This window comes from Zalophus californianus, chromosome 10 (assembly GCF_009762305.2).
Source record: "Zalophus californianus isolate mZalCal1 chromosome 10, mZalCal1.pri.v2, whole genome shotgun sequence".
Taxonomy (NCBI): Eukaryota; Metazoa; Chordata; class Mammalia; order Carnivora; family Otariidae; genus Zalophus; species Zalophus californianus.
This window is the reverse complement of record NC_045604.1, coordinates 63,695,385-63,756,332: the sequence shown is the minus strand read 5'-3', so window position 1 is coordinate 63,756,332 and position 60,948 is coordinate 63,695,385. Positions and strand designations below refer to the sequence as shown.

The 60,948-nt window shown below is 42.9% G+C and overlaps 1 protein-coding gene across 2 annotated transcripts; it reads right to left on the bottom strand.

Annotated features, from left to right (window-relative positions):
• Positions 1–352: 352 nt before the first annotated feature.
• On the bottom strand, positions 353–36,648 carry C10H1orf100 (chromosome 10 C1orf100 homolog). Of its 2 annotated transcripts, XM_027613028.1 has the most exons (6): positions 36,544–36,648; positions 27,851–27,919; positions 21,791–21,886; positions 8,665–8,837; positions 1,092–1,244; positions 353–989 (listed from the first exon to the last, which is right to left on the bottom strand). In XM_027613028.1, the coding sequence occupies exons 2-5, from the start codon at positions 27,904–27,906 to the stop codon at positions 1,138–1,140; spliced, it is 432 nt and encodes a 143-aa protein (XP_027468829.1). In that variant the 5' UTR covers positions 27,907–27,919; positions 36,544–36,648; the 3' UTR covers positions 353–989; positions 1,092–1,137. The 2 variants fall into 2 exon arrangements, with proteins under 2 accessions (XP_027468829.1, XP_027468828.1); XM_027613027.1 differs by having other exon boundaries at positions 353–1,244.
• Between the last annotated feature and the right edge of the window lie 24,300 nt (positions 36,649–60,948).

Genomic DNA, 60,948 nt, shown 5'->3' with positions numbered 1-60,948 from the left:
ATTTTTATTTTCTGTGTTTTCATGTGTGAGGCCACAGCATAGACCCTTGCATTTGAGAGGTTTCTGGTCCTTTGATGATTTCCTCTGTTCTGCCTCTAGAATGCTTATTAGTCAGATGATGGGCCCCCTGATTTATTATTCTGTGTCTCTTATTTTTTTTATTTTTAAAAAGATTTATTTATTTAAGAGAGAGAATGAGAGAGAGAGAGCACTTGAGCAGGGGGAGTAGCAGAGGGGGAGCAGGGAGGAAGGGAAAAGAAAGGGGAAAGAATCTCAAGCAGATTTTGCTCTGGGTGTGGAGCCTGATGCGGGGCTTGATCTCATGACCTGAGCAGAAACCAAGAGTCAGACACTTAACCGAATGAGCCACCCAGGTGCCCCTCTGTGTCTCTTTTAAAGCAATAATCTTCTTTGCCTTTCTATCCATATAAAGTTTTCCATATAAAGTTTTTCAACTGGTAGGCTTCACTTTGGGGTGTTGAGTAGGGAACCAACTTGTATGTTGGAGGGCTACTAGGGGTCAGAATGTAGGAATCTTTTCTTTGGGATCATTCATTTCTTTAGAAAAGACCCTCTAGCTTTTTGCCTGGGGAATTGATGCCCAGTTGTTCGGATAGGGGTATTAACTCTCTGTGTACAGACTTTCAATTAATCCTTTTTGTTTTTTACCAGTCTCATAGCTCACTACAGCCCTAAGCCATATCTGGTTTTCCACATCCAGAGCCTCTGTAGGGTCTGTGGTGCTGGCAGTCTTCCTTCTTGGCTACATCCCCAGGTTCTTCTTTTTCTTTTTCTTTTTTCCAACAGTGAGTGATGCAGTTATTGAGCAGATTATATTCTTACTTGTCCCCCGTACAACAATTGGATTAAATGTAAGATGGTTTGTCAGCACCAGCCATGAGCCTGGTGTTGGGGCCGATGTGAGAACAGATGACAAGTTCTCTTAAACTTGACTCTTGATTCCCTGCCCTAGGCTGATCATCCTCATTCTGAAAAGAATTTGTAACATGAAATTTTTCAGGATTATAGCCATCTGGATACCCACTTAAATCAGAAGTAGTTCTGTTATTATTTTAATCTAAAGCAGTCACCTAAGAACTCCAAATGTTTTGTTCAAATGCCATCGTTATTTTAAATTTAAAAGGTTTTCTTCCAAAGCTGCCTCTCTTCACAACAGTAGAACTCTGGCAGTGAATTTAGTGGTCTAGGATTTGATGAAACTGTGGCTAATTTCTGGTCCCAATCTGGAATTTAAAACAAATTAATGATTTATTTTAAGACCATTTACTCCTAAATTTTAACATACTGTCAACAATAATTGTGTGCAATAACAAAACAATTTGGCAGATTTAAGACAAAAGAATATATGTAAAAGATGTGGGAGTAAAGGACTTGTCAAAAGGTGATTTCTGTGTTTCAATCTCTGATCAAGAGGCCTATTGCTCTATTATGCCCAAAAGTAAATGAAATTAAATCAATCATATAAATTTGCATTTTGCATCCTAATTTTAGACCCCCAGACCATTTAAACCCTACATTATTTACAGGCCACTTTGTATGATGTTTGTGTCAAACATCAGTTGTTACCATCCCTAAAATTCATACCCACTGGAGTTCCCTTGTATTTTATAACCTCTTATCTACAATAACGGATAGTTCTGCTTGTCCAAAGGTGAGCTTTCGAGGAGAGCTGGGGGTTAAATACATCAATCGTCTTGGTGAACCAAAGAGCAGCATTTTGGTGATAGCATCGTAACACAATTATCTTATGTGTAGCGTTGTGCACTGTGTTCGGTGTTTTACTCACATTAATATCCACAGTAATCCTCACAGGCTCACTCACTGATGGTGTCACCATCTCAGGGAGATTAATGAACTAGCCCAAGTTCATAGGATTATGAGGGGACCTGACCCAGGAGTATCTGGCCCCAAAGTCCCTGATCTTTTCCCTGCTCTCCTCCACCTGCCACAGCACTTCAATAGCATTGAAAGATACAAACATTTCTTGATATTAAGAATGGATAACATTTCATCAAACCCAGGAGTAGGACCAGAAATGCCATCCCTGGAAGGATTTTTTAAATCTAATTTAGTAAAGTGTGTACCTGTCTGTAGCAAGCAACAATTTGACTTTCCAAGGCTTATGGTGGGGTTCAAATAGCAACTTGGACCTTCTGGAGGGTTACATTGTGTTCCAGGGAGATATAGCTAAGTAGTTTAGGAGTGTGAGGAATCCCACTCACCAGCCTTAGTGATCCTTGTTGTCAGAGTTACCGTGGAGTGGAATGACCCACTCAGTTAATGAGGTAAATTCAACAAACTTTTGGGGGATTCCTTCTGCGTCTCCCTGCCCACAGACAGTGGATGCTATCAAGCCTGAAATATGCTATGCATATTTGGGGGTGGGGAATACTATTGAAAGGACATGTGAAATGATTTTTGGGATTTCCTTACCATTTGCTAAAGTGAAATTATTGTTCATGTGGAATTGTGGGGGTGACTTCTTTGAAAGTCATCATTTAGTAAAAATGAAATGAATAATTAATTGAGAACTACAGACAAAATGTCTGCTGAATCCCATTTAGTCCAGCTACTTTAATAATTTAATATCATTTAATATTATCACTTTGAACAATTTAAGAGATTTGCAAGGACAACTTTGATTATATGTCATTACTACCTTATGCACTGATTTTAGAGCTTAATCCCTGTATAAGATACAATTCCATTGCGTTAGGTTTTTTGTTTGTTCTGTTTGTTTGTTTTTTACAAGTATTTATTATGGCACATGCTGATTCTTTGATCAGTTATAATAGCTATTATAGCTTTGAAGGCTTATAAATTTTACCTACAAGCAGAATGCTAAAGTCTTTATATGGATGTCTCAGTTTTGTTAGGTAGATACTATTTTTAGTCCTTTATGCAGATGAGAGAACTGAAGGTCAGAGAGTCTAAGGGTCACACTGCTATTGAGAGCATATGTTTTATTTTTGAAGAATGAGTTCTTTTAAGTATTTGGCTCCGGGGTGAGTAATACAAGGGCAACTTTTGTCTGAGGGGCCATCCTATCCTCCTAAGCTGTAAGTTCTCTGAGGATGGAGTCTTCATATCTTACACTGTGTCTTGCACATAGTCTGTGCTTAATAAATGTTTCCTAAATAAATGAATGAACCCCTATGTGCTGAGAAGGAATTTTTCCTGAAGAAGAATTTCTTGAGTGATAACTGTGATCTATCATGATCTATATTTAATCTGTTTCTCACCAATTCCTAAAAAGAAATAAGAACTGAACATGAAATGCAAATCAGTGCTAATTGAGACATAAGCCCTGCCCTTAAAATCTGATCACAAATGCTGGTCAAATGGTCAAGAGAAAAAACCCCACACCTTGATACACAACTTACTATCCATCTTATTTTGTGAGAAGCCCTTCCCCCAAAGACTCCTTCAAGGAGTCAGTTTCTTGATTCAAACAAATGCTTGAGTCAGCCCCTGCTGTGTTCTCTCTCAGTGCTCAGATTTATGACCTCTCTCTGTTGGGTCTCTTGCAGACCAGCCTTTGCCTGCCAGATTGTTGTTTACAAAATGATCGCCAACCAAGTATTTCGCAGATCCATCCCATTCTCTACTGCTACCAGTGATCATCACTTGCCAAAACCACTGCTTCCTAAACCTGGCTGCATGGTGGAATAACCTGGGGAGTTTTTTAAGTTACTGATGCCTGGGACCACCCCCTCCCACCGGGAGATCCTGGTTTGATTGGTCTGGGTCTGTCCTGGGCATCTGGATTGCTAAAAGTGATGTCACCGAGGTTAAGAACATTTAGCCTAACCACTGCCATGGCTCCTGACTCACCATATTTAATCTCGGCCCCACCCGACTCCCCACCCTGCCTCCTTTTCCTTCTCCACAGTTAGAGCAATCTTTCCAAAATGCACTTTTTAATCATGGCACATCCACCGTCCTTCAAACTTTTCAATGGTTTCCCATTAATCTCAGGCTAGAGGTGCCAGAGCTGAAAATGACCTGTAAACCCTCCCCTTGTTACATCTCTCGAGCCACATCCTGCTCCACCCTTCCTGATTTCTGTGCTTTAGCACATTCTTACTTTTTTTTTTAGTTCCTCAAACATGTCGTGACCCTACCACAGGGCTTTTGCACATGCTGTACTCTCTGCGAAGCTCTTCCCCACTCCTTGCCTAGTGAACATCTAGCTCATTTCCTCAGAGACTTGTTGTCCCTTTCTGACTTGTTAAGTGCTCCTATAGCATCACATAAACTCTGCTTCATAGCATTTATGGCAGGTGAAATTTTATGCTTATTTCTGTCTTGGTTCCCCACTGAAGCTTCTTGAATGTAGAAATGTGTCTATTTTGCTTGATGTGGTATTGCCAAAACCATGCACAATGCCCGGCATACAAGTAGGCTCTCAAATTATTTACTGAGAGAATACAGATGAATGAATGAAAATGCTCTTGACAGCAGATCTATCACCAAGCCCAGTTGATGTCACCTCCAAAATATCTCTGGAATCCATTCATTCTTTTTCATCTTCCCTGCTGCTCCAAACCACCATCATCTCTGTTCTAAACTAGTAAACAGTTTCCTCACTGGCCTGCGTGCCCTACCTCCTGTTCACCTCCAAACAGGGTCTCAGCCAGAGTGATCTTTTAAAAACTACAAATGAGAGCTTTCTCCTCTCTTCGGAACCCTTCCAGATCTTCCTTTGTGCTTGGACTGGAATCTAGGCATCTTACCACGTGTACCCTCGCTGACTACACACCAGCTATGCTGCCCCCTTTCTGTTCCTCAAACGTGTTGAGGCCTTTTCCACTTTCAAGCTTTTTGCTCTTACTGCTCCTTTAAATGCTCTTTATGTGACTCATTACTATTTTCCAGGGCTCAGCTAAAATTGTATAGAGGTTTTCCTTGACTGCACTATTAGAAGTAATCTCCCTTCGCTACACTTAGCACCCTGCTTATTTCCCTTACAGCACTACTACAGCCTATAATTTTTAAAAAATGTACTTGGTTATGCTCTGTACCTCACCCCCTCCCCAAAGCATGTCAACCCTGTGAGAGCAGGTGTCTTGTCTACCCCCACCAGACAGCACAGTGGCTAGTTCACAATGGTGTCAATGAGCAAATCGTCGTATGGTTGCCAGCTTCCAAGATGGACCCCAGTCATTCTCACCCCCTGGTATCCATGCCTTAGGTAATCCCCTTGCACACTGCCTCAGGGCTGGCTATGTGTGACCAGTAGGACACCTTAGAAGTGACAGTGTGTGACTTCTGTGCCTAGGTCATAAAAGGCATTGGAATTTCCCCCCTTCACCTCAGATTGCCCATTCTAGGGAGGCTAACTGCCACGCCTGCAGGACACTTGACACCCCTGTGGGGAGACCACTTGGAGAGGCATGGGGGCCCCTGTCGCCAGCCAGCATGTGAGTGACACCCATGTGAATGAGCCACCTTGGAGGTGGGTCTTCCAGCCTCAGTCAAGCCTTCAGATGATGCAGCACTCGCTGACATCTGGCTGATACCTTGAGCGAGAAGTGCCCAGCTAAAAGATAAAAATCATCATCATTTATCTTGTAAGTCACTAGGTTTTGGAATGATACATTACTCCACAAGAGATAACTAATACACACTCAATCAGTGGTTCAATGAATGGAGCAGTGAATATTTCAACATAAATTACCTCTTGAATTGGTCAGGCTTCAAATCTCACCGAGGAAGGGACTGTCTGACCCTGTTCCTGTCTTAGGTTTCCTGCCTGCACTTTCCAGCACCTTATTCTCAGTCATCTACCGATGCCAACTGGACACCTCTTCTGCTGAAAACCATTATCTCTATCACAGGCATCAAAAATCCTGCCGTAGAAGTGGAAGGCTGAGCTTTAATTTCACTCTCATGAATTCTCCTTTAATACTGTCCTTTCTCACTCCAAATGCTACACCACATGAGTTTTCTTCCCACTTCCCATGAATTCTTCTCAGTTCAAGAGCAAGGGTTGGGAACGTGACAAATCTGGATGACCTGGATTGACGACTTACCAGCTTGAGGAAGTTTCCTAAAGTCCCTAAGGCTCAGTTTTCTCTTCTGTTACATGCAGTAAATAATAATACCTCCTTCACGGGGGCTGTTAAGACTCATTGCAACCACGAGTGTGTACACACTTGTGCATACCACTTAGCACAGTTCTGGGCACAGGACAGCTATTTTAAATCCTAACAGCTATCCTAAAATATAGACTTTGAATCTCCACTTTGCTGAGGCACAGACAAGTTCAGAGGAGCTGAGTGTCTTGCCCGACACTGCAGAGCTAGAATGTGCAAGCCTGCAGCCCCCCAAGGCCTGAGTCCTGCCCACCTTTCCACAGCTCCATGCTGCCTGACTGCCAATGTAGTCTAGTCGTGTCTTCTCGAACCTGTCCTGAGCAGGCCGACTGACTGACAGTCTCTGAAACTGCCTGGGTTCTCCCTTGACTGGGTCCTAAGATGGCTCTGATTGTCCAAATCCAACTTTCTAGACTCCCTCCTTGAATGCCTCTTCAGTTCCAGCCATTCTGTTCTACTCTGCCAACCACATGTGACCCCCACTTTCTCCTCCTCCTGCTCGGCCCAGGCAGGCCAGCGTCCTCATGTCTGGAGTGCTCCCTGCTCCCCCCACACTCCACAAGGCTCAACCCCATCCCCTGCCACCATGCTCCTGGCTGCAGTGTCCCTGTCTGCTATGTGCACCACTTCTCTGCATCGGACCTCATCCAGCGGGGCCCAGCTTGTGTCCCATGTCTGCATGTTCTCGACCCCATCTTCCTGCTCTGCTAGTTGCTTCTTAATCATTCACTGATAAGCTGATGGTTGCTTCGTCTTCCCGATCAGACTGGGAACACCCCGTGGCTGAGGTCAGAGCCCCGACTTGCGTTCACCTCCTCCCATGCTACCCAGCACAGTGCTAGGGACACAGAAGATGATAAATATCAATACTTTGCTAAACACTCACCTGGTTCTCTTGGTTTGGAAAGACTTAGGAACTGTTGTCTAAAACAAGCCAGGGAGAAAACCTTTTGTGTCTAACTGGATTCCTTCATAGCAGAGGAATTGTAAAGAAGGTCCTGTTTACTATCACTTTGGTAACTCAAGGCCCATGCAGATTCCCACATGGGAGGGAAACCGACTTCATACTTGGTCAGTCTTGAAAAGGCAAGCTGCTTAGCCGGTTCTGTGGGGACAGGAGCCCCGCTGACACCTCCTGACCGCCTCTTCTTTTCAGCTGCTCAGCCCCTGATGGCTTCTGTTTCCCCCAGGCCTCATCCTTCAGCCCCTAACCTGCACTCCCACCCACCCCAGCTCCTTTTAATACAGCCCTTCCAGGGCCCCCTGGGGGACCCCAACCTCCACCATGCCTCACTCCCTCCTGGCACCTCCTTCCCTAAATGAGCTCGTCTTAGCTACCAGCTCCTTTCCCCTCCGCTGCCTTCTCAGCTCCAACCTTCTCTCCCCTCCCAGACCCCAGCTTTGCACTGCTGGTAGGTAACCTCTTATGCCAGATGCCTCCCCCCCATATCCGGCCCATCTGGCTTCATCTCCTGCCCCCTCTCCGTGGCTCCACTATCTGGAGATTGCCCGGTTCCATCTGCTTCTCATCTTCCTTGCTGTTGTTCCCGGTTCCCTTGGGACCTGGCCTAGCACTCCATCTGGGCTTCTGCCCTTTTCAGGGGAGAACAGAAGGAAGGGCCGATCCTTCTCACCCCCAGCCACTCCCCCCACCATCCTTCTACTCATTTTCTTATTCTTATTCAAGCAAAAAGAAAGAAAAATATTAAATAAATAGTAATGCAAGTGAGTCAGCTGTGACAAAGGCAGTAAGGCTTAAGGGTCAAGCACAGAACCCTATGTCTCAAATAGCTTTGGTCTGAATTCTGCTTCTCCTACCTACTGCACTGTGATCTGGGGCTGCTTAATTAATTGTCTCTGCAACTTGATCTTCTTTATTGTAAAATGGGAAAGTAATATACTTACCTAAGAGCTCTTAGGAGGAAAAAATATGTATCTGCCACAGTGTAAGAGCCCCAGAAATAGTGGGGTTTACTCATTTAGAAAGTCTGTCAATGCAGCAACTCCTCCCACTTGCTGAAATTCAAAGCATCAATGACAACAGGAATACAAGTAATGTCTACATCAGGGTCCATGTGTGTACCCCCAAGGTCACATGGCGGGGGCTTGGCCCTTCATACTCACACATGTTGCAATGTAGAGGGAAATTAGAATTTTTGAAACATGCCTCCAAATGTCAAATAATTGTCATAAAGCTATTTAGAATGGGAGAATAAGAAAGAAAAAAAGTTCCCTTAACAATACGTTTAGGCACAATAAGGAATCTGTTGAGTAACAAGGGGCTTAATGAGAAGTAGTCACACTTGAGCCGGCTTCCTACCAAGGACATTTGTGCATTTTTTATCCTTGAATTCTATAGGGAGCTAGAAAAAAGAGGAGAGGAGGAAGCAGCCCTTGGGCCAGCCTCTAAATTCTTCTTCCTGCGCTAGACACACAAGAACACCCTCCCCCAACTTGACTGGTCCCTGATGGCAGCGAGCCCACGAGAGAGGCTCATCTGAAGCAAGGTTGATCTCAGAGAGTAAGAGCGGTTGACCTGACTTACCAATCTTGTAAAATGGCAGAGAATAGTCTCTTTGGTAGGTGGTTTCTTTATACCATGGTTCAGTGGGCTTTGAATGTCTTCGGAAACAAATATATCGAATGAGAGTTTCTTGGTCTAGTTGAGGCTGATACTGACTTTTTCTCTTGGGTGGGATTGTCAAGTCTATGAGAGGTCTAAATGAAAATAGAAAGAGCTTGCTGAACACCCAGTAGAAGAAAAGCATTTCATGTTCTCATCAGCTGAGATCTATTCTCTGGAAGTGACCAGGAGGCAACCGAGATACTATTGGCAAGACTCCATAGCTCCAGGGTCAGCCCAGCAGTTTTCAGTAGGTGGCTCAGGGATTCCAGTCCCCTGCTCCCCCCGCTTTAGCATCCCTCCTCCTCCCCAATCACAGGTTACAGAAGGTGACCTGCATCAAAACTTCTGCTGGGTCTGCTCATGCATGGCTACTTCCTGTACTCCAGATCTCCCAATGCCCTTTCTCATTGTAATTTTTCTATGGACATTTGGTTCCCTCGAGGAATCGATGCTTTCTTTTGACCAGACGCACCCCTTTGGTGTGAACTGGTGTTGGATGAACCTCAAATCAGTTATAATTTTCCTGTACCTCCACTGAGATAACTACCCTCTGAAGGTAAAAATAAAGAAGAATCAAAATGTAATGGGGGAATATCTTAATGCACTTGTGGGAGTACACATTCACTGGGCAACTTGTTGGAGAGTACTTTGGTGATGAGGATTGCTATCTTTAAAAAATGCATATACCTTGTTGCAGCAACTCCAGAAAGTAGGGATATCAACAAAGACTTAGTTCCTAGAATGCTCACCAAAATATTTAAAGATAATAAAAGAGTGGATACAATCTTCATGTTAAAAAAAGGGGGATTATTTAGAAAATGATATGGTCATATACAAGAGTGCCCCCCCACCACTAAAAGTGATGCTGTAGAATTATGAATTTTGAGATGGGAAAAAGTCTGCAATACAGAATTAGGTTTAAATAAAGGTTTGAGTTGGGAGCAAGATGGTGGAGGAGTAGGAGACCTGGATTTCGTCTGGTCTCAGGAATTCAGCTGAATAGGGATCAAACCATTCTGAACACCTACGAAGTCAACAGGAGACCAAAGAAGAGAGTAGCAACAACTCTCTGAACAGAGAAGCGACCACTTACTGGAAGGTAGGACGTGCGGAGAAGTGAATCCGAGGTGATATTCGGGAGGATAGACGGCGGGGGAGGGGGCATCCGCCGGGACGCTTCTGACAAGTGATAGAGCCGCGGAGCACAAAGTCGGACATTTTAGAAGTCAGCTCCGCTGAGGGACTTCGCTCCAGTGGCTAAGCGGGGGGTGGAATCCTCCCGGGACAGTGTGGTCTCAGGACCCTTGGGGACACAGAAAGACCAGGGGTGCCTGAATGCAGCAGAGCTCCCAGGTATCAGAGTGGGGAAGCCAGCCACAGAGACTGAGCCGAGGCACGGGCTCTCAGCTCGGGGTTGCCATAAACTGTGATCTGCAGCCCACTTGGACCACTGCTCCTCCAGCAGGGACCCAACAAGCGGCAGAGCTGGGGAGACTCCCCTCCCTCCCCCGGGAGGAGCGGCGCGGGAGTGCACCGCAGGGATCTGCTGGGTTTGGAGACTCCACACGGGGTCGGGGGCCAGAGATAGAAATGCTCGGTCACAGGCCGGGTGAGCACGGAACGCGGCCGGAGACCGGGGAGACAGGAGTGACTGCTTTTCTCTGGAGGCTCACTGAGGAGCGGGGCCCCGAGTTCTTAGCTCCTCTGGGTGGAGATTGGGAGGCCACCATTTTCACCCTGGTCCTCCAAAGCTGTACCGAGAGCTTGCAGGGAACAAAAGCTCCTGAGAGCAAACCCGAGCAGCTTGCTTAGCCCGGACCCAGAAGGGCGGGGCAATTCAGCCTCCGGCAAAGACACTTGGAAACCATGGCAACAGGTCCCTCCCCCAGAAGATCAGCACGAACAGCCAGCAAGCCAAGACCAAGTTTACCGATCAAGGAGAACGGGAGAACTCCAGCGCTAGGGGAATACTGCACATAGAATTCATGGCTTTTTTTTTTTACCATGATTCATTTGTTCATCAAAGTTAATTTTTTTAACTTTTTTTAAATTTTTCCCTTTTTCAACCAACATCTTATCAATCCCTTTTTTAAAAAAAAACATTTTTTATTTTTCATTTTTAGAGTCATATTTTATCCCTTCATAGTAGTTACCCTTATTTTTGGCATATATATATATAAGTTGTTCTCTCTTTAAAATTTTGAGATACAGTTTCTTCTAACAGATCAAAATATACCCTAAATCACTAGTGTATGGCTTTGTTCTAGTCTCCTGCCTGATCACATTCTCTCCTTTTCTTTTTTTTTTTTTTAAATCTTCTTTCTTTTTTCAAACAACTTATCAATTCCTTTTATAAAATCTTTTATAATTTTCATCTTTACAGTCATCTTCCATCCCTTCATTGTATCAACCCTTATTTTGTACATATATGTCTTTCTTCCTTTAAAATTTTAGGAGGCACTTTTTTCTAACAGACCAAAATACGCCCCAAATCTAGTGTGTGGCACTGATCTATGCACTAGCCTGATCATATTTGATCATATTCTGCTTTTTTGTATTGTTCTGTTTTTGTTTTTATCTTTTTTTTTCTCTTTCTTTTTTCTTTCTTTCCCTTTCTTTTCCCCTGGTTTCAGGTCTTTTCTGATTTGTATACAGTATATTTGCTGGGGACGTTGTTAACCTGTTAGCATTTTGTTCTCTCATTCATCTATTCTCTTCTGGACAAAATGACAAGATGAAAAAAATCACCTCAGCAAAAAGAACAAGGTGTAGTACCGTCAGCCAGGGACCTACTCAATACAGACATTAGTACGATGTCGGACCTAGAGTTCAGAATCATGACTTTAAAGATACTAGCTGGGCTTGAAAAAAGCGTGGAAGTTATTAGAGAAACGCTTTCTGGAGAAATAAAAGAACTAAAATCTAACCAAGTCGAAATCAAAAAAGCTATTGATGAGGTGCAATCAAAAATGGGGGCACTAACTGCTAGGATAAACGAGGCAGAAGAGAGAATCAGCGATATAGAAGACCAAATGATGGAAAATAAAGAGGCTGAGAAAAAGAGAGATAAGCAACTACACGATCACGAGGGCAGAATTCGAGAGATAAGTGATACGATAAGACGAAACAACATTAGAATAATTGGGATCCCAGAAGACGAAGAAAGAGAGAGAGGGGCAGAAGGTATATTGGAGCAAATAATAGCAGAGAATTTCCCTAATGTGAGGAAGGAAACAGGCATCAAAATCCAGGAGGCACAGAGAACCCCTCTCAAAATCAATAAAAATAGGTCAACACCCCGACATCTAATAGTAAAACTTACGAGTCTCAGAGACAAAGAGAAAATCCTGAAAGCAGCCCGGGAGAAGAGATATGTAACCTACAATGGTAGAAATATTAGATTGGCAACAGACCTATCCACAGAGACCTGGCAGGCCAGAAAGGACTGGCGAGATATCTTCAGAGCACTAAACGAAAAAAATATGCAGCCAAGAATACTATATCCAGCTAGGCTGTCATTGAAAATAGAAGGAGAGATAAAAACCTTCCAGAACAAACAAAAACTAAAGGAATTTGCAAACACGAAACCAGCCCTCCAAGAAATATTGAAAGGGGTCCTCTAAGGAAAGAGAGAGCCTAAAAGCAGCATAGATCAGAAAGGAACACAGACAATATACAGTAACAGTCACCTTACAGGCAATACAATGGCACTAAATTCATACCTTTCAATAGTTACCCTGAATGTAAATGGGCTCAATGCCCCAATCAAAAGACCCAGGCTATCAGATTGGATAAAAACCAAGACCCATTGATATGCTGTCTGCAAGAGACTCATTTTAGACCCAAGGACACCCCCACATTGAAAGTGAGGGGGTGGAAAACCATTTACCATGCTAATGGGCACCAAAAGAAAGCTGGGGTGGCAATCCTTATATCAGACAAATTAGATTTTAAAACAAAGACTGTAATAAGAGATGAAGAAGGACACTATATCCTACTTAAAGGGTCTATCCAACAAGAAGATCTAACAATTGTAAATATCTATGCCCCTAACATGGGAGCAGCCAATTATATAAGGCAATTAATAACAAAAGCGAAGAAACACATTGACAACAATACAATAATAGTGGGGGGCTTTAACACCCCCCTGACTGAAATGGACAGATCATCTAAGCAAAAGATCAACAAGGAAATAAAGACTTTAAAGGACACACTGGACCAAATGGACTTCACAGACATATTCAGAACATTCCATCCCAAAGCAACGGAATACACATTCTTCTCTAGTGCCCATGGAACATTCTCCAGAATTGATCACATCCTAGGTCACAAATCAGGTCTCAACCGGTACCAAAAGATTGGGATTATTCCCTGCATATTTTCAGACCACAATGCTTTGAACCTAGAACTCAATCACAAGAGGAAAGTCGGAAAGAACTCAAATACATGGAGGCTAAAGAGCATCCTACTAAAGAATGAATGGGTCAACCAGGAAATTAAAGAAGAATTAAAAAAATTCATGGAAACCAATGAAAATGTAAACACAACTGTTCAAAATCTTTGGGATACATCAAAGGCAGTCCTGAGAGGAAAGTATATAGCAATACAAGCCTTTCTCAAGAAACAAGAAAGGTCTCAAATACACAACCTAACCCTACACCTAAAGGAGCTGGAGAAAGAACAGCAAATAAAGCCTAAACCCAGCAGGAGAAGAGAAATAATAAAGATCAGAGCAGAAATCAATGAAATAGAAACCAAAAGAACAGTAGAACAGATCAACGAAACTAGGAGCTGGTTCTTTGAAAGAATTAACAAGATTGATAAACCCCTGGCCAGACTTATCAAAAAGAAAAGAGAAATGACCCAAATCAACAAAATCATGAATGAAAGAGGAGAGATCACAACCAACACCAAAGAAATACAAACAATTATAAGAACATATTATGAGCAACTCTATGCCAGCAAATTAGATAACCTGGAAGAAATGGGTGCATTCCTAGAGCTGTATCAACTACCAAAATTGAACCAGGAAGAAATAGAAAACCTGAACAGACCTATAGCCACTAAGGAAATTGAAGCAGTCATCAAAAATCTCCCAACAAACAAAAGCCCAGGGCCAGATGGCTTCCCAGGGGAATTCTACCAGACATTTAAAGAAGAATTAATACCTATTCTCCTGAAACTGTTCCAAAAAATAGAAATGGAAGGAAAACTTCCAAACTCATTTTATGTGGCCAGCATTACCTTGATCCCCAAACCAGACAAAGACCCCATCAAAAAGGAGAACTACAGACCAATATCCTTGATGAACATGGATGCAAAAATTCTCACCAAAATACTAGCCATTAGGATCCAACAGTACATTAAAAGGATTATTCACCACGACCAAGTGGGATTTATCCCTGGGCTGCAAGGATGGTTCAACATCCGCAAATCAATCAACGTGATACAATACATTAACAAAAGAAAGAACAAGAATCATATGATCCTCTCAATAGATGCAGAAAAAGCATTTGACAAAGTACAGCATCCTTTCTTGATCAAAACTCTTCAGAGTATAGGGATAGAGGGTACATACCTCAATATCATAAAAGCGATCTATGAAAAACCTACAGCGAATATCATTCTCAATGGGGAAAAGCTGAGAGCTTTTCCCCTAAGGTCAGGAACGCGGCAGGGATGTCCACTCTCACCACTGCTATTCAACATAGTATTAGAAGTCCTAGCCACAGCAATCAGACAACAAAAAGAAATCAAAGGCATCCTGATTGGCAAAGAGGAAGTAAACTCTCACTCTTTGCCGATGATATGATACTGTATTTGGAAAACCCAAAAGACTTCACCCCAAAACTGCTAGAACTCATACAGGAATTCAGTAAAGTAGCAGGATATAAAATCAATGCACAGAAATCAGTGGCATTCCTATACACCAACAACAAGACAGAAGAGAGACAAATCAAGGAGTTGATCCCATTTACAATTGCACCCAAAACCATAAGATACCTAGGAATAAATTTAACCAAAGAGGCAAAGGATCTGTACTCAGAAAAGTATAAAATACTCATGAAAGAAATTGAAGAAGACACAAAGAAATGGAAAAACGTTCCATACTCATGGATTGGGAGAACCAACATTGTGAAGATGTCAATGCTACCTAGAGCAATCTACACATTCAATGCAATCCCCATCAAAATACCATCCACTTTTTTCGAAGAAATGGAACAAATAATCCTAAAATTTGTATGGAACCAGAAGAGACCCCGAATAGCCAGAGGAATATTGAAAAAGAAAAGCAAAGCTGTCGGCATCACAATTCCGGACTTCAAGCTCTATTACAAAGCTGTCATCATCAAGACAGTATGGTACTGGCACAAAAACAGACACATAGATCAATGGAACAGAATAGAGAGCCCAGAAATGGACTCTCAACTCTATGGTCAACTCATCTTTGACAAAGCAGGAAAGAATGTCCAATGGCAAAAAGACAATCTCTTCAACAAATGGTGTTGGGAAAATTGGACAGCCACATGCAGAAGAATGAAACTGGGCCATTTCCTTACACCACACACAAAAATAGACTCCAAATGGTTGAAAGACCTAAACGTGAGACAGGAGTCCATCAAAATCCTAAAGGAGAACACAGGCAGCAACCTCTTCGACCTCAGCCGCAGCAACTTCTTCCTAGAAACATCGCCAAAGGCAAGGGAAGCAAGGGCAAAAATGAACTATTGGGATTTCATCAAGATAAAAATCTTTTGCACAGCAAAAGAAACAGTCCACAAAACCAAAAGACAACCGACAGAATGGGAGAAGAGATTTGCAAATGACATATCAGATAAAGGGCTAGTATCCAAAATCTATAAAGAACTTATCAAACTCAACACCCAAAGAACAAATAATCCAATCAAGAAATGGGCAGAAGACATGAACAGACATTTTTCAAAGAAGACATCCAAATGGCCAACAGACACATGAAAAAGTGTTCAACATCGCTTGGCATCAGGGAAATCCAAATCAAAACCTCAGTGAGATACCACCTCACACCAGTCCGAAGGCTAAAATTAACAAGTCAGGAAACGACAGATGTTGGTGGGGATGTGGAGAAAGGGGAACCCTCCTACACTGTTGGTGGGAATGCAAGCTGGTGCAGCCACTCTGGAAAACAGTATGGAGGTTCCTCAAACAGTTGAAAATAGAGCTACCATATGACCCAGCAATTGCACTACTGGGTATTTACCCCAAAGATAAATATGTAGGGATCCGAAGGGGTACGTGCACCCCGATGTTTATAGCAGCAATGTCCACAATAGCCAAACTGTGGAAAGAGCCAAGATGTCCATTGACAGATGAATGGATAAAGAAGAAGTGGTCTATATACACAATGGAATATTATGCAGCCATCAAAAGGAATGAGATGTTGCCATTTGCAACGACGTCAATGGAACTGGAGGGTGTTATGCTGAGTGAAATAAGTCAATCAGTGAAAGACATGTATCATATGACCTCACTGATATGAGAAATTCTTAATCTCAGGAAACAAACTGAGTGTTGCTGGAGTGGTGGGGGGTGGGAGGGATGGGGTGGCTGGGTGATAGACATTGGGGAGGGTGTGTGCTATGGTGAGCGCTGTGAATTGTGCAAGACTGTTGAATCACAGATCTGTACTTCTGAAACAAATAATGCAACATATGTTAAGAAAAAAGAAAAAGAAGAAGATAGCAGGAGGGGAAAAATGAAGGGGAGTAAGTCGGACGGGGGAGACGAACCATGAGAGACGATGGACTCTGAAAAACAAACTAAGGGTTCTAGAGGGGAGGAAGGTAGGGGCATGGTTTAGCCTGGTGATGGGTATTAAAGAGGGCGCATTCTGTGTGGAGCACTGGGTGTTATGCACAAACAATGAATCATGGAACACTACATCAAAAACTAATTATGTAATATACGGTGATTAACATAACAATAAAAAAATTTAAAAAAAAGTTTTGAGTTTAATTGAACACTTTAAACGGATGAGTTGTATGGGATGTGAATTATCTCCAGAAAAGTGTTATACAAAGCAAGGTTTCAATCAACAAAATATTATCAAACTGAATTCAACAATATATTAAAAGGGTCATACACCATGATCAAGTGGAATTTATTCCAGGGCTACAAGGAAGGTTCAACATCAGCAAATCAACAAAATACGTCACATTAACAAATTGAAGAATAAAAATCATACAGTCATCTCAATAGATGCAAAAAAGCATTTGACAAAATTCAACATCTATTCATGATAAAAAACTGTCAACAATGTGGCTATCAAGGGAACATATTTCAGCCTAATAAAAGGCCATATATGACAAGCTCACAGCTAACATCATACTCAAAGGTGGAAAGCTGTAAGCTTTTCCTCTAAGATCAGAAATAAGACAAGGATGCTTACTCTCAACACTTTTATTCAACATAGTATTGGAAGTCCCGTCCAGAGCAATTCGGCAAGGAAAAGAAATAAAACTGTCTCTATTTGCAAATAACATGATCTGTATGTGGAAAACCCTACAGATGCCACAAAAAACCTCTTAGAACTAATGAATTCAGTAAAGTTGCAAAATCAATATACAAAAATTTATTGCATTTCTATGCACTAACAAGAACTATCAGAAAAATTAAGGCAACACGCTCATTTACAATTACATCAAAACAATAAAATACTTAGGAGTAAATTTAACCAAGGAGATGAAAGACGTATACTCTGAAAACTCTAAGACCTTGATAAAAGAAATGGGAGAAAACACAAATAAATGGGAAGATATTCTGTGCTCATGAATTGGAAGAATTAGTATTGCTAAAATGGTCATACTATCAAAGCAACCTACATTTTCAATGCAATCCCTATCAAAATTCCAGACATTTTTCATAGAACTAGAACAAAGAATCCTAAAATTTGTATGGACCCACAAAAGGCCTCAAATAGCTAAAGCAATCGTGAGAAAGAAGAACAAAGGGGAGACATCATGCTTCCTGATTTCATATTATAAACTATAGTAATCAAAACAGTATACTATTGGCATAAAAATAGACACATAGATCAACAGAACCATATAGTGAACACAGAAATAAACCCGCATCTATGTGGTCAATTAATTTATGACAAAGGAACCAAAAATATACAATGGGGAAAGGATAGTTTCTTCAATAAGTAGTATTGAGAAACTGGAAAGCCACATGCAACAGATAAAACTATCTTATAACATACACAAAGATCAACTTAAAATAGGTTAAAGATATGAAGGTAATACCTAAAACCTAAAACCATAAAACTCCTAGAAGAAAACACAGGGAGTAAATTCCTGAACATCAGTCTTGGCAAAGATTTGTTTTGGATTTGATGCCAAAAGGAAAGGCAACAAAAACAAAAATAAATGGTACTACATCAAACTAAAAAGCTTTTATTGCATAGTAAAGGAAGGCAACAAAATAAGAAGACAACCTGCAGAAAGGGAGAAAATATTTGCCAATCATATTATCTGATAGGGAATTAATATCCAAAATACATAAATAACTCCTTCAACTCAATAGCAAAAAAAACCAATCTGATTAAAAAATGGGCAGAGAATCTGAATAGACCTTTTTTTCCAAAGAAGACATACGGAGGGCAAACAGGTTCATGAGGAGTGCTCCAAGTCATTAATTGTCAGGGAAATGCAAAGCAAAACCACAATGAGCTATCAGCTCACACCTGTTAGAATGGCTATTATCAAAATGGCAAGAGATAAGAGGTTTTGACAAGAAAAAGGAACCCTTGTGCACTGTTGGTGGGAATGCAAACTGATGTAGCCACTGTGGAAAACAGTATGTGGGTTCCTCAAAACATTAAAAATAGAACTACCATATGATCCAGCAATTCCACTTCTGGGTATTTATCAGAAGAAAATGAAATCCCTATCTCAAAGAGATAGCTGCACCCCCACATTCACTGCAGCATTATTTGCAATGGCCAAGACATAGAAACAATCTAAGTGTTCACTGATGGATGAAAGGATGGAGGTATCGTATATGTATATAAAATGGAATACTATTTGGCCATGAAAAGGAGGAAAACCTGCCATTTGTTGCAGCATGGATGGACCTTGAGGGCATTGTGCTAAATGAAATGTCAGATAAAGACGAGTACTGTATGATCTCACTTATATGTGGAATATAAAAAAAACAAATGCATAGAAGAAGAGAACAGAATGGTGGTTTCCCGACACAGAGTTGGGGGATGGGAGAAATGGGTGAAGGAGGTCAAAAGGGACAAATTTCCAGATAAATAAGTTCTGGAAATGTAATGTACTATATGGTGATTATAGTTAATTACACTATATTGTATATTTGAAAGGTGCTAAGATAGTAGATCTTAAAAGTCTCATCATTAGTGAAAAATTTGCAACTATATCAGGTGATAGATATTAACTAAACTTATTGTAGTAATCACTTCACAATATGTAAATATATTAAATCATTATGTTGTACAACCTAAACAAATACAATGTTATATTGTCAACACTATCTCAATAAACTGGGGGGGGATAAAAAAGGGTTTCAAAATACTATTCATTCCATTTTGTGTAGATCTGGAATGTTCTGCATGATTATCTATCTCTGAGTGATGACATGGGTAATTTCATTTCTTTTTTTATTAATGCTTTCTGAATGTTGTAATAAACATGCATATTTTTAAATTTTGCTTTATTTTACTTTTTTAAAATCTCTCCTCCCAGTGTGGGGCTTGAACTCACCACCCAGAGTCCAAGAGTCACACGCTCTACAGACTGAGCCAGCCAGGCACCCCAACATGGGTATTTTTAAACTATAAAATATATGAAGTGAGCGGCTCTAGGTGTGAAAAATATTAGATGTTGGGTGACATTTAGGAACATCTAAACCCCATCATTTAATAGTAGGATGTATTCTTACTTGATGGGATCACCATGATTAATCACACTTAAACGAGGTGACTGAAACTATATAATCATAATGTATTGTGATTCCATATTCGGGTAAAAACTTGATTATAATGGGCCTTCTTTAAAGATTGTTTAGCAGAAATGGATAGGTTCTGCCTGAAGTTCAGAAAAAAGTAAGGGCGAGAATGTGAGGGTGTGAATGTGGTACTGGTTGGGGGAGGGGTGGGAAAGGCTGGTGGGTGGATGGTGCTCTGTGAAGCATAGGCTTGGAGAAGCGCAGAAAATTCCCGCCCACCTCTACCTTCTCTATTTCATGCTTAGGAGGCACTTAGTCTTGTAAAGTGGGCACCTTAAATGGTGCACAGGAGCACTCCTTTCCCTACAAAAGCATGCCCCCCCTCACCTCCCCGTCAATCAAATATTAACTGCCTGATGAACAGGTCAGTCCTTTGTGAAGTTGGGTTCTGTGTAACCATCCCTGACGTTTGGTCACTTCTGTGCCACTGAGAGCTGTGGCTTCTGAACCACATCTTGGTGATTGTCCCTAGATTTACCCCTGCAGGACTGGTAGCCCACTCTGCCTTTGCCTAGGGTGTTTCTATGGAACCAGAATAGTCGCCATTTTCAAGTAATACATCAGTATCCTGAAGACAAGACTTCCATTCAAAGGATTGGATTCTAATACTGGAACTGTTAAATTGGTAGAGGAATATATCTGGGGAAGGTAAGCCAGAGACACCTATCAAGTTATACTACAACTACAAAAACTGAAGTTAGGATTTGTCCCAAGAACTGCCTTATTTCCTGTTTTTTTGGGGGGGCGGAATGGGGAGTGCTCAAGGGCTTGTCTTTTCCTTCTTATTTTTAACTAGAAGCTTACTAAAGTCACTGATTGGCATCTGCACTAAGTTCTCCCCTTAAGGCTGATCTTGGGCGGGCGTTAGTCTTGCCAGAGTCAAGTAGAAGTAGAGTCCAGGTTCCCTTTGTCTGAGCCGTCCTGTGAGGAGGAGGACGGACATTCGTGGACCGGGTGTTGGAGTCCGGTGTGTAGTCAGAACCCACAGAGCACATGGGGAGAGTGCCTGGGGGTGGGGCCAGCCCAACGAGAGTTTACCATACTTGTGTATCTGAATTAGAACAAAGAGCCTTGAACTGAGAATCAGAAAATGTGCATAGTTCCAAGTACCAGCTTTCACACCAACCAACTGTACCTTGGGCAAGACATGTCACTTCTCTGGGCTACGTCTTACTCACTTAACTGGATCAGAATGACCTCTAACGCTACTTCTAGTTTGATCTTCTATTAATTTAAGACTCTGTGCTGCTTTGTAGATGCCATGGCTCTCTTTTCTTTGCATGAGGATAATGAGGAGTTGACTACATCGAAGGCAATTAAGTGAAGAAATTTAGAAAATACATTAGACGATGAAGTCAAAATAATAGCACTCATATTTCAAGTGCTTGCTATGTTCTGGAATTTTATGACAATATTTTATTTAACAGATAAGGCAACTGATTCCCAGAGGAGGATTTAAAATTGCCCAAGATCAGCTATTTCAAAAGTTAACTCAAATTGCTGCTCCTAACTACTGTGGTTTCTAGCCTCCCCAAACTAGAAAATAACATCCAAGTGACTGCTTTTTATTTCTTCCTTTTCTTCTTGTTAAAAATCACATCCGGAAATGCAGAAACTGTTTAGGCCAAATTCACAATTTTCCTGAGAGGGAAACTGAGTCTCAGGAAGGGTAAGTTTTTTGAACAAGGTGAAACTCCGAACTCATGGTGTTTCTTAAATTTCTTTGATGATTTCATAACATTTTGTATTTATTGTTGATTATAAAAGTAATATATGTTCATTAGATAAAATCTGGAAAATGGAGAAAAAGTTAAAAAATAAAAATACAAATACCACCATCTTACCATTCAGAAAAAGCCATTGTTAACAGTTTGGTGTATTTCCTTCCGAACTTTTTGAATCTATTAAATAACAATTATTATTATTATTTATTGTTATTATTATTATGACTACAAATTGTGACTCCTATTTTTTTTTCCACTTATCCTTCTCACTTTAGTGAAATTTTTGAAAACAAAGATTTGGGAAGGTGTCTCACCTGGGAGGTCTCTTCACACTAGAATCAGAATGGACTCTTGCCACCTGCCCGGGATAGTATCCTTGGACGTCCTTTCCTTGATGAGCGATGAATATACTAGTGGAGAAAGTAAGAAGGTGATAAAAGGAAAAAAAGTAATTACTACAATTAGTTCTTTACAGAAGAGTGCAGCTGTGGTCCTAATAAAATATCCACGCACTTTGCCCTCGGTCCCTAAACCCATGGAATTTCTTGATGGGAGCATCTTCTGTTACCCGTTTTTCAGGATTTGGTTCTCAAGATTCATAAGGAAATATTCGACATGTCAGGTATTAGGTTCAAAATATCAGAAAAAGAAATAAAAGGATATATAAGACCATGGGGGCAAATGCTGATAATCGTCAAAATGTGAAAATGGATAAATGGGGGTTCCTTATACTGTTTTTTAATACTTTGGGTAGGTTTACAAACTTTCACAAGTTTTTTGTTTTTGTTTTTTTAAACTGCATCGATTAAGTGTATGGTGCAAGAAATGAATAGGCACTAGGATGGGGCACAGGGTGCTTGTGGGCTGGAGGAGGAAGCCTAGCCCCGCTGGGGAAGGCTGGGCTTTGAGGAGGTTTTGAGGCACAAAGAGTGTAGGAAGTGTTTCTGGGTGTGGAGGTGAGGCAGGGCAGACAGCTGAACCCCAGAGCTGGGGGGAGGCAAGGTGAGGCTTGGTGAGGGCGCTGTGGTGCCCAGACCTCACCTTTTGAAAGACATCTTATTTTACAATCAATTCATTTTCCTTTCAGATTATAGTCACTGCGTTATGTGGTTATATTAGAATTATGTACAGTTGGATTATGTTATTTGCAGATTTTATTTCAGAAGAGCAGTAGGAACATTACAAAATATTTGTTATAAATAAAGGGAGTGTTGTGTCTTGAAAGGTCGAGAACCACTCATGTAGGTGACAGGGAATCTTGGTAGCATTTTTAAGAAGGTTAATGACTTAGCGCAATTTTTATTCTAGAAAGATCTTTGCCAGTGGCAGTGTGGACAACAATGTGGAGGACAGTCTGATGAGAAGTACAGAGATTGGCCAGCAGTTAATTGTAGTCATTTAACGTGGGACATGGAGAAGCTCTGAGCTGTGTGGTGGGAAGGTGGCTGGACAGGACCAAGGACACTGTGGGAGAAAAGGTTGAAGCTGAGAGGGAAATGTCCAAGACAAGGACAGGCTTGCCCTTGGGCTTCAGACATAAGGAAGAAGGCTGCCATTCCTCAGGAGACTGAGGGGACACAGGTGACCGTTGTGGGGAGGATGACTTTAGAGTTTGTGGTATGTAGGTCTTTGGGGACCTTCCACGGATTCTGAGCACTCAGTAGGTGCCATCCGCGGTCCAAGGGAAGAGTCAGTCCAAAGGGGTACATAGTTTTGTATGAAGTAGCTCGCCAAATCTGTGTTGGGTGATGAACAAAAGCCTGACCCATGGCTGCCGGCCAACCAGAATTTACTGAGTGCACATACTGGGCCTGCACGCTCTGGGTTCTGCAGATACAGAGCTGACTAGGAATTACTGCTTACCCTTACAATGCTCTTTATGTGCTGAAATAGTGATCTGAATAAAGTGTCAGTGGGGGCACAGACAAGGGAGGGGTGCCTAGGATTGGGGCGGGCAAATAGGATGGGGAAGAGATTCTAGGTGAGGGGAATTTTAGAAGCCAAGATGTGGCCAGAGCTGGGATCAGAGCAGAGTGTGTGGGGGCCGGTGGGAACCTCGCTGTCCAACGAGTGTGAAAGGCGAGCTCTGTGAACAGGGTGGGTCTGTCTGTCTAAGCAAACAGGACCTTGGGGAGCTCTGATTTTCAGAAAACCACAGTCTGTCTGGGCCTGCCCCGTGGCTAGGATAATATGACTGAGCCCTGAAGAGTGCATAACAGCAGGGATTAAGTCATATGGAGAGAGAGGAACTGGCACAATAATAGGGAGAAAATGACATTTTTGAGTGCCTGGGAGTGGGACTTTCTTGGGCATCCATCCCGTTTCTGAAGTGCTACCTTGGAGAGATTACCCTAGGGTCATGTTATGCTTTGTTAAGAACCCCAGTGGGGTTCCAAATCCACACTGGTTTCTCACAGTTGCTGTGCTGTTTTCAGTAGGCTGAGTCTTGACCATGGATTCTTCCCTAGCATGCATATAACCAATGCCTGATGAATACAGGTGAGTAATCTAAGCACTGGTCCTTAGACACAGTCTGCAAAAGCTGTTTTGAGAATGGAGAAGCCCTTCTTTACCAGGACTGGGTAACACACCCTGCTCACCATCCCTGGGGAGTCTCTCTTGGTAGGTTTTGTCCCAGGAGCTGGGAGAGGAAGGGAAAGTGTGTGAGCAGGCATTGGAGGGAAGAAGGGCTGGGTGGAGAAGCAGAAAGTTCTGGGGAAAGAATCGCGCATTTTGTCTCCAACTCTTTGGGTAGACTTTCCAAGCTCCCCATGTGGCCTAACTTCAGCTCAAACAGGAGAAAGCTCCCAGTCAGGAGGTTAATGGGGGGCAATGCCTAACTTGGCTTGTCAACCAGTGTTCCCAGAGGCTTCTCCTGAGGGCCTTGGGTGCAGACCTGGCTAAGGACCCCTATTGGAGCTCTGCTCAGACCCATCCGTTAACTTGACTTGCAAAATTCCTGAATGAGTTGTAGGAAGGTCTTTCCTTCTTGGGTGGGAGCCGGAGTCCTGCTTTGTTTGATTCCCCCACACATTGTTTACCAGTCCCTGCCTGACAGCTTGGCTCTTTGAGGTGATGTGTTTTGTCCAGACAAAAGCAAACCTGTCACCTGGGAGAGTGCATGTCACAGGAGCAGAAATCTGGGCTTAGCCACGGACAAAATTCAGCATACACAAGGGAGGAGGGGAGGGTTCATCCCTCAAGAGCCTGGCCCCATGGCTGGAGGTGGCCTATGCTCCTAGGTGACTCTGCTGTCCTTTGTTATGTCTGTGTTGGGCCTCAGGCTTTAGGAGGGTGATCTCATCTATTTCCCAGTCACTTTGCCAGGTAAATATTATGAACACCCTGTTACAGAACATGAGACCGAGGCTCGGAGAAGTCAAGTGGGCTCTCCAAACATTACCTGGCTGGTAAATGCCAGAGCCGTGGATCAAACCCTAGTCTCTGAACTCTGTGGTGCATCTGGAGTCATCTCTGTGTATACAGAATGGCTTTTTTTCAGAAGAAAAAAAGTTCCTTTTTTTATAGGAACTCTGGGATTCTTTCACTGGCAGACAGGAAGTAGATGCCATGCACCAGAGGAAGAGGAGAAGGAATAGCGCAGCCATGTTAGCTGGGAGTGGCCTTCCATTCAGTGAGCCGAGTCCCCATTGAAGGTTCTACGGTGGCTGTCGTGGGCCAGGTGCTAGGGACACAGTGATGATAAATATTATCTTCTACCCAAGGGTTCACAATCTGGTAGAGAAAACCACATTCAGGCACTGACTCATCATACACAGTGAGTAAATGCTGGGCCAGTCAGGAACAGGCTCGGGGGAATGAGTCACTTAGTGAAGACACAAGCTAGTCAGCACAGAGGATGGACCCCTCCATGCCTGCTCTGCCATCTCCCAGACCCATTATCCCCTCAAGGAAGAGGGAAGCCTCAGGTTCCCTGTCAGTAAAGTAGGGGGGGCACACCATCACCCCCCGGAATGACTCCGTGAGTCAACGAGACAGGGTGAACATACTTGGTGATCTGTGGTAGGGTTGCCATAGCTCTGGGCATAAAAAGCTGCCCCCCACAGCTGCCTCTGGGTCTCCCAGAGACCACTTCAGGCAGTGTTTTAAAACTCCATCTTAAGTCTGACAGAAATTCCACATCTTTTCTCTGTGGAGAAAACCACACCACACTGTGACTACTCCACATGAAGCAATCTTTTCGGGAGCATCCGGTGCTCTGCAAAACAACCCAGCCCTCAGTCTGTCTGAGTGACAGGCCTGTCGTTTGGGGGTGACAGCAGGTCACATTAGCCTCTGATACAATTCTTAGGGGAGCTGTGTGAACCCTTGAACATTTAATTTTATCAGGCGCCCCTGCCAATGTGTGATTCCATTTTCCCTCACGAGGTCGCAAGGTTCCCTCACGAGGTCCCAAGGTTTGGGCGCATAAGGAGGGACCAGATATTGTCTGAGCGGAAGGAGGAGGTCAGGCCTTCCACAGAGACTGCCAGGCAGCAGGACACAAATCTGTGACAGGATATTCACTGATTCATTCATGTTCACAAATGTGCACAGAGGAACTACTACATGTGGCAGTTGGCTCCACAGAGGTGACGATGGTGGGTGGAGGGAGGCAAATGAGCCCACCCGAGGGGCCTCCCCGGATGTGTAGCCAAGGGTAGGAATCAAGAGCACAGATGTTGGGGCCAGATTCATGGGTTCAAATCCTACCTCTGCCAATTCCTTACTAGCTGTGGGATCATGGGACAGTCATTTAAGTACTCTGTGCCTCAGTTTACCCTCTAGACCTCACAGCTGTTGTGAAAACGAAATGAGCAAAAATGCACTGGGTGTGAGTGAGACTGGCCTGTTGGAGGAACACAGGAAAGACAGTGGGAGGGAGGAGACCAAAGCAGGGGCAGGGCCAGTTCCTGCAGTGCCGTATAGGCCCCAGCAGAGTTTAGATTTTGTGCAACATGCAGTGATTGCAGGGTTTTATGCAATTGAGGGCTTTGATCCAATTTACATTTTATGGAGCGTGTGCTGGAGAATGGGCAGGAGGAGGGCATGAGTGGGAAGTTGCTGTAGGTGAGTGGGGCGAGGCAGCAGAGCGTGGGACATACAGCCTGGAGGTACCATTGAGGAACCTCCTGAGGGGTTAGCTCCCCCTTACTGTTGCAGAGGCAGGAAAGGCATCCAGCTCCACAGTGAGTATGGTGGGGAGGCTGGGGCCCCAGCCTAGTTCAGGCGGCCTGCCTCCTCGTGGGACTCTGATGGATGAGCACAGAGAACAGAACCCAGCCCCGCTTTAGGACGTCATGGAGCCCGTGCTTGCTGCACAGCATTCCACCTAAACCCTCAGGCTCCCCACAGGCTGGCTTAGACCAGGCCCCGTGACTCTGACTTGGTTCCACAGAACTCCAGGCAGCAGCAGCTGAGGGAGGTTTGTTTCCATTTTGCCCAGGAGATGACCCACAGTTAAATAACCCAACAGTGCACAAGACAAATCTCAAACACACTCAGAAAGACCAAGGGCTTGTGGGGAGGCAGAAATCAGGAAATATGGGAACCCATCCCTCCGGTTCCTCCTCATGCGGGTTTCCCGGAAGCAAGGATAGACTCTGTAGTTTCTCTGAAGGAGGACTCAAAGTGTGTAGGAACACAGCATCCTTTCCCCACCCCTCCTTCAGTAATTTCTGGAAGCAGAAGGACTTATCTTTGTTGACTAAACATTGTTAAAAATAACTAGATACTAAAATAAACATGAGGCTTACTCGAAACCACGAACCCAAAGAGGCTGACCCCAAAGTCACTTGCTATGTGAGGGTTCCTGCCCAAATTTCATAGCTTCTAAACCTCTGCAGACCCCACGGCCAGTGGTGAAGGGAAGGTGAGGTTAGGGTCTATAGATTATTATCCAATATCTCTCAGCAAGATGAATTTAGCACAAGAAAATACATCTAGGAACTTGTTAGTCCTGGGCCATCTTTGAATTCGGAGGAAGAGTAAACATCCTACTTAGTTTCAATCTGTGTAACTGTCTCCCATACAGCAGAAGCACGAAGGAGTCTGTTTGATCCCAAGCAGAGTAAAGGGGTTCCCACTAAAATGTGGGCTGAGGCTCCTCATACTTCTTGCTGATGTCCTTCCCAAGCAAAAACCAATATTCTTCCAATCTTTGGGGAGTTTGGAGTTGCCTGTTTGCTTGGATTTTGCCATGAGTGTGGGATTTTTTTTTTTTTTAACTTTCCCCAAACTCAAAGAAACGTCACTGGAACCTCTGGGAGCAGTTATCTGTCAATCAGAGAGCAGCAGGTGAACAAGTCTGCCCCCCAGATGTCCATCTGCCCCACTGCAGCTCTGGATGGCATCTGCGTCTGGAAGGACATTACCTGGATGGGATCACTGGGCGGCGGTCAATAAATTCTCGAAGCCGGATGGCAGCCATGGTGGATGGGAGTCTAAAAAATATTACAGAGTGAAGGTTGATATTGGAAATTTATATAAACTACATAGTATATTGCGTATTGTGTGAACACACTCTACACACAGTCCATTTCCATGCAGGAGCTATCTAGTGCCACCAATTCTGTCTTGAAAGAAATAACAGTAAGAAAACTGAAGAGTAGATAGACCGGCCATGGCTTTTGCTAGACCACTTAGGGAAGGACATAAACTTGTAAAGGGCAATAAATAAATAAATAAATAAAGTGGAAAGCATAAGCCAATACATACAGATACACTTTTCTTTAAAAATAGAAACTACTGGAGTGCCTGGGTGGCTCATTTGGTTAAGTGTCCGACACTTGGTTTTGGCTCAGGTCATGATCTCAGGGTTGTAAGACTTAGCCCCACATGGGGCTCCTTGCCCAGTGGGGAGTCTGCTTGTCTCCCTCTGCCCCTCCCCCTGCTTTTGTGTGCTCTCCCTCTAAAATAAGTAAATAAATCTTAAAAAAAATAAGAATATGAATAGAAACTACTGTGCCGGTTCTCACCTGATTAGAGTGCTTTCCTACTGCACAAGTTCGCAGGCTCGGCGTTACGTGCCCCAACTCTCTGGCACCTTGTGCGCTGGATAGGAATTAGACTCCTCCAACCGCACAGGCTAGATTGAGACTCGGAAGGCAAAAACGAGACCGAGTCCGCTGCGTGCTGCATGGACCCTTTCTACTGACAGGCAAGGCCAGAAGCTGTGGTATGGTGAGTTTCTGCAGCGCTGGGTGTCAAGAAGCAAGTGCATTGAAGGCAGTGGCTGAACCCTGCCTTCCCATGTTCAAATGCCACCTTTGGGTGTGTGGAGCACAGCCCTGCAGTGGCAGTGGTGGCGGCTTTGGGAGGAGGTTCTGGAAAGAGCTTCCTGAGTGGGGCCCAGGTAGCTGCTCCCACGATGGGTCAGTTTTGTGAAGGTGTTCCAGGAGTTCCTGGAGGCCTTCCCCAGAGTCTGCTTCTCATTGTCCCTCCAATGATTTTGTAAGTGCCTCATCATCTACATCAATCTTTTTCTGTTTCCCAGACATGAACATACAATACATATTGTTTCTAGTCTAAAATTCATATTGCCTCAGATCACCTACTGGAGAAGACTTGCCACAGAAGACTACTCCATCTAAATATTCACTTGAGAAAGAGTCAACACTGGGGAGAGAAATGGAGTGCCTGGGGAACAGAGGTGGGACAAAGCCTTACTCTTTTACGGTTTACCTTTGTGCACCTTATAAATTTTGTACTATGTGTTCATATTATGTGGCTATAGAGACAATTGGGCCTCTGTTGCATGAACCTGGTAAAGAACAGTGTAGCAGGAGAACATTGGAAGGAGACCCATATCCTACCCCTGAGCCCCTCACATTCACACGTTACATCCTGATCCCAAAGTGTTGGTACTTAGAAGCAGAGCCTTTGGGAAGTACGGGGGGGTGGAGCCTCATGAATGGAGCTAGTGCTGTTATGAAAGAGACCCCAGGGAGCTCCCGTGTACTCTTCCTGTCACGTGAGGACACAACAGGAAGTGGGCAGCCTGCAGCCCAGCAGAGGGCTCCCACCAGAACCTGACCCCACTGGTGCTCTGATCTTGGACTTCCAGCCTCCAGAACTGCGAGAAGTAAATTTCTGATGTTTAGAAACTACCCAGTCTAGGGTAATTTGGTATGGCAGCCCAAACAGACGAAGGCCCCCTGCTCTATATATTGATGATTACAATATCTCTCTGGAGGGTCAAGTGAGCAATAATGCATGTGTGCGTTCTGTAACCAAAACAGCACCTTTGAGAAAAGAGAAATATGAGTTTCTATGTATGGACATGTATTACGTGTCAGGTGGCATGAATTAACCCATCTTCCAGAAACCCTGTGAAGTGGTCCCGCTATCTTACAAGAAACCTGAAGGACTGAGAAGTAGAGTAACTTGTATAAGGTCACTGAGGAACCAGGATGGGGACCCATTTGGTTCCAGAGACGTTTATCTTGACAGTATTCTATGCTATATTGAAACAACTGCAGAGCACCCCGACCACCAGCCAAAACAAAACTGGGACAGCCCCCAGAAGGCAGTAACCCGGGGGGAGATGGGTTTCCCTGGGAGGGAAAATAGTATATGGGGGATCCCTCTCCCCTTCCCTAGTCAAAACTAGTCAAAGTACCGCCCACAGGCCAGCTAGCTGTGTTACTTTACCTCTGAGTGTGTTTTTCAAGAAACTCGAACGTTTTCAAGCAAGATTACATTATCATAGACTATTTGGCTATCCAGTGGAGCCTGTTCATTATATAATCTGTTTTTTTTTTTCTTTAGCACTAGTGTGATTATTAAAAAAAAAAAAAGGAAGAAAGAAAGAACAAAAAAGAAATCTGAGTAAATACCATGAAGCTCTTGCCTACACTTGGAAAGCTCTGTGACTGCTGGGATTTTCCTTCACGAGAAGTGACATGCTGGAGAGAAGAATGCAAGATACTCAGGACATTTGCGCTTCACGTCTGCCGTTGACGAGAGAGTGATTGCTCAGTGCCTAGAAATTCTGAATCCACACCAGAGGGAATGAGCCAGTCCTGAGCTGCCATGCTCTGACCATTCCACAGAAACATTTCCAGAGGAACACATGAACAGCCCGCATGGAGTCTAAGCGAAAGCTCCTGGAATCCTCAGAAGATGCTGTCTGGCAATGGCTGCCACCTGTCGTTCCGCATCTTTGAGGAACTGAGCTACCACATAGATACCAAGTCACATCTTGTGTGATTAGTTGTCATCTCTGAACACAGAAGAAAAATGTCGTCTGCAGGAAGATATGTCAGTACATTTTATTTTAGTCAATCTTAAAAAAATAAGTTCACATGCCAAATCTGAATGAGAATTTTGAAGACATGTGAAACTTGCCATTGTTTCCATGCTCGCAGCCAGCCCTGCACAACCACTGTTCTTGGCATCCTGAACAACGTAACTTTCATCTCCTTGAAAATATGTAATTTTTGTTGGTCACCTTAGTAGAAGATTCTTCCTCAGCTGTGTCCCAAATAAGATTCTTCCAGAGCAAACGTGAGTTCTATCTGTAACCTCATCACACATTTCATTCAACTTCAAATTAGCCTTAGGAAACCTTAAATATTTTTCTCATTTTTTTAAAGATTTATTTATTTGAGAGAGGGGGAGGAGCAGGGGGAGAGACTCTCAGGCAAACTCCCTGCTGAGTGTGGAGCCCGACTCGGGGCTCAGTCTCATGACCCTGAGATCATGACCCAATCTGAAACCAATAGTCAGATGCTTAACCAACTGAACCACCCAGGTGCCCAAACGTTTTTCTTGTTTTAAACTGAAAACATAATTATGCTCAGAGTAAATAACGCTGTAAAACAATATTAAAACTATCCACAAACAACTGTTTTCATTTTTTATATTACATATATATATATATGTATATACTTAAATACTTGAACCACAGCAGACATCCTATTTTATATCTTTTTTTCATTTGGTAAGATACAAAAAATTTTCCATGTTGCTACAGAGTATTCTTAATTCTAATATTTAATGTTCCTTTATATTGTTTGGTGAGGTCCACCCCTCATTTTATTTAAAATAGTACCCGATTCCACTCCCATGCCTGGACTTCTTTTTTTTTTTATTTTATTTTGTTATGTTAGTCACCATATATTACATCATTAGTTTTTTTTATTATGTTCTGTTAATCACCATACATTACATCATTAGTTTTTGATGTAGTGTTCCGTGATTCATTGTTTGCATATAGCACCCAGTGCTCCATGCAGAACGTGCCCTCCTTAATACCCATCACCAGGCTAACCCATCCCCCCACCTCCCTCCCCTCTAGAACCTTCAGTTTATTTCTCAGAGTCCATAGTCTCTCATGGTTCGTCTCCCGCTCCAAATTCCCCCCCTTCATTGTTCCCTTTAAGCTATCGTCTTCTTCTTCTTCTTTTTTTTAACATAAAATGTATTATTTGTTTCAGAGGTACAGGTCTGTGATTCAACAGTCTTACACAATTCACAGTGCTCACCATAGCACATACCCTCCCCAATGTCTATCACCCAGCCACCCCATCCCTCCCACGCCCCAGCACTCCAGCAACCCTCAGTTTGTTTCCTGAGATTTAAGAATTCCTCATATCAGTGAGATCATACGATACATGTCTTTCTCTGATTGACTTATTTCACTTAGCATAATACCCTCTAGTTCCATCCACGTCATTACAAATGGCAAGATTTTGGGGTTTTTTGATGGCTGCATAATATTCCATTGTATATATATATCACATCTCTATCTATTCATCTGTTGATGGACATCTTGGCTCTTTCCATAGTTTGGTTATTGTAGGCCTGGACTTCTTCTTCTTCTTTTTTTTTTTTAGATTTTATTTATTTATTTGACAGAGAGAGAGAGGGACAGAGAGAGAGGGAACACAAGCAGGGAGAGTGGAGGAGGGAGAAGCAGGCTTCCCGCCGAGCAGGGAGCCCGATGCGGGGCTCGATCCCAGGTCCCCAGGATCATGACCTGAGCCGAAGGCAGACGCTTAACGACTGAGCCACCCAGGTGCCCCAGGCCTGGACTTCTTATCCATGCTCTATGCTTTATTTTTCTCCAAAATACTCATCACCATCTGCCATACTACATGGTTATTTAATGCATCTTATTTCTGTCTGTCTCCCTGTTGGAAAGTAATCTCCAAGAGGGCAAGGAAGTGCCTTTTGTGCTCACCTTTATATCCCTAGGCCAAAGATAATAACTGGCATATGGTATACATTTTATAAGTGTTTATCGAGTAACTGAATATGCCATAACTAATGAAACCCAGCCCTAATGTTGGACATTTTGGTGGTGCTGAAAGAACTCTATTTTGATTCTGTGGAATTTATTTCTTAAGATACATTCCTAAGAATGAGATAAGACTTGGGCATCTTCATGGTTCCTATTTAGAAGAATTTTAACCACTTCCAATTAATTAACACTGGCCCATAAACCACTACGGTTAGACTCCCAGGACACACAAATTCAAGTTTAATAATAGAATTTTTATTATGCTGAAGTTCAGAAGGTGAACTAAGGTAAATGCACTTGATCTTAGCCAAAAGGCCAATTGAAAAGAAGCAATTGAACTAAGGTAAATGAATAAGAGATGTACATTGCAACAAACTTCCTCAGCCTTAATATTCAAGATACTGACTTCAGAAACAAAGATATAAGATTTATCTTGTCAACTTTCTCAGCGACTTTTGGGAATTATAGAATATATTATGGATCACATTGGAGTTCTGTAAAATAGAATAACAGTCAAAAACCTGTCCATTTATGGTAAAATTTCTTTTTTTTAAGATTTTATTTATTTGACAGAGAGAGAGACAGTGAGAGAGAGAACACAAGCAGGGGGAGTGGGAGAGGAAGAATCAGGCTTCCCGTGGAGCAGGGAGCCCGATGCGGGGCTCGATCCCAGGACTCTGGGATCAAGACCTGAGCCGAAGGCAGACGCTTAACGACTGAGCCACCCAGGCGCCCCATTTATGGTAAAATTTCTTAGCTAACCATGAGGAAACTTTTTCAACTTAATAAGGAACATCTATAGAAGATTACAGCTAACATTTTTAATGGTGAAAGACTGATTTCTTCCTAAAATCTAGAACAAAGCAAGGATGTCTCTCTCACCATTCCTACACAGTGCAATAAGGCCAGGGCAGGAACTATAAGTTCCATATAGTTGGAAAGGAAGAAAACTGTCCCTATTTACAAATGATATAATTGTCTATATAGAAATTCCCAAGGGAGCCTACAAATAAACTCTTAAAACTAATAACTGTTTTTAACAAGATCATAGGATATAAGGTCAACACATATAATTACATTTCTATACTTTATATTTTTTTAAGATTTTATTTATTTATTTGAGAGAGAGAGAGATGGTGAGAGAGAGCATGAGTGGTGGGGGGCAGGGAGAAGGAGAAGCAGGCTCCACACTGAGCAGGGAGCCCGATGCAGGACTCGATCCTAGGACCCTGGGATCATGATCTGAGCCAAAGGTAGACACTTAACCAACTCAGCCACCCAGGCGTACTACATTTCTATACTTGAAAGAAAAAATTGGAACCAAAATTTAAAATGCAACTATTGGGGTGTCTGGGTGGCTCAGTCAGTTGAGTGTCTGACTCTTGGTTTAGGCTCACTCCATTATCTCATGATCGTGAAATTGAACCCCACATTGGGCTTTGCACATAGCGCAGAGTCTGCTTGCCTCTTTCCTTCTGCTCCCCCCATCACCCCACTCTCTCTCTCTCTCTCTCAAATAAATAAATAAACACTTAAAAAGAACGTAACTCTTTACAGTAGCTAAAAAATAGAGAGAAATATTATGCACAAATCTAACAAGACATGTACAGATGCTGGATGCTGAAGGCTACAAAATGTTGATGGAAAAAATCAAAGAGGATCTGAGAGATACACTATGTTCATGGTTTGGGAGACTCGACATAACAAAGATGACAATCTCTCCACACTGATCTGGTTTTATCTGGTCAAACTTCCCAGCAGGAGTTTTTGTAGATATAGACCAGTTATCCTAAAGTTTATTTGGAAATGCAAGGGAACTAAAATCGCCAAAACAAACTTGAAAAAGAACAGCCACCCTCTGTTGGAAAGGGATGGGAGAGACCTGGTCCTGAGCGAACGTTCATCATCCCCCCGACCGTTGGCACATACACTATTTCACTCAGGCCTCACGGAGTCCTGATCTTATCTTGAATATCTAGAAGATGTTAAATTTCATGTTGGAGGTTACACAACCAGTAAACAAGCAAAACCCACAAATCTGTCCGACTCTAAAGCCCTTCGCCTTCTGCTACAGTACCACTGATTCATTGATTCACTTGACACTGTACCAGGCATGAGGGAAAAAGCATTTAGCAAGAGACATGTGGTTCTGTTCTCCTGTTACTTACCTGGTGGAAGAGATGAAGTCAGATATTTATCACAGTGTTGCACAAGTTGATATACAATCAAAGCTCAGTAGCTGCTAAAACAGAATTCTTGACAAATTACCTTTCAGGTAGTTGAATGGCTGTGTCTCCACCCCCACCCGCACCCCATCTTTCAGAATTTTAAAGGAAAAGGCTTCAAGAACAGATGTCACATCTCCTTCAGAAAACCTGAACATTTTCCCTGATATGAAGCACGTGATAAGCTTTCCTTATGGAGATGGGCTTTCTGAAGTTTCAAATTTTAAATTGGCATCAATTTTTATGGTACAAAAGAGCTAAAAATAATATTTGTTAAATCAAAGGTTAGGTCCTCCCAGTACGATAGTGAGTGGAACCAGTAGTAACTGCCTGGTAAGGTTAGTCAGCTTGTGAACCTCAATTAAATAACTAGCAAGTTTTATCATTTAATTAATCTGTCCAAAGAAGGAGCAGAGGCAGGCTATTGGGCAGGGTCCCAAGACTCTGTTATGTTTTGGTAATTTGGGAAAAATTCAAGAAATAGGGAGTGGCATTTAAACTGCTATATAAGCAGCAACAATTGGTTTCCTAGATGTTACTTTATAATCCCAGAGTCCTGGGGGCCTCTTACCTTGGAGGTGTGGAACAAGTATGCAAGGCATTAGGGGAAGTTGGGCCCCTGGGGATATCTACCCCCTAGTGCCATCTCCTACGAGGCCTCTGTTCTGGGTTACAAATGGTCCACTGCCCACCTCTGGACTCCCAGAGCCCTTGATGAATCCTATAATGCATTTTTGTTCTCAGGCCTGTCTTCGTTGGTTTATTGGTTTCTGAATTCATTTATTCATTCTATCATTTAAGAAAATATTTAACGAGTAAAGACTTTGTGCCAGGCCTGCGATAAGGCTCTAGAGATTCTTCAAAGAACAAGACATGAGTTTCATACAGGATCTGGGCTGTCCACCAGAAGCACAACTTCCTAGACGTTGGAACCATGTTGCCTTGGCAGCCACTACCTTCACTCTCCTGTCCTCCTGCCTCAGTGACGTACAAAGTCTTCCCCATCCAAGAAAGTGTTCTATGCATGCTTTGGAATGAATGAGTAAGTGAAAGAATCAATCAGCCAGTCAATTCAGTAACCTGATCATCTAGTTAACAGTTTTTAATCTTTTTGTGTTGCAGAGAGCCAGATGCTTTAATATGGGTATACCTCATTTCTTTTTTTTAAAGATTTTATTTATTTATTTTTTGAGAGAGAGAGCATGAGCATGGGGGTGGGTAGGACAGAGGGAGAGGGAGAAGCAAACTCCCCGCCGAGCAGGAAGCCCGATGCGGGGCTCCATCCCAGGACCTTGAAATCATGACCTGAGCCGAAGGCAGATGCTTAACTGACTGAGCCACCCAGGTGCCCCAGTATACCTCATTTCTAAGAAAAAAAAAATGTTGAGCTAAATCTACTCAAAAAATTTAAAGTCGAGAGGTATGAATATTCACTTTCCAAAAGAATTCTTGACTTTGCAAAATGACTTGCCACAAAGTTTCTTTAATTGTGAGCTCTTGTCTCCAGAACATTCAAAATTCAACCAGCTATTTACTAATGCAACCATTAAGCGAGAGGAGAGAGAGGTTCAGGTGGTAATGACCAAACTGGTGTTACCTGCTTGGGCTGCAGTGGGTAGAGCCCTCCTTGTTCTTAAATGCAGTCTTCTGAGGACAGCAGTTATTTCAGCTGCCTCCTGGTGTTGGATATACTGCAAAAGCACACTGCGGAGTTATAGGACTTGATCCTTTTACATCACTCAAAGGGCATTGTGATGCACTGTGGGACAGAAAGTTTTGCCAGATGATGCCATTCAGGTCTTGACCTTATAAAAAGTAGGGATGCTTTGGTCTCCATGAGAGCCCAGCTGCACAAGAAAGAAAGGGTAAAAAATCAGTGTGGAAAAGAAAACCATGTGGACAAATAACCCAGACTATTTAAGCGCTAGAACTTTCTTTTCTGTAAAGATCATTCTAAGGACAACATAAGGCTAAAGATCTGGGTGGTGCTGTATTGGCAAGTAATGCCCTTTGCAAGCTAGAATTGAAGAAGTAGAGCACACAGCAGACAAATGAACCCAGCTCTGCTTGGTGTGAGACTAACTAAGCTCCATCCAGCTCCTACTGAAGCCACCAATGGAAGCTTTAAAGTGTTTACAAATACAGTTCAATCCATGGAGCATCACAGTAACACTACAATATGGAATAGCATGTCATAACCTCAGAAGAACAGAATGGCAAGTGTTCTCATTCAAACCAACCTTTACCAAAAACAAAAACAATACAAAATACCAGTGTTATCTGTAGGAGGCTGGCCTGGATACAGGAACACCGCTCAGTTAAATAGTGTTTGCAACTAGAGGGGTTTGCAACTAGGAAATAGTGTCTGCAACCAGGAAGTGTTTGTAACTAGCCCATAAAATTTTAGGTGGTACTTAGGAGACCAGGGACTAGGCTGGGGCTCCCACTGGGAGACTCACTCACATGGAACAGACACAAGAGTTGTTTAACACCAAATTTTTGGTGACACAGCACCTTGTAGAAAGTAGACAGGTGGGGAAAATTTAAAGATAAGAACAGAAGCAACACATTGGGATTACACTAATAGAAATGATACATGGTTCTCATTTGTTGGGTAAGCATCTTCTATTGCCAGGCACTGTGTTAGCTGTCTGAGACCATCTCAAACCCCAGTCATGGCCACTGAAGGTAAATATCTCCATTTGAAGTGAAGGCTAAGAGAGGCTAGGGAACTTGCTTGAAGTCACACAACCAGGCTGTAATAAATCTAGGATTTGAATCTAGCTCTGTCTGACACGGAAGCCCAGGTTGAATTACATTTTAATTAAAATACATTAATTTTTAATTTTAAGAATAATAATCCATGTTCTTCATGAAGGAAAAAACAAACAAAATGTCCTCACGTTATTCATGGAAATTTATCTGACAATACAAAAAAGTACAAAGAAAAAGTCCAAAAATGAACATAAATCTCACATGTCAGAAATTATTCGTGTCCACAATTAGTGAACATCAGTTTAGATGTTCATTCTGAACATCTAAACAGATTGACATTAAGAGTTAGATAGCTGAGTTCGGGGAAGATGGTGGAGCAGGAGGACCCTAAGCTTACCTCGTGGTGTCCCATGGATACAACTAGATAACAATCACATCAGTGTAAATAACCCAGAAAATGGCCTGAAGACTGGTGGAAAAAACTCCACAACTAAATGTAGAGAAGAGGCCACATTGAAGAGGGTAGGGAGGGCAGAGTCCCAGCAGGGAGCTAAATGGACCATGATCCTCAACAGGAGGGAGGGAGCTGCAGACTCAGACAGGGAAGAGAAACAGACCATCACACCCTGGAGCCCACATGGTGAAGACAAATCCCCATAGCATTTGGCTTTGAAAACTAGAAGAGCCAAATTTCTAGAGTTCTTGCAACCAGAGGGACTTAAAGCCTGGAACCTTAAAAACCAGCAGGTTCTGGTCTGGGAGAGCCTGGAGGGTGATAGGAAACAGTCCCTACCCTTAAAGAGACAGCATGACAAACAGCCCCTTGAGATACAGCTTAGAAGCAGCAGTTTGAAAAATGCCTGGGGCATATGGGAGAAAGAGTTATTTATTAATCACAGAGCAATTCTGCCTGCAGGAACCAGTGCGGAGCCAGCATTCACTACCTAATTTGCTTACGCTGTGCCCCACTCCCTCCAGCCAGGCTTGTCTCAGTCCTTGCACTGCAGCTCCCCTCCCCCAGAAGACCTGTGCAAAACTTTTCGACACTGCTTCTCCCGGACCACACACTTTGCAGGGCCTTGATCCCTGCAGCAGTGACCTGTCACTTCCCACAGATAGGCACACACCTTGTTAAAACTGCGTTCCCCACCTGTGCACACTTTGCAGATGCACCAGCTGCCCCCGCCTTGGCTTGGGAGATATGTTCCCTCTGGCAAAGGACCAGCTCCACCTTGAAAGTTGCTCACTCCACCCACTACTTTCAAGAGCTGACTTTCCTCACACATAGAAACAGACACAGAGAGTTAGACAAAATGAAGAGACAGAGAAATATGCCCTGAATGAAAGAACAGGACAAAATCACAGCAAGAGACCTGAGCAAAACAGATAAGTAACATGCGTGGTAGAGAATTTAAAGTAATGGTCATCAAGATATTGGATTTGAGAAAAGACTGGAGAACATCAATGAGACCCTTAACAAAGAGATTAAACAACAACAACAATAACAACCAGAGATGAAGAACAAGATAATTGAAATTAAAAGTACACCAGACGGAAAAAATAGCAGACTAAAAACAGAAGAACAAATCAGCAGCCTGGAGGACAGAGTAATGGAAAATAATCAAGCTGAGCAGGTGAGAGAAAAAGTAATCATGCAAAATGAGAATAGACTTAGGGAACTCAGGAAATCTATCCATGGTAATAACATTTGCTGATAAGGATTTCAGGAGAAGAAGAGAGAATGGGGACAGAGAATTTATTTGAAGAAATAATAGCTGAAAATTTCCCTAATCTGGGGAAAGAAACAGAAATTCAGATCCAGGAGGCACAGAGATCCCCCAACAAAATCAACAAAAGTAGGTCCACACCAAGACACACAGTAATCAAAATAGCAAAAAGTAGTGATAAAGAAAGAATTTTAAAAGCAGCTAGATAAAACAGTTACATACAGGGGAAAACCCATAAGGCTATCAGTGTATTTTTCAACTTTGCAGGCCAAAAAGAGTAGCATGATATATTAAATGTGTTAAGAAGAAAAAACTTGCAGCCAAGAATATTCTATCCAGCACGGTTATTGTTCAGAATAGAAGGAGTGATAATGAGTTTCCCAGACAAACAAAAGTTAGAGGAATTCGTGACCACTAAACCAACCAGCCCTATAAGAAATGTTAAAGGGGATTCTCTGAGTGGAAAGGAAAGACCATAAGTAAGAGTAAGAAAAGTAGAAAGCCCAAAAGCAGTAAAAATAAATATATCTATAAAAATCAGTCAAGGGATTCACAAAATAAAAGGATGTAAAGTATGACACTATATACATAAAATGTGGGGCGGGGGAAGGGAGTAAAGAATGGGTTCAAACTTAACTGATCATCAACTTAATATAGACTGATACATGTGGAAGATGTTCTATACAAATTTCATAGGAACCACAAATCAAAAAGCAGTAATAAATATGCAAAGTATGAAGAGAAAGAAATCCAAGTATATCACTAAAGAAAGCCGGCAAGCCATAAAAAAGAAAGACAAGAAAGGATCAGAGAAAATCTATAGAAACAACCACAAAACAAGTAAGAAAATTGCAATAGGTACATACCTATCAATAATTACTTTGAATGTAAACGGACTAAACACTCCAATCAAAAGACATAGGGTGTCAGAATGGATAAAAAAGAACAAGGTCCATCCATATGCTGCCTACAAGAGACTCATTTCAGACCCAAAGACACCTGCAGACTGAAAGTAAGGGGATGGAAATGCATTTATCAGGTAAATGGAAGTGAAAAGAAAGCCAGGGTAGCAATACTTATATTGGATAAAGTAGACCTTAAAACAAAGACTATAGCAAGAGACAAGGAAGGACACTATATAATCATTAAGGAGAAAATCCTACAAGAAGACATAAAAATTGTAAATATTTATGCACCCAACACAGCAGCACCCAAATACATAAAACAGTTAATAACAAATATAAAGAAACTAATTGTTAGTAATTCAATAATAGTAGGGACTTTAACCCCACACGTGCATCAACGGACAGATCATCAGAACAGAAAATCAACAAGGATACAGCAGCTTTGGACGACACACTTGACCAGATGGACTTAACACATATATTCAGAATATTCCATCCTAAAGCAGCAGAATACACATTCTTTTCAAGTGCAAATGGGATATTCTCCAGAATAGATCACATATCAGGCCACAAAACAAGTCTCAACAAATTCAAAAAGATCACAGTCATATCATGCATCTTTTCTGACCACAATACTATGAAACTAAAAATTGACCACAAGAAGAAATCTTGAAAGAGCACAAATACAAGGAGGTTAAATAATATGTTACTAAACAATGAATGGGGCAAACCAAGACATCCAAGAAGAAATAAAAAAATTCGTAGAGACAAATAAAAATGAAAACCCAATGTTCCAAGATCTTTGGGATGCAGCAAAATCTGTTCTAAGAGCGAAGTTTATAGCAATACAGGCCTACCTCAAGAAGCAAGAAAAATCTCAAATATACCACCGAATCTTATACCTAAAGGAGGTAGAAAAAGAGCAAACAAAATCCCAAACCAGCAGAAGGAAGGAAATAGTAAAGAGTTAGGTAGCTTTATGCCATATATATAAAATATAAAAGTATAAATTGAGTAAATTTACATTTAACTAAAATATGTGATGAGTAATCTACACAGTCTAAGAAGTTGTATGGATTATAAGTCATTTTAAGTTCCTCTAAAAATAAGGACTGCTTGTGCATGAAGATGTTCCTTGATATAAATTTCTTCAACCTCATGCCAAGCTCAGTGACCTCTAATATATAGTCCTTTATTCTCTTCAGCTTTAAAAAAAATGTCTTCAATTCCCTTCCCTCCGGGTTTTCTAAATATCAAACTACTGCTTCTGTTTAGAAGAAATTACTGGGATCATCCTGTAAAATTTATTTATAACGTTATTAATCTATCATTCCACCACGTCCTATTGTCATTTGACTGTCTTAAAGGGCCAAATTTTCAAGGTTATCCTGATCACTATCCAGGGAGGCAATCATCACATTTCTTATAATACCCAAATCTTATCTTCAAATTTAGAAGCATATTCATTAAGTAACTTTCCCAGGATCATTGTTAGCTCATTGTTTGGGGGTCATCCTCTCTCCACATAATCTCGAGTTTCTCCCCTGGTGACATCAGAGAGCTCTGACACTTTCCTCAATTGCACAGAATGTCTAAATATTCTCTTAAAATAATACATTTCTCATAATTCAGATGGCATAGAAAAATATGGCTAGGAACGTTAGAATAATCTGAAATCCTTCAACCTGGGGACACTACTATTAATATGTTAATATTTGATTTCAGTGCCATGGTACACTTAGACTCCCGTGAGGGTTGATACAAGAGAAATCCTGACTTCGAGTGACCCGCACTATATTCTAGGACTGAGCAACTGTGCTGAGTATTCCTCACCTACTTTCCTGAAACATTCTCTTTCCTCCCTACTTTTGAACACAGAGCAAGCCCAGAAACCTGGCAGGTTTCCCCGCCATTCCTGTGGTCCCTTTGCTGGCTTCCTCTGCCTCTCTGCTCTGAAGGTGCCTTAGCCACAAAAAGGGTGATGATCCCTATGGTGGAGAATGTGGCGTCCCACCCACATTCTCTCCTTCAAGACTGAAGCATTCCCATATCTGCTTGGAGTGCGTGTTGCCTCGTGATTAACTCAAGCTCGATCCCTCTCCAAGAATTGCACTTGGCCCAAGGAAACTGTCTTCCATGCTTTATGCTCCCACTTCCAGGCAGCCTGCCTCCAAGGACTGGTCAACAGGAGGACACAAAGGCCCAGTCCCCTGGCCTCAGTTTGGACAACTCTGAAGGGCTTTCCTAGCTCTCATGGTCCCTGTGGAATCAGCTGGCTGAGGTCGCACTGTTATGTCTGCGTTCAGTTTCTCCCTCTACTTAATCCCAGGCCCTTTGCTCCATTACAGGGATAGTTCCTGAGACTATTCCAATAAATCATCTCCATGAAATTCTCTGTCTCAGAGTTGTTTTTTTTTTTTTTTTTTTTCCCCAGTGAACCTGATTTGAAAGAGTTGGCTGAAGAAAGCTGACCCTGAACTGAATGTTGCAATTCCATCACCCACCGGCAGACTACAGGTGAAGACCTCCCCACTGTGGAAAGCGGAGGAAGGATAGCCCCTGGCTTTCTATAGTGGAGCAATCATTAAGACTTCCCTTACTGTACCAAAGGATAGAATATGAGTAGGATAGAATGCTCTGGCAGGTGCAGTCTCTCAAGCATTTGAGAGGTCAGAGGAAGAAGTAATCATAAGGCAACGAAATTGGATGGCTCTTGATGAGTACCTCTATATTTTGCAGTAAGACGGTGAACATCTCAGGGTGATTAATCATGAATTAGGCAAAATGTGAAAGCAGAGGACCCCCTTTGCAGCATATGGAGAAACTGATTTGCTGTAGCAGGAGGGCAGAAACAGGTGAGTCTCAGGCTCACTTCTGAAATATAAGGGTAGCAGAGCCCCAGAGAGCAATCCCAAAACTTTGCTGTGCCAATGTCACGGCCATGATTGGAAAGGAGTGGCAACCTAAGATTTGGGATAAGGAAAAAGGGGTCATTACACTTCAGGACCTTGAAACCTCAAGACTCGTCTGAATTCTCAGGGCCTGTGGAGGTGACCCACTCCTCTCTGTTGAGGGTTGCTGTTCCTCCTTTGCTTGATCGCGAGGAGAAAATGCAGAGGTCATCCCTGCCCTCAGAGCCTACACTCTTCTCCCCTTCTGGCCACGAGACTAATGAGACCAAGTAACAACATCACCTGTGGGGAAGCACAGAATCAATTGAGAGGAAAGACACTGAGTCAAAAGCATATAACCTGAACACTAATCATAAGGCAAGAGAGACAAGCTTACGTATTCTACAAAATAACTGGACTGAACTCTTTAAAAATGATGAAGTCAAGAAAGATAAAGGAAGGCTGAGAAACTCTTCTAGATTAAGAAGAGTAGACATGACAGTAAAACCAGTCTGGCTAGATCTTAGCTCAGTCGAGGCAGATTGCAGCTCCTAAATGCCCACTTAGGGCTGAGGTTCTAGTGTCCCAGCTGAAACTATCGCCGCCTTCTGACAGACAATAGTGCAGTTCCTCCCCCAAGAATGTCCTTCAACTAAAAAGAGTAACCTCTGTCAAGACTACACACTCTTCCTGGGGCAGCCCAAATCCAACAAGTGGTTAATATGGGGGTACGGAAGTTTAGCCACCTGGCCCCAGTTTGGGACATCTCTGAAGTTCCATCCTAGCCTTGCAGCTCTCCATGGCATTGGCTGGGGCCTCTGTGGCAAGGGGCTCCCTGTTCAGCGTTCAGCTTATCCACTAGTCAGATTCTGTAAGTGTTGCTCCATGAACACAATGCAATAGGCCTCCCCATGCAAATTTCCTCCTCAGAGCGTGTTGCCCAGGAAGCTCTGTCTAAGGGATGCACCCAAAGCCAAAATTCCTCTCCCTTTAGAAGAACCACAACCCCTGCATGCTCCTTCTGCCTCCAGTCAAATGCTGGGGAAGGGATGAGGCTTGGCAATTAGAGACTATTCTAGTAGAAGAAGGCTTAAAAGAAGATAGAGGACAAGGAAATTGTTTCTTTGCAGTGATTCAGAAGTTATTCTCAAGTTTCTGGTGTCCTGAAATCTTATTTAAAAATTCAAAATTTCCACACTAATTATCAGGGAAATGCCAATCAAAAGCACAATGAGACATCACCTTATACCTGTGAGAATATCTAGAATCAAAAACGCAAGAAGTAAGTGTTGGGTGAGGATGCGGAGAAAGGGGAACCCTCTTACATTGTGGGTGGGAATGCAAAATGGTACAGCCACTGTGGAAAATAGTATGGAGGTTCCTCAAAGAATTAAAAATAGAGGGGAGCCTGGGTGGCTTAGTCAGTTTAAGCCTCTGACTCTTGATTTCAGCTCAGGTCATGATCTCAGGGTCATGGAATTGAGCCCCATGTCAGACTCTGCGCTCAGCCCAGAGTCTGCTTGTCCTTCCCTCCACTCCATTCTCTCTCTCAAATAAATAAATAAATAAAATCTTTTAAAAGATTAAAAACAGAAACACCATACAATCCAGTAATTCTACTAGTGGATATTTACCCGGAGAAAATGAAGACACTAATTTGAAAAGACATATGTACCCCAATGTTTATGGCAGCATTATTTACAATAGCAAAGATAGGGAAGTAGCCCAAGTGTCCATCGACACATGAATGAATAAAGAAGAAATGGTCTATATCTACAATGGATATTACTCAGTCATAAAAAAAGAATGAGATCTGGCCATTTGTAACAACATGGATGGACCTGGAGAGTTTGATATGAAGTGAAATAAGTCAGACAGAGAAAGAGAAATACCATATGATTTCATTTGTATGTGGAATCTAAAAAACAAAACAAACAAATAGCAGAATCAGACCTATAACTACAGAGCACAAACTGATGGTTGCCAGAAGGGAAGGGGTAGGGGATGGGCAAAATGGATGAAGGGGAGAGGGAGATACAGGCTTCCAGTTAGAGAGGGAACAAGTCATGGGAATGAAGGGCACAGCACAGGGAATGTACTCAGTTGTATGGTAATAGTGTTGTATGGTGACAGATGGCAGCTACATTTGTGGTGTAAGGTAGACACTTGTCAAATCACCATGTCATACACATGAAACTATATGCAATTTTTTTAAAAAAGATTTTATTTATTTGAGAGAGAGAGAACAAGAGTGCAAGAGCAGGGAGAGGGAGGAAACAGACTCCCCGCTGAGCAGGGAGACCCCAGGACCCTGAGATCATGACCTGAGCTGAAGGCAGACATTTAACTGACTGAGCCACCCAGGCACCACAAATATATGCAAATTAAAAAAAATTTTGATCCAAAAATTTCAGACTCTCTAAGACAATACACCTCTAACAATTTTCAAAGGTAGAAAAGGATTAAGGGGTATAAACTTCCAGTTATAAAATGAATGAGTCACAGAGATGAAAAGTGCAACATAGAGAATATAGTCAATAATATCATAGTAACATTGCATAGTGACAGATGGTGACTACACTTATTGTGGTGAGTATAGGGTCATGTATGGAATCTTCCAGTCACTATGTTGTACACTGGAAACTGATGTAAAATTGTATAGCAATTATACTTCAATTTTTAAAAATAACAAAATTAAAATAAAAATTTCTCTTTGTCAGCCAAATGCTCCATAATGTTTCAGTAGGACCTACCAGGTGCTCCTTCCTTCACTGGCCCTCAGGGAGTGAGGAAAACCAAGGCGGCTTGCGGTCAGATGCAGGCCAGGGCTGGGGCTCTGCCAGTCCACTCTGCACCCTGGCTATAAACTAGGACAATAAAACCTACCACGTGGGGCTCATTCCCATTAGGATTATAAGAGATAATGCCTGTGGCAGCCCTTTGATAGTTAGCAAAGGTTAATTATAATTATATAGGTCAGTACTGGCCTCAAGAACTAGGTAGAGTAGGTGTGTCACTCTGCCTCATTGACATAAATCTGTCCTGTAAGACACTCGCACATTGGACACTTTCCCCATTTTATTTAGAAAATTTTCAAACTTACAGAAAAGTTGAAGGAATAATGCAACGGACGTTCATGTACCTTTCACCTCATTTTGCGTGTTTCCATATACTGCCATGTTATCTATATATTTTTATCTGAATCATCGGAAAGTAGACATCATTGCACCTAACCCTAAACATTAAATGCACATCTCCAAAGAATCAGAATATTTGTCATTAACTCCAGTATATTGCCCCACCGAAGAGAAGTAACACTAATGCTAACTAATGCTATAATACCATTCATACACAGTCCAAATTGACCCCAGAATATTCTTCGAAGCTGATCTTTTTTTTTTTTTTTTTAATGATCCAAGAGCCAACCAAAGCCCACACATTAAGTCTGGTAATTACATTGGCCCCTTCTAATCCCTAACAGTGACTGGTTGGCATTCCATGATAATGACTTGCTTTATGAGTCCACACTAGCTGACATATAACATGTCTCACAGTCTATGTATTAATCTCATTTTTTCCCTCATTTCCTCATGATTAGATGCTAAGTAGACATTTTTGGCAAGAGTACCACATAGGAGAGATTGTGGCATACCATATGCTTTGAAAGACCTAACTGAGGTGTATGTCAATCATATGTTATAAAGTGATTAAAAAAAAAAACCAAACCTGACCAAGTTGGAAAAAATTCTTTTGCTTTTAAGTTTTACAAATGATTACTATTAACTTGATGAAAAAATTAATTTCTTGGAAGGCTCTTAGAGTGGAGGAATGATGAGAATTGCCAAACCTCAGGAGACAGGCACGGGGGCAGGTTTTGGGACCCCAGACACAGGGCTTCCTGGTGCCCTGGGGCATTGAAACTGATATGACAATGACCCAGCCTGTCCATCAGGGGTTGGGATCACATAGCAAGACATAGCCACTGGGGAAATAGGATCAGGTAGCCACTCCAATCCATATAAAACATGTAGCATGGTGCCTGGCATGTGGTAACATCTCATCAGGCATTAGTTGCTATAACTATTATTTCTGTCCCGGCACCTACACAAAATCACTCACTCACTAGATGGCTGAGCTCTGGTTCCTAATTCAGCTTGGAACCCGTGACCCCAAGACTAGTGCTCTTTTTACTAGACTGCACGAGGAGGAGTTAAAGAAGCAAATGCTTCCTTGTTGTCTTGGGCTCCTGTGACAGGTGTGTATGCCCACGGCATCCTTCAGTTAGACACAGATGTCACTTGGTCATCTGGCCACTTAGGATCTAGATAAGATTGCCCCAAGCCCACAATATCATAATGCAAAGAAGTGCGAAACCCTCTCAAGATGTTAGCAAATTTGGGGCTGGAGGGGACGTAGGGCGCTTGGTTATGTATTTATGTCATTGTTTACTTTAAACTCCAGCTTCTTCAGTTTTGGGGAATGATAAAGGCTATGATTTGTCCCCCAGTATCCAGGCTGTCCCTCCTCTTCAGTAAGAGAATCCTCAATTTTTAGCCGAAGTCAGGATTGACTCCACCAAAGACCATATTTTTCAGCCTCCTCTTCAGCTGTTCAAGAAAATATGTATAAGGACGAACAGACTACTGATGAGCACTGAGCAGAAAAGTTGTTCCCTGGAGCAAGGGTCCCTACCAGCATAGAGTCTAGGCTATGGGGGATTAAGTAGGATCCCTACTAGCATAGAGTCTAGGCTATGGGGGATTAATGCAACAGATCTTTTAAAGCCCCAAACCCAAGAACTGCTTCTGTCTCATCTTAGAAAATCAGTGTCTGAGGTGGCTGATTGGCTGGTGACATCCTGGTTGGCTGGGTAGGTAAGCATTGAGCTGGCTGGCAGCTGCCAATGTGAGGTACCTGCCTAGGGACCATGGCTTTCAACGGCCCCTGCTTGAGCAAGGATTATGGTGCCCAGGGAGAACTGCACCAGTGTCAGCAGGCTGCGTGGCCAGATCAGCATCTGCCACATCTGCATGGGGCTCTGCAGCTAACTCTGGCCTAGGAAATGCCACTGGAAGTGTTTTGTACTGTCTCTGGTGCATAGCTTTGAAGAAGGAGGCATGGCCTTCTCCCGACCCCAGAATGCAGGTAAGATGCTGGGACTGGAGCAGCCTTGGGACCATGCAATGGAAGCCATGCATTTAGGAGGATGGAAGAGCAAGCTTGAAGAAGGCTGGCTTCCTCAGGATTGGGAAGCTACCCAAACACCCTTGACTGCCTTCCTTTGGACTTTGTTTAGATGAAAGCACTGAGAGCTCCGATCTTAAGCCCCCCTCTGCAGAGCCGAACCCATATATGTGCTGAGCAGGACAAGATCCACCTTCCTTAAAGGCACTCTTATTTTTAAATGGAGTTCTTCCACCCATTTACTTCCCTCCATTCATTCATTCGTTGAAACAGTGTTACGTCTCATATATCAGTGCTTCCTTGGCTCTATGCTTCCAGAAGGACAGGAATTTGAGTACAAAGCCAACGGCCCCAAGAAAGAGCCAGATATCATTGTCACTATGGCCCTTTCTAGTGTGGCCTCTGGGAAGCAAGGACTGACAAATAACATGGTTGTCACAGTGCGATCAGAGCTAACAGTTACGTTTTGAGGGCTACTACTGACCAGGGTAGGAAATGAGCATTTGTACAGTTTTCTTGTGGAAACCTGTTTTCTCCCTCTTCTGTGTCTCTGCAGCGCCATAGAACATGGCAAGCCCTTGCCTCCTAGAGGCTTTGAAAATTAGATCCAGTTTTTCCATTGCTAATCACTTGGACTCTGACTCCTTTGAATCAGTGTTGTTGGAAGGTCGCAAGACCCGAGAGAAATGCCAGAGATGGGAACCTGGAAGGTAGACTCTGGTCAAGATTCAGTTTATGGAAAAGAAAAAATACAAACACATTTGTTGACATAGGTTTTAGAGTCAGAGTCATGCTTGCTGTGTGACTTCCATTTGTTGACCACTCACCACGAGCCTGATGTGTTGCTAAGGCACTTAACAAGATGATTTTTCTTAGTTCTCGAAACGTTATGAAGTGGCTACTGCGAAATCCATGCAAATGAGACCAGGAAGCATTCGAGAACATGCCCACAGTTACACATGCAGAGAAGGTACAGGGAGGCCCTGAGCCCCAGGCTACCTGACCCCAGAGTTCTTGCTTTGACCCAGCATTCTTCTCTGCCACTATGGAGCAAGACGTGGGGTCAGAAGCTGGGTTGGCACTCTGTAGCTCTCCACCCTGGGTGTGGTTCCTCCTGTGTGGCCCGGACCCTGGCCTCCTGCTTTTGTGGTTTCCTATCTTACCGCCTCAGGCGACCGGAACTGCAGGTGAACTGGCTTCCTCCACATCCTGTCTCTTCCAAAGGCAGCCCTTTGTCCCTGAGTTGGGTGACTCAGCATTTGTGAGGGAAGCCAAGGCTGAAGTTGCCAGAGGAAACCAAACAATTCTTATTTACCAAACTGTCAAAATCCCATCATTGCAATTAAGGAGATAGGCAATTAACTGTGTCTTAATTACAGCAGCTGCCACTTCATCTGAATGCTGTAATTTACAGAGAGAATGGGAGGAGACTTTAAATTAATGTGTGTCTTTAAACAACGGAAAACATTGATGGAGCCTGAAGAAAACTGTCAGCCGTGGTCGCTGAGGCCCCTCCTGAAGAGAGGCCCTGCTACTGGATGTGTGCACAGAACCCATGATTTTCCTCTGCCCTTGCTGCCTACCCGCTACACTCTTAACAAGTGCTGGAGTGCACTGTCACACCCCATTCTGTGTGTGGTGCCGTGTCTTGAATTGCAAGTGTCACCTCAGTTCTGTTTTGTGTTTTTACACTCAGCTTTATTTTATTTTATTTTTTTAAAGATTTTATTTAGTTGAGAGAGAGAGAGCACATGCGCATATGCACCCAGGAGCAGGGGGTGGGGGTAGGGGGTGGGGGGCAGAGGAGCAGGGGGAGAGGGAGAAGCAGACTCCCCACCGAGCAGGGAGCCTGTTGCGGGACTCAATCCCAGGACCCTGGGATCATGACCTGAGCCGAAGGCAGATGCTTAACTGACTGAGCCACCCAGGTTTTAAACAAAGTTTTAAACAATGAGTCCAGATGCATGGGCAGAGAAACAGCTTTTCAATTCCAGATTTTAAAGGGTAGTCTGATTTGTATCTGTATTACCACCTCTGAGGTAGGGCTTTGTCATTACACTTTATTATAGGAAAGTGAGGCTCAGAGAAGCTGAGAAACTTGTTCAAGATCACACAGCAAGCTATGAAGTGGACAAGTCCATTTGAAGCCCAAAGGGCTCCAAACTTTGTTTGTTTGTTTGTTTGTTTATTTCCCAAAGCCTGGTTGGCTATTTGGGGTCAAGTCATCACAGCGAGGGACCCCAAACAAGAGGACAAGACTGAGCTATGGCAGATCCAGGCTGAGCAGCACTTAGGAGTCACTGGGCTTGGGGAGGGTGGCTGGCAGGTAGCGGACCAGGTTCAGATGCATTTGGAACTGTGCTTCAGTCCCTGGGAGTCCCCAGGGAGGAGACATAAGAACAAAAGCCTTTAAGCCAGGCTGACCACGCTTCAAACCTCTGCTCCTCGGCTTCCCAGTTGGGTGATCTTGGGAAATGATCTTTTGCCTCCGAGCTTCCATATCTTCACTGTTCTTCATCTCTGCACTGGGGACTGGGTCAGCCTTGTACAAGTGCTGTGGGACATAAATGGGTAACATGTCAAAGTGTCAACACCAGTGGGGGCACATTGAAGCCACCCAGAAAATGCCAGCCAACCCAGCTCTTCCCCAGAAGGGGGCTGGGAGGGGGCGCCTGGGGGGCTCAGCCAGTTGGGCACCCAGCTCTTGGTTTGAGCTCAGGTCATGATCTTGGGGTTGTAAGATTGATCCCCACGTCAGGCTCTGTACTCAGCAGGGAGTCTGCTTCTCCCTCTGCCCCTACCCCCACTTATGCATTCTCTCAAATAAATAAATAAATCTTAAGAAGAAGGAGGAGGAGGAGGAGGAGGAGGAGGAGGAGGAGGAGAAGAAGAAGAAGAAGAAGAAGAAGAAGAAGAAGAAGAAGAAGAAGAAGAAGAAGAAGAAAGGAAAGAAGAAGAAGAAAGAAGGAAGAAGGAAGAAGAAAGAAGAAGAAAGAAGAAAGAAGAAGAAAGAAGAAAGAAGGAGAAGGAGGAGAAGGAGAAGGAGGAGGAGGAGAAGAAGAAGAAGAGAAGAAGAAGAAGGGGCATGGTGGGAGGGCCTGGATCCTGGAGGCATGGCATGGATGGGGGTGGAGGGAGGGTGTTTCTGGAAAGAAAAAGGAAAAACGCAGGGGGCCATAATAAGAACAGGACCATATGTTGAGAATGGAAACTCAGTCTTAGAACAAAGCAATACCCAGTTAACATCGCCAGCGACCAGACCGATGCCACACGGCAAGTACCACAGACTTCACGTCGAGTCCCTTGAGTTCAAGGATGTTAAAGCCCTCCTGCTTCATTCAGATCAGAATGAACCCCAGGGCCTGTGTGAGACACTAATGGCATAGCCGTAGGGAGGGGAGTGCTGAGCTGTGGGGCAGAGCAGGTGCCAGCCCATATCAGAAGGCCAGCGGTGTGGCCCTGGGACCGGGCTCTGGGCAAGCCCCGTCCATCTCAGCCTGTGCCCAGTGTGTGAGCAGAGAGGTTAGGACAGCCCTGGAAGAGATGACTGAGTGAGGGTGTGGCTCTGCACCTGCCAGACTCCCCCCACCCCCCCAGGTTGGTTCATTCCGGACAATCTTCTCTGGTCTGATTAAACTTTGATTTCTTTTCAATGCAAAAGTTCAGCTGAGGGATAAAATTACGGAAAAGTAAGACTGATGCCTGTTAAGATTTTTGACAAGAGTTGACCACCAGCTGAGAGTTGCCTGGTAGCCTGTGCACTACAGGCAGGAGTCTCCCTGTTCTTGCCGTCCTGGGGCTTTCGGGCTGTGCCATTTCCCCTGCCTCCTCTCCACTCCCCCGACCAAAGTCAGCTTCCAGCTTCCAGGAAATGAGCTGCTGTTAACCATGCAGATCCTAATGCAATCTGAGGTCTGGGTTGCCTCTCCCAGAGGAATGAACATTTTAGCTTCTCTGTTTTGTAACTAACATCATTGTAGAGGCTCCATTCTAACCGCAAGCAGAAGCTCTCAGCCAGGGGACTGTGATGCTCTGTCTCAGAGATGCTAGTAGTTTCCCAGAGGGAAGGTCAGAAGACAAAAAAACACAAGGTGATGTTGGCACAAGTATGCAAGAGGTATGGGCTTGGGGGTTGTGTTAATAACTGGTTTTCTTATTCATCATCACAGGAGATTGCCTGGAACTGGCACTGCATCTTGTTAATCTCTGTGTATCCAGACTTAGCACAGAAGCAACGAATGTTTATAGGCTCTAGCCAACTGGAATTAACATCAGGCAGACTTTCCATTCTTTGCCTGTCACCCTGTCATTCTGTCACATGAAGTCACCAGAAAACCGCCCATGCCCTTACAGAGTCACAGAAAGCAGAGCTGGATGAAGCATGGAGACCATCTGGTTAAGTGTGGACACCACCCTAGACCCTGGTAAGGTGTGTTCATCCATTCAGAGCAGCTAACCGACCACCTTCCTGTGTGAGGTGGGGCTCTGGTTGCCAAGTATACAGTGGTTACAAAATAAGCAGCAGGCAGATCTAGAACAAAATATCATTTCTCTGGACCCTTGGTCTTTTACTTTTTCACACCGCCCTGTCTGGTTTCTATCTATGGTGTTTCATAAAAATAATTTAATGAGATTCTCAGGGCAGGAAAACCACTTTTGCCCATTGTGAGGGAAGAGGCTAGAGAGTAGGAGAAGAAAAAGAAGCAGGTTTACAAAGAACTAAGGATTTCATTCTTTTTAATGGCTTAATAATATTCCACACACACACACACACACACACACACACACACACACACACACACCACATACTGGAATTTAAAAAAATTAACATGAGAATAGATTTACTTATTCCTTAGAAAAATAATTTAAGAAAATAATAAGAGCTAAAGAATCTTTGACCCCGGGGGTCAGAAAGCTCAGCTGCCTTGCAGCGAGGAGCCAGGCAGTTGTACTTACGTGAGCGGCATGGTCAGAGGCCGGCAACAGAGCCATGCCACAGGGACTGGAGGGTGTTAAACAGCTGAGCTGTCATGGGACAATGGGCCCAGTGATGCCAGGGCTTCCAATTTTTCGAGGGAAAACAGATTTTTAATGGGAACTTTCCTGACTTGTAGTTCACTGAACAAGCTGAACAAAGCAGGCGGCTGAATTTATCCTATCAGCCATCTGTTTTCACCCTTGTGAATTTCAAAATTAAAAAATGACTTAGATGCATCCAACACATATTGTCACCTCTCTTCTCCTTTAATCCCACTCGGGCCTTATCCTGCTGATACATGCTCTGTATCACAGAGCTCTGTGTCACATGCTCTGCTTGAAGAAAGGTCCCCAAGTTAATTATTCACAGTGATGTAACAGAACATTTTAATTTAGTGATAGAGCTCCATTGGCAGAACGTCTGGGAGGCTTCAGCTGCTGAAGATATGAGGCCAGAAATGCCAAGGAAACCCACCCAGCAGAGGCTGGTGCTCGCGAGAGCAGCTTGTCCTTTCCTGCACTTGTCTCTGGGTTCCCACATCACTTCTTTGGCAATGAGAAAGTGTCCAAGGAAAGGCTACCCTTTTCATAGGCAAGGGGACTTCGCTGATTCAGAGCTCTCTCTCAGCCCGTGGGGACTGGCGCTCCCCACTGAGCACCAGGCTTCCCGGGGCTGGGGTGGAGTGGAGGTTTGTTGGTGCCCTGGGAGAGGGGATCCTCGGGAGCTGGTGTGGCCCTCATCAGCCAAGCAGAAAAACTGGGCCTGTCCAGACTATCAAAGGTTTTAGATATTTGCAGAGTTAATCCAGCCTTCATTTGAGATGCTAAGAGTTTTTTTTTTTAAGTCTTTATTTATTTGAGAGAGAGAGAGCAAGTGGGGAGAGGGGCAGAGGAAGAGGGAGGGAGAGAGAAAATCTCTCAAGTTGACTCCGTGCTGAGTGTGGAGCCCAACACAGGGCTCGATCTCACGACTCTGAGATCATGACCTGAGCTGAAACCAAGGGTCAGACGCTTAACCGACTGCACCACTCAGGCTCCCCATTGAGAATTTTATTTTAGGGCCACCTGGGTGGCAGTGTGTTAAGCATCTGACCCTTGATTTCGGCTCAGGTCATGATCTCAGAGTCATGAGATCGAGCCCTGCATTGGGCTCCACGCTCAGCACGGGCTCTGCTTGTGATTCTCTCTCTCCCTCTTCTGTTCTCCCTGCTTGCATGCACGCTCTCTATCTCTCAAATAAAGAACTAAATAAATCTTCAAAAGAGTTTTATTTTAAGAAGACTACTCAGCTTCAGATGTGGAATCTAGGAAACCCTGCTGTGGGAATGACTTGCTCAGGGTCACTGTTTGCAGGAAGCAGCGGTGCATAGAGAGGGCAGCTCCACTCACTGCCTGCCGCTCTCCTGCCCTGTCTGTGTTCATGGTCCTCCATCGGTGGGTGCCAGCTTGTCTGTCCCAGTTCTTCCCAGACAACATGCTGCTCCCAGCGCACCAGACTATTATTGGTGGTTCCCCGGACACAGGGTGAAGTCTTGTTCCAGTGCTTTCTGCTTCAAACTGATACACCGCCCTCTCTTTCATTTTCCAGTTATTAAATTTCACTCATTCACTACCTTCAACAATTACTGAATACTGGAAATGCAAAAATGAATAAAGTGTGGAGTTTGTCCTCCAGGAGTTTAGAATCTAAAACAGGAGACAGTCATGGAAACAAATAAGCTCTCTCCACCTGGTTCACTTGTCATTGTCCTCAGGGCTCTGATATTCCTGTCCTCTGGAAAGCTTTCCGGGACCAGCAAAGGTTGGGGCCTGTGCCATAATTATCCTAGAAAAGGCCTGATTTCCTAGATTGTGACTAGAGGAAGCACGGGGTGCCAGCAGGGCAGATCGAGGGGACACTTAGCCCCAGCACGAAAGTCAGAGAATGCCTAAGCTGAGTCCAGAGAATGACCAATAGGAAAAATAATTTGTCAAGGATTTTAGGTTTCCGGTCCCACGTGTAAGGAGCTCGGGAGTCGCCACTCACTCACTCGCTCAGAACAAGAAAAGCTGAACAAACAGAAACAGTTTGTTGGGCCTGTCTGGGAAGCGAGGTCACAGGACAAGGTGCTGCCACTGCAAGGGGGATCCAGAGAATGACATTTCCCTGGGGCAGAAACTGCATGGGACTCCGTGCTGGGGCAGGAAAGCCTGAGCTCTGCTGGACATAATCCTGGGGGCTCAGTGTGGATGGGCATGAGCAACAGAAACAGAAGGGGGACCCAGTCAGAGGGGCCCCCACACTTCTGTGAGTTTTACCACCTTCAGGAGTTTGACGAGGTTCTCACCGTGAATACCCAAGGGCTTTCCCAGCGTGCTTCTGGCAGAGGGAGGGGAAAATGAACCATTTGAAACAACCAGAACGTTCTGTTCTTAACAAGGTCTGCTCTCAGGGAAAATGATTTTACCAGAGCCTGACCCACTGGGGTAATATCAGAGCCTAACTGACCTGGAGGAAGGGGAGTACCTTGTTCCAGCCCCCTCTGGCCATCCTGTCTCACCTGAGAGGGAGGGGACTGAGAAGAAGGTGAAGCCCACAGTCCTGGTGCACAGGCTTATGGAAACCCCAAGACCTAATCACAGGATGGTAGAATGCATCCTCTCCCTGCACCTCATCACCCCGTTACTCAAAGCCTATTTACAGCAGTCAATTTGACCTGGTACATCAAGTGAGGTATCCAGAAAAAAATCATAAAGCACACCAAAAGGCAAAAAACATAATTTGGAGAGACTGAACAAGCCCAGAAACAGACTTAGAAATGACAGGAATGTTAGAAGTATCAGAGGTGGAATTGAAAACAACTATAGTTAAGATGCTAAAGGCTTTGATGGATAAAGCACCAAGCATAAGGAGCAAGCCTAAAACCAGAGAGATAGAAATTCTAAGATAGAACAAAAAAGAACTGCTACCATCAAGAACACTGTAACAGCCGTGAAGAACGTCTTTGGTGGACTTGTTAGCGGAATGGGCATGGATGAAGAGAGAATCTCTGAGCTTGAGGATATAGCAGTAGAAACTTCCAAGTCTAACATGCAAAGAGAAAAAAAGATTGAAAAAAGCAGAACACAATATTCAAAAACTGTGGGTCAACTACCAGTTATAACATACACAACACGAGAACGGGAAGAAAGAGGGAAAGAACAGTAGAAATATTTGTAGTCTATTTGTCTGATAGAAGTATGGCAACCGCAGCTTTCTTTTTACATCCATTTGCATGATAAATGTTTCTCCATCCCCTCACTTTCAGTCTGCAGGTGTATTTACTTTTTTAAAGATTCATTTATTTTAGAGAGAGAGCACAAGTGGGAGGGGCAGAGAGAGAGGGAGAGAGAATCTCAAGCAGACTCCTTCTGTGTAGCGTGGAGCCTGGCTTGGGGCTCGATCTCATGACCCTGAGACCACGACCTGAGCTGAAACCAAGAATCGGACACCTAACTGACTGCACAGCTCAGGTGTCCCTGCAGGTGTTTTTAGGTCTGAAGTAAGTCTCTTGTACGTAGTGTATGGATGGGTCTTATTTTTTAATCCACACTGTCACCCTGTCTTTTGATTGGAGAGTTCCGTCCATTTACATTCCATGTATTTGTCAAGAGATATGTATTTATTGGTTAGTTGTTTTGTGGTTGTTTCTGTAGTTTTTCTCTGGTCCCTTCTTCTCTTGGTCTCTTTTGGGTTTCTTGACTTTCTTTAGGGATATACTTGGATTCCTTTCTGTTTACTCTTTGCATATTTGTTATGGGTTTTTGATTTGTGATTACCTTTATGTTTGTATTTAACATCTGTGTATAGCAGTCTATATTAAGTTGATGGTTATTTAACTTTGAACCCATTCTTTGCTCCTCTCCTCCCACATTTTAGGTGTATGGTGTCACATTTTACTTCCTTTTATTTTATGAATCCCTTACCTGATGTTTGTGGATATACTTATTTTTACTGCTTTTGTGTTCTTTACTTTTCACCCTCTCACTTATGTTCTTTCTTTCCCACTCAGAGTGTTCTCTTTAATATTTCTTGTAGGGCTGGTTTAGTGGTCATGAACTCCTTTAGTTTTTGTTTGTCTGAGAAACTCCATCTTTCCTACTCTGAATGATAGCCTTGCTGGAGGGAGTATTCTTGGCAGCAGATTTTTTCCTTTGAGTACTTTGAATATATCATGCCACTTTCTTCTGCCCTGCAAAGTTTCTGCTAAAAGAAAAAAATCTGTGGATAGACTTATGGGTTTTCCTTTTATGTAATTGTCTTCTTTTCTCTTGCTGCTTTTAAAATTCTCTCTGTTGCTACTTCTTGCCATTTTCATTACTATATGTTTTGGCGTGGACCTCCTCAGGTTGATTTTCTGGGGGAATCACTGTGCTTCTTGGATCTAGATGTCTGTTTCCTTCCCCAGGTTAGGGAAGTTTTCAGCTATTATTTCTTCAAATAAATTTTTTGCCCCCTTTTATCTCTCTTCCTCTTCTGGAATTCCTATAATGCGGATGTTATTATACTTGATGGAATCACTGAGTTCCCTAAGACTATTCTTAATTTGCATAATTTTTTTTCTCTCATTTGCTGAGCTTGGTTACTTTCCATTACTGTGTCTTCCAGGTCATTCATTCATTTTTCTGCTTCATCTAGCATGCTATTTATTCCACTGAGTATTAATTTCATTTACTATGTTTTTCATCTCTGATTGGTTCTTTTTTTTAATCTTTCTGTTAACAGTCTTACTTATGTCCTCCACTCTTTTCTCAAGTCCAGTGAGTATCTTTATGATCATTGCTTTAAGTTCTCTATCAGACACTTACTTATATCTGTTTTGCTTAGGGCTTTTGCTGGGATTGGGGCCTGTTCTTTCATTTGGGACATGTTTCTTTGTCTCCTCATTTTGTCTAACTCTCTGTGTCTGTTTCTTTGTGTTAGGAAAGTCAGCTATACCTCTTGCTCTTGATGGTAAAGGCCTTATGAAGAAGAGGTCCTGTTCCCCAGGACCTGCACTTCAGGGAGTGTCTCCTCTGTGTGTGGTGTGTGCTCTGTTGTGGAGTCTTGGCCTCTTTTTGCTTTGGTCCAGTTGTCTACAGAAGCTCTCTTTTCCTATTGTCACAGTTTTGGTCCCCAGCATAGGTGGAGTGCATTTTTAAAAAAGATTTATTTATTTATTTGAGAGAGAGACAGAGAGAGAGAAAACATGGTTAGGGAAAGGGGCAGAGGGAGAGAATATCCAAGCAGACTTCCACTGAGCATGGAGCCTGACATGGGGCCCAATCCCACAAGCCTTGAGATCAGGACCTGACCCGAATCCAAGAGTCGAACACTGAACCCTCTGAGCCACCCAGGCGCCCCAGGGTGGGGTGCATTTTAACGAGGTGGGCAGTGGTCTGCTTATGAATTGAGACCTGCCACCACCACTGCCAGAACTGGAGTCCTGCAAAATGTGCAGGTCAGGGGACAAGGTGTTGGTGAGTTTGTGCCAGTATTATGGAGGAGGGGGCCTGAAGCACAGGGACTGAGGCAGGTGTGACCAGGAAGGGTGCATCTGTTGAAGCACAGGTGAAGGGGGGTTTGGTGTAAGCAAGTTAAGTAGAGAGAGTCGATGTTGTGCTGGTCCCCACAGGTGGCCTTGTGTTTATGCTGGGGGTGGGCGGGGGAAGGAAATGGCATGTGCCAGCTCCTTCGTTCATGGAGGGGTCTCCCCATAACCCTGCCTCTCCAGTTCTTCCCCGAGATGGGTAAATTACTCCTTCCCATCCGTCCCCAGTGTTTTTCAAACTGCTGGTTCTACACTGCATCTGAACAGGCTGTTTGTCATGCTGTCTCTTTAAGGGCAGGGACTCATCTTCCTTTTGCCCTCTGGGCAAACATTTAAGGAACAAATTAGAACAATTGTCTACAATATCTTCCATAAAATATGAGAAGGAATACTTCCTATTTGTTCTATGAGGCCAGCATTAGTCTAATATCAAAACCAGACAAACACATTTATGAGAAAGAGAACAACAGACCAATATCTCTCATGAACATAGATGCAAAACTACTCAATGAAATACTAGCAAATCGAATCCAAGAATGTATATGTATATGTATATCATGACCAAATGGGATTTATCTCAGGTATGCAAGTCTGGTTCAACATTTGAAAATCAAGTAATGTAACCCATCACATCAATAGGCTAAAGGAGAAAATCTCATGATAAAATCAATAGATGCAGAAAAAGCACCTGACAAAATCCAACACCTGTTCATGATAACACTCTCAGTAGACTAGAAATAGAGGGGAACTTTCTCAGCTTGATAAAGACTATCTACAAAAAACCTATAGCTAACATCATACTTCATGGTGAGAAAGAAGAGGCTTTTTTACTAAGATCAGGTACAAGGCAAGGGTGTCCTCTCTCATCACTCTTTTTCAACATTGTATTAGACGTCCTAGCTAATGCAATAAGGCCAAAAAAACAAAAACAAAAACAAAAAACAAAAGAAGGTACACTAATTGGGAAGGAAAAAATAAAACTGTCTTTCTTTGCCAATGATGTGATCATATACGCAGAAAATCTGAAAGAATTGATTAAAAAAAGAAAACAACTCCTAGAACTAGTAAACAATTATAACAATACTGCAGGGTACAAAAAAGTCAATCTCTTTTCTGTATACCTGCAATGAACAAGTGAAATTTGAATGAAAAACACAATACCATTTACATCAGGGCCCCCCCAAATAAAATACTTAAGCATAAATCTAACAACATAGGTATAAGATTTATATATAAGATCTTTTACATGATCATAAAAGGGTTAATTAATAAGGAAAAGACATGTAAAACATAAATGTGTATGCACTGAGTAATACAGCTTCAAACACAGAAGCAAAAATTGACAGAATGAAAGAGGTAAGTACATAATTCCACAATCATTGTTAGAGATTTTAATATCTCTTTATCTCAGAAATTGATAGAAGAACTAGATTTAAAAAATCAACAATAACTTAATTGTTATTGATAGAACACTAAATAATGGTAAAATATAAATTCAAGTGCAAATGATACATATACCAGGATAGTCCATATTCCAGGTAGTAAAATAAATCTCATTAATATTTTAAAGATTGAAATCATACCAAGTATATTATCTGGCCATCATGGTATTAAGTCTAAATTAATAAAAATAAAATAATTAGGAAACCCAAATGCTTGAAAGCTAAACAATACATTTCTAAATAATCAGCAGATCAAAGAAGAAATACAAGATAAGTTAGAAAATGCTCTGAATGAAATTGAATAAATTAAAATTTGTGGGGTTCAGCTAAAGTATTACTTAGACATGCATGGCTTTAAATGTCTATAATAGGAAAGAAGGAAGGCTTCAAATCAGTGATCTGACCTATAAGCTTAGAAACCAGAAAAAGAAGAACAATTTTAACTCAAATCAAGGAACAGTAAAAATTAAAGCAGAAATCCATAAAAGAGAAAACAGAAAAATAGAGAAAATCAATAAAACCAAACCCTATTCTTCAAAAAGACTGATAAAATTGATAAACTTCTAGCCAGACTGATCAAGAAAAGAAATAATTCTCAATGTCAGGAATGGC

Coding starts and splice junctions, on each gene's coding strand:
- C10H1orf100 (XM_027613027.1), bottom strand. CDS start 27,906: ATGGCTGCCATCCGGCTTCGAGAATTTATTGACCGCCGCCCAGTGATC. Junction 21,887..27,850: donor CGCCCAGTGATCCCATCCAG/GTAATGTCCTTC, acceptor TTTCTCCACTAG/TATATTCATCGCTCATCAAG. Junction 8,838..21,790: donor AGTGTGAAGAGACCTCCCAG/GTGAGACACCTT, acceptor ATTTTCATTTAG/ACCTCTCATAGACTTGACAA.